Below are 62,485 nucleotides of genomic sequence, written 5' to 3'. Positions count from 1 at the left end.
ACCCGACTTAAGGCCATTAATTCTACAATAAAAAAGGAATTAAAGCGACCTCTGCGGCCTGTGGAGCTCTCGGAGGGCTCATCTGCACTAATTGTTTTATTGGCAGCAATCAGAAATGCAGCATATACCAAACCAATATTAATAGAGTGGTAGGCCAATTCTCGTAGCTACAAGGGAACAGAACACCAACCGTTATCTGCCAATAAACCAGGGTTGGAAAGCTGGGTCACAAATAATATAGTCAGTTGCACAAATTCACTAAACTTTCCAAGCTTCTTGAATGAAAAATTACTATCCTAGTTGACTTTGGAATAGAACATGTATTTTGAACAGGTCTGCCATTCATGACTACAGGAAAGTTGGTTAAAATCCTATGAGGGCTCCCATTGTGATAATAATCTTTATTTGTATAGCGCCAACTTATTTCGTAGCGCTTATCACATTGGTCGTTGCAAAATTTTTTGAAGCGGTTGAAGCACCTTGACAGAAAGACTCAGATTTTAGGGTGAAACCCACTGACGTTAATGTGTGTGCTGACTATACAACCAGTTGGGGGTATAATATACTGTAATTGTGTTCTTACAGGAAATGGAGTCTCTTGATACTAGAGGTGGGAGCTCTTATCCCAACTGAGTGAGCAGAATAAACACATTACTGTGGAGACCATGGTCAGCTCTGTAATCAAGTATCTACAAGGCATTGTATGTGGAAATATCCATCTATAAAGTCATTACACATACAATACTACAGGAAGTAAGAACAATGTCAGGAGGTTACTACTCAGCAGCACCAAGGAATCTTCATTAAAGCCAGTCTCCAAATAGTGACAAAACAATATAAGAACTCAAGGCCCTTTTCCACATAACGATTATTGTTCAAAAAATCATTTAAATGAGTGAGAATTAAAGATAACAATGCTTAACAATGATTTTGTTTCAAGCTGAAAATTATCGTATTCTTATGTATTTCCATCAACTGAATTCAAAAATCACCAATAAAATGACCGATTAGCTCTTCAATACCCGAAACTTCCATCTGCTATTCGACCTATTCCACATTCAGATAGATAACCAGTTCCTACTCCACCCCAACATTATGAGCTTGAAGTAAAAAATTAAGAAAGTGTAGAAAAAGAAGAACCCAACAGGCCTTCCACATCCCATGAACCTGACTTTGAGGTGAAAGATGATACACCGCACAGACTGAGTCAAGCGGAATTGAGTGATCTCATCCGAGACTTTGACTTGTCAAAAGAGAAGGGGGAACTTCTAGGGTCAAGACTACAGCAATGGAATCTTCTCCAACGTGATGTCAGGGTCTCTCAGTAGAGAGAACGTCAGAGGGATCTGCTTCCTTTTTTTGAGAAGAAAAACAATCTGGTTGTTTGCTGCCACGTTAATGGCTGGATGAAATGTTTAAATTTGAACCATGATCCAACTGAATGGAGGCTATTCAAAGAATCCTCCAAGCTTAGTTTGAAAGCTGTATTATTTCACAATGGCAACTCTTCCTTCTATTCCTGTTGGTTATGCAGTTCACATGAAGGAGACTTATGCAAACATGACAGCCCTCCTTGACTTAATCAAAGATGCTGAACACAAGTGGAAAATCTATGGCGATCTGAAAGTCATCGCTGCATTCTTAGGAATGCTACTGGGGTACACTAAATACTGTTGCTTTTATGTATGTGAGACAGTAGGGATAGGAAATCACATTACATTCAAGCAAACTGGCCTGCAAGAAATCTTGACTCTACCGAGAAAAATGTAATTGCCGAGCCTCTTGTGCACCCAAAAGATGTTCTTCTTCCACCCCTTCATATAAAGCTGGGTTTAATGAAAAATTTTGTCAAAGGTATGAACCAGGAAGGACTGGCATTTAAGTACTTAAGAAACAAATTTCCTAGATTGAGTGATGCCAAAGTTAAGGAAGGTATTTCTGTTGGGCCACAAATTTGACAACTTGTAAAGGATCCTTCGTTTGACCAAGTTTTGGAGGGATAAGAAAAGAAAGCTTGGCAAGCCTTAAAGGGAGTTATTCATGGATTCCCAAAAGAGATGATAACCACACTCAGTTGGTGACAGTACTTCTGGAAAAATGCCATCAACTCGGATGCAACATGTCCCTTAAACTTTTTCCCGCCTAGTTGTCGAGCTGTCAGTGATGAACACAGAGAAAGCTTCCACCAGAATATTTCTGTAATGGAACAAAGATACCTGGGCCGTTGGAATGAAGCAATGCTTGCGGATTACTGCTGGTCTGTGTGTAGGGATGCTCCGGAACTCGCTTACAAGAGGCAAGCCAAAAGAAAACTATCTCATGAAGTCACCACATGATCCTCTTAACAATGAACTACCTGCCAGGAATTCTTCCATCAATTTAGAACTCTTGGAATGTAACTGTCATAAAAATGTTGTTAGCATATATAATTAAAATGTATCATTTTCTCTTAACCCGTTAAAATAACCTATTGTGTATCACAGAAACTAGAGCTAATAAAAAATTTTCTTTTGTCATATTCGTTTTTCTCACCCCAAAATTAGTAAGATTTGACTTATGAAGTTAAGGAAACCTTCCAAAATATTTTTTGGGTTGGCCAGTGTTCTCGCTGGGACAACTGTCCAGCACTTATACACCTGAGAATTGTCCTGTGTAAAAGGACACTTATCCCCTATCCTATATATGGGGGATAATTTGTTCTCATGGGGCAACACCTTTAAAAAAGGTAACAGTAGCAAGGTCTCGCTGTTCAACGTAACCCACATATACAGTAGGATGTATGTGCTGCCCCCTAACCCCGTGCTGGAGGTGGGGATCCAGAGAATAGCGCACATATGCAACAACTTGATACAATGCCCCGTATAGACAGAACGATTATCGCTCAGAAAATTGATCAAATGAGCAAAAACTGAACGATAATTGTTCAGTTTAAGGCCTCGATAATCATTCAGTTTAAGGCCTCTTCCACATGAGCGTTGTGACTTTACATCAGCTGCATCACGACCGAAATTGCATGAACTAGAAAAAGCTGCGACCAAGTCGTGGCTAAAATTTGCGTTTTCTTGTCCATTTACACGGCTGGGTGCAGTGTATATACGTCACAGCCCCGAATTCCTTCGGTCGGGAGAAATGCTCAGATGGCTTCTACTATTTAAATAGAGCCAGTCGACATGGTTTAGGAACGCTATCCGCTGCTAAACTCCCTCACACTCCCCATGCCAGCAGCTCCCATAGAAGCCTATTGGAGCTGCCAGTTGATCGTGGCCGAAAGATAAGGCAAGACCTATCTTTTCCGGCCACGTAAAAACATCAGCTGGCATGTTCGGCTGCCGATGTTCTATCTTCGCCGGCTGGATGTTTTTACGCGGCTAATAATCTCCCATGTGAATGAATGCATCGGAATCCAGTGCTTCACATTGTCGCGTTTTTTTGCCAACGTTTTATCGCGACTAAATACCCACATAAAAACACTCGTGTGAATAAAGCTTAAGGCCTATTTCACATGAGCGTTAAGTTTAAACGCGGCACGCATTTCTGATGAAAAGTGCATGAACGAAGAATAGCCACGACCAAGTTGCGGCTATTACTCCCCTTTTTTTTCACCCAATCACCTGGCCGGCTGCAGTGTATTGCAGGGAAAATATGCCGCAGCCTTGAAATCCCTCTGTCAGCAGAACTACTAGTAATCAGTTTTAAATGCCTCACTAGAAGCACTTGTCAGTGTTTAGCAGCGTTAGCCGCTGCTAAACGCCCTCTCTCTCCCTTTTCTGACTGCTACCATAGACTCCCATAAGAGTGTATGGAGATGCAGGCATTTTTTAGTCCGAAGATAGGGTAATGCATAAATTTTTCTGCAAAATCGTGAAATTTAGGTCGCTGAGTTGAAGCGCTTATGCGCTATATTTTTCAGTTGAACAATTTTGTGCACCAAAAAATCAATTGTGGAATGAATACACTGGAAACCAATGCTTCAGATGGCCGCGATTGTTTTGCACAGCTAAATTAGCTGGGTAAAAACGCTTGTATGAATAAGGCCTAAATGTGGGCAAACTACTGAATGATGAGCAAGAATCCTGAGGTTCTCGCTCATCATTCAGTTTCAAACAATCTAAAAGTCAGTGCCCGCTCATGTAGTTTAACATAGTGCGATTGTTCTCAGAGGTCCGAAAGCTCGCATTAACATCATGTATTTTTTGTTAACCATTAGAGATGAGCGAACGTACTCGGTAAGGGCGATTTCACAATCGAGCACCGCGATTTTCGAGTACTTCACTACTCGGGTGAAAAGTACTTGGGGGTGCTGTGGGTGAGTGGGGGGTTGCAGAGGGGAGTGGGGGGGAGAGGGAGAGAGCTCCCACCTGTTCCGCGTTGCTACCCCCCACTCCCCTCTGCAACCCCCCGCCCCACAGCGCATCCGAGTACTTTTCACCCGAGTAGAGCTCATCTCTATTAACCATTAAAAGGTATCATACCTACAAAACTACTTGGTTGCTGTACTGGCTAATGGCTTATTTACACGAGCGTATATCGGCCGGCACTTACATGGCCGGCCGATATACACTGCACGGGCACGGCGTATATGCCGTTAGGCAGCGGAAGACAGCTTAGCTTTGCTAAGCTGTCTCCACCTTCCTTCCCTGTCGCCGGCTTACCTCCTCTCTCCTCCCCCCCAGCTGTTTGCAATGGAAGGGGGCAGGACAGTGGCGGAGCTAAGCTCCTGCCCCCTCCCCGCCCATGGACCGCAGTCTGCCCCTCCCATTGTAAACAGCAGCAAGCGGCGTAGAGGAGAAGGTGGAGGGAGTTTGGTAGTCCCGCTGCTAAATCCCTCCCACCTCGCTTCTCCGGCCGCTGTCATTAGCTCCCATAGGAGTCAATGGCAGCGGCCGTGGTCCGGCCAGGAAGATGGCTTCCTGCCCATGGTAAAAGTGCCCGGCCAGGCCAGGCGCACAAATCTAACGTTTGTGCGCCCGTTTAGAGGGCATGGGCCCCGGGGCATATAAGCCGAGGCCACCATGCCTCACCTGCTATCTCCTCCCCTTCAGCTAAATGCAATGCAAGCGGGCGGAGCTAAGTGCCGACCGCGCCCATTGCAATCAGCCAAAGGGGAGGAGAGAAGAGTCACACTGCTAAACTCCCTCCCACCTCCCTTCTCTAGCCGCTGTCATTGGCTCCCATAAGAGCCCATGCAGCGGCCAACGAATTCCGGATTATCTTTTGGGCCCGACATAAAAACTCCCGGCGCTATATTGGCTAGCCGGGCGCTTTTACGTCACGAGAATACAGCCATGTGTTCTGATGAATTAGATTAGAATCCAATGCATCAGATGACAGCGTATATCGGCCAACCGTGAAAACGGCGTGCTGATATACGCTCATGGGAAAGGGGCCTAACACAGTACCCAAACTTTTTTTTTTCCATGTTACACATAGGAATGCAAAACACTGAACGATAAGTGCACAAGAACTGCATGATTCTCAACAAGAATCGTGCAGTTTAAACAGGCGGGCCGAGTTGGTGGTGACATTCGCTCAGGCAAACGGGAATTGTGAGGCTCTCGGCCCATGTAAAAGGGCCTTAAGTGGGGTGCACGGACTTTACACCAGTCTGACCACCACTGACAATTGCCACTTTTCCTGGGTACCAATGGAGTATATAAAGCACAATGGCCGGTGATGCAGACTCGGCTCTGGGGCAGCACCTTCCTGAGGAGATGTGAATAGAATTTAGTGCTCGTTCTGTTAAAGGTTAATTCACTTAACAAGATCAGAGCACAGCACGTGGAGAGCTTTTCTGAGTGTGACCTCTTCAGGCAGAGTTCTGCTACCTTGTCTATTGCTGAAACAAAAGACCCTCTGAGCAGCTGCATTGTCTCCAATGTATACAGCATCAACCCCTCTACTGCAATGTCATTGTGGTAATGCTGGATGCCCCCAAAACATGAAGAGGACGCTTTTTGTGACTACTGCTATATTTACCTGTATAGCAGTCTTCTAAAATATTTAGCTACAGCATTTTGAGCTCCCTGTTCCTCCCCTTCCTGCTGGGTATTTCACTGTTCTTTAGTTGTAGCTTTCATCCTATGCATTGCAAAGGATAAAACCTGCAGCTTTTCTGTAACATAATGAGCGGCATACTAATATTTCCACATGGATTTTTTTTTTAGCTATCTGTAGATGGGGCTTTGAAAACCCTGTTCACATGTATTGTACTGTAACTTGCCGCTGGTTTTTAGTATGGAATCCATAGCATAAGGCCGGTGTCACACAAGTGTATCTGTGAATGAAAATTTTGTGCATGCAATATGCAGAAAATAGAACTCATTGATTTCAATAAGTTCACAAGTGCGTATTTTGTGTGCGCAATTGCATTACGCAAAAGAAAAATACAACAAGACATGCTGCAATTTTGTTTTCCAAACCTAAGGCTTCTTTTACACGAGCGAATATCAGCCGACCGTTTTCACGGCCGGCCAATATACTCTACGTCGGTTGAGAAAAATTTGGTGAATGGGTGCACAAATCAAACGTTTGTGGGCTCGTTCAGATGGCCTGGTGAGCCCGGCACAAATGCGCCGAGCACACCAGGCCATCGCCCATTTCCCCTCCCTCCCCATCGCAGGCTCACCTGTCTTCCTTCCCGCTCGTTCTATGCAATGGGAGGGGGCAGAGCTAAGCGCCAGTCCGCCCCGCCTCCTCCAATTGATGGCTATAAGCAAGGGGCGGGGAGAAGGTGGAGGCTTAGCTCCACCCCCACCCCTTGCCCATAGCATCAATTAGAGGCGGGCGGATTGGCACTTGGCTCCACCCCCGCCCCTCCTATTGCACAGAACGAGCAGGGAGGAAGACAGGTGACTCTGCGATGGGGGGAGGAGAACAGAGGGAGGGAGTTTAGCAGCCACGCTGCTAAACTCCCTCCCACTTACGTCCGCTGCCATGCAGCGGCCGATGTATTCCGGCCCAAAACATAGTTCCAGAACTATGTTTTGGATCCGACATAAAAATGCTTGGCGCTATATTGGCTTGGCCGGGTGTTTTTACGTCTCACAAATACGCCCATGTGATCTGATGCATTGGAATCCAATGCATTAGGTCACAGCGCATATCGGCCGGCAGATATGCGCTCATGTGAAAGAAGCCTCAAAGACAAATCACCCAACAGACTGTGCTTTCCTATACAATGACTGAGTGGTACACTTGTTGCTGTTTTTTTTTTTTTTAATCAGGATCCTATGTGTAATGTATGCCTATGCAACAGACATACTTTTGAGGCCTTCTGTCTGAGGGATACGTTAGGAAATCCTCCTGATTTATTCTTCCAATGGTAAGCTAGGTTCTATGCACATTGAGTTTTCACACAGTCCCCCTGTACAAGGTCCACGGAAAACCTGCTTCAAGGGATTGTCCAGATACTATACCATCTTTTAACATAGATCCAAATATGTAAAAATAATGAAAGGAGATGGCAGGAGAACTCTACCTGACCAACTTGGCCTTTGACTGTAGCAGTCAGGTGCTTTCCGTTCCACAACAAAAAATGGGAAGACCATGGAGCTGAGGCTCGATTTACACGGTCGTATATTGGCCAGGTTTTCACGCCCAGCCGATATACACTGCCCCTCTTATGCATTGGTTTACAATGCATCGGTGCGCATGGGCGTAGAAGCGCCCGGCAGACCAAGTGCATTTCTGCCGCGTGCTTTTACGCCGCTGGCGGCTGAATAGATTCCTATGGGAGCCTATGACAGCTGCCGGAGAAGGGAGGTGGAGGGGGTTTAGCAGCATAACTGCTAAACTCCCACCCCCTTCCCTGCTCCTCTACACCCCTTGCTGGCTGTTTGCAATGGGAACGGCCATGTGAATAAGCCCTGAGGAACAGGAAAGCTCTACTACTTTCATTGTCTTCACAGAGAGGCAGAGATCCGGTGATGGGGAGGGAACTGCTTAGACGGAAGCGTATATCGACCAGCCCTGAAAACGCCGGCCGATATATGCTTGTGTAAATAAGCCCTAAGAAAGAAAATAACCCAAAACCAACGCCAACCAAAACCATCACCGGATGCATCCTGTAATCCGAAACCATTACATATCATATATCAAAACGTCCCGAAACAAGATGAGGAACCCATTCTCGTACTTTATCTTAGTATAAATATACTATTAATAACTGTAAGTGATAAAAAAACATTTTTTTAGCTTTTTACCCCCAATAAACTAAAAAAAAACCGTAAAAAAAGTCAGTGAAAAAGATATGAAAAAATGTCCCGAAAAAAATAATGCAGCAAAAATAATTTTGTTAGCTGAAGAAAAAAATAGGGCAGTTAAACCCCCATATGGGTAAAATCCCTAAAAAGTGTCTGGTCCTTAAGGGGTTAAGTCATTCTGCAGGAATATTGGCTCATGTGGAAAGTATAGCTGCTTGCATTTGGTGCCGAAAATTGCATGGATCTTGCGTTTTCTCACACACTCACGTGGCCGGGTGCAGCGTATATACGCCGCAGCCCAGAATTCCATCGGCTGGGGAAAGAGAGTTTAGCGATGCTAAGCTGTCTCTACCTCATTCCCCCTTCATTTGCCGGCTGATCACGGCAATAGAAGCTCCCATAGGCGATACTGCGAGGTAAAAAAAAAAATTGCTTGTCCTATTTTTTCAAAACGCATTGCCCATTGTTTTCAAAGTTACAGTCAAACACAACGCATGCAATGCGTTGTGATGTCTCCCATTGAAATCAATGGGAAATACTTGCTGACCTTCTGACGTGCATGAAACAAGCGCCAGGGGATCGCAACTTCACAGAAGTTTTTGCACGAAAAACACCTTGCATCCACAGGTAAAACGCACATTAAAAAGCCTAATACTGGCTCGGGTTTTTTGGCCCGATAACACGTTCACCCTTGCAAATGTAGCCTAAGGGCTTATTTAGACGACCGTATATCGACTCGGTTTTCACGCCGAGCCGATATACGGTGCCCTTGTCTGCAGGGGGGGAGGATGGAAGAGCCAGGAGCCGGAACTGAGCTCCCGCCCCTATTTTCAATGGGAGGCCGAGCTAAGCGGCGTGACTTAGCTCCGCCCCTGTCTCGCTCCCTCCTATTACAAATAGTGGCAAGGGGCGGGAGCTCAGTTCCTGCTCCTGGCTCTTCCATTCTCCCCCCCCCCCCCCTGCAGACAAGGGCACCGTATATCGGCTCGGCGTGAAAACCGAGCCGATATACGCTCGTCTAAATAAGCTCTAAGGCTAATTTCACACGAACTAATTTGTGAAGGCACTTCCGCATGTTAAAAATTTGCACATATAATGCGACCAAGAGATGGCTTTGATTTCAATAGGTTCGTTCAGACTAACATGTTATTTCTCTGCAAAATATTTGCAAACTATTTGTGTGAAAAAAAGATAGGACCTGCTCTTTCTCAGATTCTCAGACTGCTCAATTTTCCCATCTAATATGCACACTGAAATGAAGCCACAAAAAACTTGCTCACTTTATTTTATACACTCTGGGGTCACGGTCTAATTTTCATACAGAGAAGCTCCAACCGTGAAAGGACCTGTAACTGTAATATAGTGGCCATTCTATGCAATGCCAAAAAGTGGACTGGCAAAGTAAAAATAATCTCTCTAACAGTTGACTGGGCTTTCCCCTAGGTGCCCTATTTTTTTCCCTTCACCTAAAGATTCCACTCTTCACACCCTCATCCTCCTCCAAGCTGCACTACTACAGTCCAGCAGTCATTCACTACTAATAGCTCCAGCCTGGGCCCCCTGCACTCATGCTGACAGACAGTCCAAACTTAAGAGACCAAAGCACCTGCAGGGCTAGGCTGAACAGGTCTGGCTGTCTTCTGTGGCTTCCCTAAGGCCGCCTGCACACGGGCGGATTTGCATTGGGGAATCCAGAACAGGCGCCTCCAGATTCCGCAGCAAATACCGCCCATAGCATGCTTTGGCAAAACATGATTTCCTCTACATGAGCGGGAAAATAATTGTGATTTTCCGCTCGCGGAGATGAAATCGCAGCATGCTGCGATTCTGTGCGGATTCCACGTGGACAGCTTCCATTGAAGTCAATGGATGGAAGCAATCCGACCCGAGGCCCTTCCACAATCATCATTGTGGAAAGGTCATGGGATCCAGGTCATCCCCTAGCACCGGCACAATGTAATCTGTACTGATGTGCGCCGGACGGCACATCTGCAGCACAGATTAAAAGATTGCAGACAGGTACGGGGGGGGGGGGGGTCACAGGTTTGGATTCTGCTGCGGGATCTGGCCCAACTCAGTGCTGTGTCTGCTGCTGGGACTCATTAGGATAGGAGTCAGAACTAGAGATGAGCGAACGTGCTCGTTTAGGACAATTACTCGATGGAGCATCGCTTTTTTCGAGTAACTGCCTAATCGGGCGAAAAGATTCGGGGGGTGCCGGGGGTGAGCAGGGCGTTGCGGTGGGGAGTCGGGGGAAGAGAGAGAGAGAGAGCGCGCTCCCCTCTGCTCCACCCCGCTGTCCCCCGAATCTTTTCGCCCGAGTAGGCAGTTAATCGAAAAAAGCGATGCTCGATCGAGTAATTGTCCTAAACGAGCACGTTCGCTCATCTCTAGTTAGAACCCATCCAGCTCTTTACCTCCGCTGGCGGTCTGACTTACCTAGGGCCCTTTTACACAGAACGACTACTGGGCAGCATTCCAGCCATAATTTCTTCTGTACTTTCACATAGGAGCATTGATCGCTCAGTGAATGGAGGCGGAGTGGGCTCGTTATAAATGAACAATTGCCTGAATACACAGGCTAATCGTAGCTTGATTTGTATGCCTGCACAATCCGAACAATGAACAAATTATCGTTTGTCGTTCAGGCATTTATACTGAACTAATATTGTTCAGTTTCCTCAGATCCAACAACAGTCTAAACGATAATTGTTCCGTGTAAAGCTGGGTTCTCACGGGACGGAAATACCAAGGAAATCTTGTGGCTTGGCCACACCGAAAAACCACAAGGTTTCTACGGGAAAAGTGCAGCTTCAAAACCCGCAGCCTTCAGCTGCAGGTTATGGAGATGCTTTGCTGCCTGCATTTCCGCTGCGGCTATCTCTCCCTATAGAGAGGAGAGAGGCCGCTGCGGAAATGAAAAAAGAATTGACATGCTGCGTCTTTATTTACCGCGAGGCATGTCAATTTCAGTGTGGCTTGGCCGCAGCGAGTGGACAAGATTTTGGCAGAATTCTGACCCGTGTGAACCCAGCCTAAAAAAGCCCTTAGAAAGAGAGACAGAGAAGGGTTCACTAACTACCGGAGGACTCAGAAACGCAGGTCACTAGGTCAATACTGTTTGGCTTTTTTCCCTCTCTTTCAGTAAAAGGCCTGTACTTTAGTTTTGTATTTCTTGTTGCATTTTCACGTCTTTTTTTATCTTCAATGAAGGCCTTTTGATGACTCTATTTTCATACTTTGCCTAGAGAAAGTATACTTAAATAAAACGCACATTTCGTACTCTGCCTAAAAACTTCACACATTCTAAAGATTGCCTATACTGTCCCTGCTTTTACATATAGCCTAAATAGATATAAGCAACATAACACCTGAATTAGTGTGTTTAACATTATTCTACCTCATGCCGTGTATATTCTATCTCCTAGCGATATTCTACATTGTGTATACTCTGTAGGATCTGCAGTGCAATAACGGTATTTTACCTCATGCCATGTATATTCCACCTCATGTTGTGTATATTATATAGACCTCACAGCGGAAGGGCTTAAACAGATGGGCATGTTTTAGCCCCTTAATGCGGCTGTAAAAATCACGGCCACATAATGGAACAAAACGAAACCATTGATTTTAATTGTCTACTTTCTTTCTGTCTCGTAAAATTGCATGGACAGACGTTTTTCCGCGATCGCCGCCAGCATTTTTTTGCCCAATCACATGAACGGGAGTGCCATTTTTAGTGAACAAAAAACATCGCACCCCGGAAAACCCTCGCTCTGCAAAAATCCTCGGGATGCCTTCCAATGCCTATATAGAGGCACCTGTAAGCTTTTTGCAGCGTTTGATACTGCTAAAATGTTCCCCTCCCCTTTTTTTCCAGCTCCCATAGGAGCCCATTTTTGATGGTCTGACGTATTTATGCGCTGTATTTTTGCTTGTGTGAACGAATGCATTAGAAACCAATGCCTCAGATAGTCGCGTATATTGGTCGGCCCTAAAAACGTTGGCGTTTATGTGCTCGTGTGAATGAAGCCTTACTATTACTATGAGAAAAGATAAGACTTGCCCTATCTTACTCGCACGTTGTTAATGCCAAGGGCGAGAAAGAGGGCGGGGCCTATCTTCCCGTTTTGTTTTTTTTTTTCAAACTTGCATGCACTAGCGTGGAGTTGGAATAGTCCGAAGAAGAGAAAAAATCCCAGAGTGTATTAGTGCATGCGTCCATGTGTTTTTGGCCTAATAACAGTATTTTATCTCGTGTTGTGTACAGTTAGTAGACCATGTTGCATAATAACAATATTCTACCTCAAGTTATGTATATTCTGTAGACCATGCAATGTAGGGGCTCCTTCCCACGGACGGATTTCCGGCGCGTTGCCCTAATAGCTCAATGCTTACGGTGCGGAATTCCACCATGGAATTCCACACCATAAAATCACCCGGACTCACCCGCGGCATGCTCTATTTGCCGCGGGTGTACGCACGGACAGCTTCCATTGCAGTCAATGGAAGCCGTCCGTTCACGCTATCTTTCGCTGTAGCACAGCGGAAGATAGCGTGAAACCGCCTCTCCGTCTACCGCGTCATATGACGCGGCCGGCGCGTCACGCGCTCTATTGCGCATGCGCTCCGAAGCGTCATGCGGGACCTGGGACGCCAGATCCGCAGGTAAGTATTGGGGTCTCTGGGGGGCGCCGTGTGCAGCCGGCCTAATAATTGTATACTACTTATACGCACTACACCATGCCGTATATATTACAGGTCAGGATCTTTTCTCCTTAGGGCTCCTGTCCACGGGCGATAAGCACGGACAGGAGCACTAAGTGTAACGCAGTGAATGCTTTTCATAGCGTTGCTATGGAAAGCGCAGCCCCAACGTCCACGAGCGGAGAATCATAGCGATTCTCCGCAGTGAGCCTATCTGTCAGATAGGCTCAGCACCGAGACCTGACAGCTCTCCCCCCTCCTGCCCCATGGCGGAATATCGCTAGCGATATTCCGTCACCGCTGTGGACATGGGGACCTTAGACCTCCTGCAGATGGCCTGGTCAGATCCCGCTGCGAGAATTCTCGCAGCGGGATGCGAGCCTTGCCCCTGCAGAGAGCACTGCGGCTCACCTGCTCCCGGCGTCTCGCTCTGCTACGTGCCGGCTGCCGCCCACCCGGCACATGCGCAGAGCCGGCGTGTCACTAGTGGCGTTTCTGTTCGGCTTGCACAGAAGTAGCACATGCTGCGATTTGTTTACGCGTGAGTTTTCACGCGATCAAATCGCGGCTGTCTGCATAGGATTGCATTATCTAATGCAATCCTATGGCAGCGGGCACAAGCGGAAATTCTGTGGGAAATCCTGCCACAGAATTTCCGCCCATGTGCAGGAGGCCTTAGGGAGAGCACCTAGACGGTGATTGAGTGAAGAGACTTATAAGAACATTCATGCTCCTCTGGGTAATATACAAATAAGGGAGATGGAACAATACCTCTGCAGTGCCACCTATTGGAAGGCAGCATTCCTGCAAGTCAATGTTAGACTCTTTATACAAGCCTTTAACGATGATTGGCAATTGAAAGCCAAGCCAGAATCCATACACAGACAGCTGTTTCGGGGTGTTTGCCCCTCATCAGTGTGTACACTTTTTTTTTTTTAATCACTGCTTTTCCCGCGTCATCGCCTAGCGATGATGTGGAATCTGCGACCCTTACGTAATGTCAATGGAAGCTGTCCGTGCAGAGTCCACACAGAATCGCAGTATGCTGCGATTTCTTCTCCGCAAGCAGAAAAGCGCAATCAATTTCATAGAGATGAAATCGCGATTTGCCACAGCATGCTACAGGCTGTATGTGCTGCGGAATCTGGAGGCGGGCGCCTGCTCCGGATTCCGCAATGCACATCCGCCTGTGTGCAGGCGGCCATAAAGCCTGCAGCGGCATAATTATATTCTATATCATGTCATGTATATTATGTATACCCTGCAGGGCAGTAACGCTATTTTACCTCATGTCATGTATATAACGTAGACCCTTCAGTGTAGTAACAATATTCTACCTCATGTCGTGTATATTATGTATACCCTGCAGGGCAGTAAGGATATTTTACCTCATGTTGTGTATATTATGTATAACCTGCAGGGCAGTAAGGATATTTTACCTTATGCCATGTATATCATGTATACCCTGCAGTGTTATAATCACATTCTACCTCATTTTAACAATATTTTACCTCATGTCGTGTATAATATATATATATATCATACACGACATGAGGTAAAATAATATTATATATATTATACACAACATGAGGTAAAATATCAGGGCAGTAAGGATATTTTACCTCATGTCGTGTATATTATGTATAACCTGCAGGTCAGTAACGATATTCAACCTCATGTCGTGTATTTTATATATACCCTGCAGGGCAGTAAGGATATTTTACCTCATGTCATGTATATAACGTAGACCCTTCAGTGTAGTAACAATATTCTACCTCATGTTATGTAGAATATATATAATGTGCAGGGCAGTAAGGATATTCTACCTCATATCATGTATATTATGTATAATGTGCAGGGCAGTAAGGATATTCTACCTCATGTCATGTATATTATATATACCCTGCAGGGCAGTAAGGATATTCTACCTCATATCATGTATATTATGTATAACCTGCAGGGCAGTAAGGATATTCTACCTCATATCATGTATATTATGTATACCCTGCAGGGCAGTAAGGATATTTTACCTCATGTCGCGTATATTATGTATAACCTGCAGGGCAGTAAGGATATTCTACCTCATGCCATGTATATCATGTATACCCTGCAGTGTTATAATTACATTCTACCTCATTTTAACGCTATTTTACCTCATGTCGTGTATATTACATAAACCCTGAAGGGTTATAATTATATTTTACCTCGTCGTGTATATAACGTAGACCCTGCAGGGCAGTAACGATATTCTACCTCATGCCGTGTATATTATAGAAACCCTGCAGCGTTATAATTACATTCTACCTCATTTTAATGCTATTTTACCTCATGTCATGTATATAACGTAGACCCTTCAGTGAAGTAACAATATTCTACCTCATGTCGTGTATATTATGTATACCCTGCAGGGCAGTAAGGATATTCCACCTCATGTCGTGTATATTATATATACCCTGCAGGGCAGTAAGGATATTCTACCTCATGTCGTGTATATTATATATACCCTGCAGGGCAGTAAGGATATTCTACCTCATGTTGTGTATATTATGTATACCCTGCAGGGCAGTAAGGATATTTTACCTCATGTCATGTATATAATGTAGACCCTTCAGTCTAGTAACAATATTCTACCTCATGATGTGTATATTATGTATACCCTGCAGGGCAGTAAGGATATTTTACCTCATATCATGCATATAACGTATATTCTACCTCATGTGTATGTTATGTAGACCCTGCAGCGCAGTAAGGATATTTTACCTTATGTCGCGTATATTATGTATACCCTGCAGGGCAGTAAGGATATTTTACCTCATGTCGCGTATATTATATATACCCTGCAGCGCAGTAAGGATATTTTACCTCATGTCGTGTATATTATATATACCCTGCAGGGCAGTAAGGATATTTTACCTTATGTCGCGTATATCATGTATACCCTGCAGGGCAGTAAGGATATTTTACCTCATGTCGCTTTTATTATGTATACCCTGCAGGGCAGTAAGGATATTTTACCTCATATCATGCATATAACGTATATTCTACCTCATGTCGCGTATATTACATAAACCCTGCAGCGTTATAATTACATTCTGCCTCACGTCGTGTATATTCTGCGGATACTGCAGTGTGACAATGATATTCTGCCGCACGTCCTCTAAGTTCTGCAGGCCCTGCTGCATCTATTTGATATCCTCTCTCTCTTCCTCAGCGCCGCGGTTGCGCGTGTAGGCGGGAAGAGTTCTGCGCTCGCGCTAGGGGAGGGGCGGCACCAGTCGCTGTGGTGACCGTGACGTCATGGTGACGGCGCTCGGCCGGTATATATAAAGTAGTGAGAGCTGCGCGTTCTCTTCAGTCAGGCGGCGGTAGAGCGCGGTCCCGCGAGAGGAGGAGATTCGCCATACCGACAGCATGGGATACGGGGTAAGACCAGAGACCGGTCGGGAAGGTATTCGGGCTCAAATACGGGGGAGGTGATGGTTAGATATGGATGGGGACTAGATAGAGCTGGAACAAAGCGAGAACAGGGAATGGGGGGTAATAGGGCAGGTTGAAGGACGGGGTGCGGTAAGGTCTGGGCAGGTTGGGGGGGGGGGGTGCAGTAGGGTCTGGGTGGGTTAAAGGAGAGGAAGGTGGGGTGCAGTAGGACCTGATCAAGTTTGATGGGGGGGGGGGAGCAGTAGGGTATGGGCAGGGTGGAGAAGTGGGGGGGGAGGGTGGTGCTGTAGGGTTGGTGCAGTGGGGTCTGGGCAGGTTAAAGGGGTGGGGGCACAGTAGGATCTAAGCAGTTGGAGTGCAGTAGGGTCTGGGCAGGTTTGAGTAGAGGGGGGGGGGGGTGCTGCAGTAGGGTCTGGGCAGGTTGAAGGAGTGGTGGGTGCAGTAGGATCTGGGTAGGCTGGAAGAGTGCGGGTCAGCAGTAGGGTCTGGGCAGGTTAAACAGGTGGGGGGCACAGTAGGATCTGAGCAGGTTGGTGGGGGGGTGCAGTAAGATCTGGGCAGGTTGAGTGGGGGAGGAGCGCAATGGGTCTGGGCAGGTTGGGGGAATAGGGGGGTCTGGGCAGGTTGGAGAAGTGGGGAGCGCACTAGGGTCTGGGCAGGTTGGAGGAGTGGGGGGTGCCTTAGGTTAGAGAAATGGGGGTGCAGTAGGGTCTGGGCAGGTTGGAGGAGTGGGGCTTCCTTATGTTCAAGGAGTGGGGGGTGCAGTAGGGTCTGGGCAGGTTGGAGGAGTGTGGGGGTGCAGTAGGGTCTGGGCAGGTTGGAGGAGTGTGGGGGTGCAGTTGGAGCTGCCTTGGGTTGGGGGGTGCAGTGGGGTCTGGGCGGGTTGGGGGGTGCAGTGGGGTCTGGGCAGGTTGGAGGGGTGGGTGGTACAGTACGGTCTGGGCAGGTTGGATTTGTTGCTTTTCCTGGCTGTTCACTGATCTCTGCTAGTTATGATATGTGGGGAGACATTGAGGCGCAGCTGGTTTTATGGTCCCCCTACCACTGAGGCTGTGGCCCAGTGCTTACTACACGGATGTTCTTTCCATGTCTTGCCTGTGTTCTTCATGTGTGCCTGCTGACATTTTCTAGATGCCTTTCTTCTTGGGTAAGGTTGGCTCTCCGTGTGTCTGTAGGCATGATGGATGCCCCTCTGTTCAAGTCCAGGGAGAGCTCTCTGTATTGAGCCTTGATATATTTTTTGCCTCTCATGTTGGCATCTCTTAGGCTCCTGGGTAGAGACATTGGGCGCTCTCCATCACTGCATCTTTTAGGCGTTGAATGAGTTAAGCGCTGGCATTATGGTGTCCGGCGGCAGGAAGAGTCTGCATTGCGAAGAAGGTTGGGGGGGGGGGGAGGTGTTCCCACTCCTGACGTCTGGTCTCTGAGGATGCTGCAGCGATGCCAGGGATGGCGCGTGTGCCAGTTACTTCACTCCTTTCACTTGTAAATTAGTGTTGGCGCCTCTGCTGCCCCTTGACATTGGCAGCTGCTGCAGCCACGTGTCCCTGCGGCTGCAGACTACTGTGGTCTTGTATCTCCTGCCTGATCATTAGGGGGGCACATAATTCAGGCAGTGTGATGCCAGCGGGCCAGTCTTTCAGGAGAATCCTGCTCTGAATGGGTTAATAGCTTTACATCTGCGTTACCTGCTGCCTGGGGAGGGTAGTTGCTATGCTTAGTGAGGATGATGGGGGATGGGAGCTACACACGGGCAGTCCTTTCCTTTGGTAGGTGGAATGCCCACTCTTCGGCGACCTTGTTGTGCCGTTGCCTTGTTACATGGTGGGAGCAGCTCCTCTGTAGGCTGCGCTTGTACAGATCGGGGTGGGGGGCTATGGGGCAACCTATAAGCTGGCATGAGATAGGTAGGTAGTGTAATCCTGTCTCATGGGATGAGCCCTGAACTTTCTGCGATATTGCCCATTGAAAACAATGGGAGAATTCGGCTGCGAGGAATTCCTTTATCCCTGCAGGGATGCAAGGCTGTTTTCACATGAAATCGCCTCGCATCCACGGGTTTCACATGGATGGCGAGGGCGATGATCGGGCCGTGAATCACAGCCCGCTATCGCCCTAACCAGTGTGAAGGAGACCGAACTCACTCCTGTGCCCCCTTCTTCCTGGCCTCCTCTGTATTACAGCATCATGGGGTCTTGGGGAGTGCAGGTAGGAACGTTGGTGCCCTTCCTGGTCATCTGGCCTGTTGGATCCCGGATACCTGCTACTGCCAGCCGGGTACTGCAGAGCTGCTGCATGCACTTAGATATCTGCAGCTGGCACGTTACATTTACACCATCTCGGACGACTGCTAAAATATATCTGCGGGAATGTTTGCCCCAGGTGGCCGGGCTCATGTCTGTGCTGTAAAGGGTTAATGTGTGAGGTTGTGAAATGTTCCTGTAGGTGTGCTGTTCCCAGGGCGTGTTATCCTGGCTTCGCTCCTGTGCCCTGAGGCAATGAGCAGGCCTTGCCACCCGCTACAGACTCTAAGGCAGTGCCACCATTCTTGTGACCCGAGGCATCCACTGGAGTTGAATGGCAGTTCCCCAAGCGCCTGCTGTTACTCCTTCATATTCAAAAATATAAGGTAGTCAGTTCCTAAACTTGTCTGACTTTCCCAGACTCCTGAGTGGCAGAGATGCCCAGTGGTTATACTTCAGCACCTCGTGGGGCATGTAAGGGTGCGTTCACACATCGCTGACTTGCTGCAGATTTTATCACAAACTTTGTTGCAGGTTTCATCCTTTTTCATTGAATTCAAATGGAGGGGTGAAATCTGCAGCAAATCGGCAAAGTGTCAACGCACCCGAAATAGTGGCCATATTGGTTCTCACTCGGCTTTCCTAGAAATGGGTGGCCTTGACTTCTGGTTATTGGGGGAGCTAGTTCATAGGGGGGGGGGGGGGTGCAGGGTTACCTTAAGTGAGGGTTCTAGAATACCCCCATCCAGATGAGCAGTGAGCACATTTACCCGAGGCGTCTCCGGGCACAGGGCCTACCTTTGTCTTCTCAGAAGTTTGGTGCCAGTGAACAGTTTGTTCTTGTGACGTTGTGGAGGTGATCGGATTACAGGACTTGGAGCACTATTGTTGGCGACTCCCCCCACCCCTCGCTGGGTGATGTGCCGGTACACTAAGCCCCTCCCCCCGCGCTGGGTGATGTGCAGGTACTTGTCCTGAGTCTGATTACAACACTGGGAGGGTACTACGTGGTGAGACTTGTCTGCCCCAAGGCTGGCACCATCTTCACATCACTTTTTTTTTTTGTGTGTGCTGTCTGTGCCCTCCTGCCTGTGACCTTGGACAAAGTCATTGAAGTTGGCACCTTCAGGGCATTTTCTGAGCATTGTACTCTGCTGTAGTTATTATCTTTATGAGAGGTGGTGCTGGAGTAACATACAGTCAGAGGCCTGATGTGGGAAGTGGTGCGGAAGTCCTATTGTTTGGGTCCAGTGGGGGTCATTAAGTGGTCTGGCGGGGGTATATGCCTGTATGTCGTCCCCACATATCAGTGTCCATCTAGAAGTACCATCACCATATACATATCATATGATCGCCGGACCCCTGGCGTTCAGTTTAATACCCCTTTTACACAACAAGTAGATTCTCGTTTGAGCAAGCGCCCCGAGCGGGTGACATCGTCGCTGTGACCTCCCTCACGCAGGCGCTTTTACAGCGGCGTCCTGAGCGCCATGCTAATCGCGGTATAACTCTCCCATTGTTTTCAATGGAGCCTAACAGGCATCTGTTTGATTGCAGCGCTGCGGCCGAAAATTAAATTAATATTGCAGCAAAGCCCCGCGGTTGGTCGCATTTGTGAAACCCGTTTAGACAGGCAGATCATTGCTGAGAAGCGTTCACTTCTCGCTCAGCGCTTCACATCCCATGTGAAACACCGAGTGGGGAGCGGTCAAATGGCTGAAACGGAACGACTGAGAAATACACAATTTATCGTTAGTCATTCGCTCGCGTTTTAGAAGGAATGATAATCTCTCACTATTGAGCAAATTGTTGCGTGTAAACGGGCCATTACCTCTCCTTCGTCATCTGGTTATGGATTGTACTGGGGGGTTCTGGCTGCAGTGATGTGCAGCCCCTTTATTGGATACTCCATAGTGCATTGTATGTATAGAACAGGTACTCACCACATCGTACAGCGGGCCTCATTTATCAAAGCCGTCTGGTTGCTATGGGCAACAGTTTTGATACATGAGGCCCTCTTGTGTGTCTTCTATCATGCAGTTCCTGTCTATGGGGGCTTCTATGCGAGTGGGCCGTGCAGGGCATGTATAGTTGGCTCTGAGAATCAAGGCCTCAGGCAGCCATGAAGGGTTACTGCGCTCGTTAACACTTGTTCCTCTCTTCCGGGAGTCTCTAGTGTCTGCTGGGAAGCCCTGGTGGGAGCAGAGTCATGGAAACAGTGGCTACAGATTACGGAAACTGCCCTCCCTGTCTTTTGTGACTGCAGCATTGTGCAAGGGCGGGGTGGGGGTGGGGGGGCAGTGCATTAACCCCGTCGGCGCTCACGTGAGTGTATGACTCATAGATCCCCAGCTCCGCTACACATGGCGGAGGCTGCTCTGCTGACTGCACCACCGGCCCCATCTCCCCAGATCAGCTGCTTCCCCTCCTTCCTGCACCCTCCTCCTCTTCTCGCAGGTCCGGTTTCTCAATGTATCTGGTTTATCTATGGCACATTGTTCCTGTAGCATGTGACGGTGAGGGGTTGTTGAGCGGCATTAACCCTTCGCTGGTTGGTTAGTGAGCCTCTTCAGTAGAAGTGACTGCACATTCCGCACATAGTAGAGGGGTCTGAACGATTGCCAGGGAGTTGCTATAGAAACTGGTACGGAGCTGGCGGTGGCTGTAATGTTGGATAGGGTGGCTGCTGGCTGGCGCTCTCACTTGTCACCTTGTTAATGGACAATGGCAGACGAGGTGACACATAGCTGCGCGGCAGGACATCTTGTATATTTTAGGGCTGGTGCCCCCCGGTGGTTGTAATCTTAGACATTGGCACCTTTTTACTGTATAATCTGATGTGAGTAGTAATAGAATTGTGTCTTTTGTGAACCTTTTTACATTTTCTGTTGCCTCTCCATAGGCCGGACGTGATAAGTATGAGCCCGCAGCCACTTCTGAACATGGCGGCAAGAAGAAGGGCAAAGGGAAGGAGAAAGATATGGATGAGCTTAAGAAGGAAGTGTCACTGGTAAGTTGAAGACTCCATGGTGGAGGGCTGCTCGCCCTTCTATGTATAGATCTTGTGCCGCCATGACTTGCTTTGTGCCGCTTCTTATCCACTCTTCTTCTTGTAGGACGACCATAAGATGACCTTGGATGAGCTGCACCGCAAGTATGGAACTGATCTGACCCGGGTAAGATGACGACTGGCAGGTGATGCCTATGCCATTGTCACGCCTGTGCATGTGGGGTCTGTGACAATGCTTTTCCGTTACAGGGTCTTACAACAGCACGGGCAGCTGAAATCTTGGCACGAGATGGTCCAAACGCACTGACTCCTCCCCCTACCACTCCAGAATGGGTGAAGTTCTGCCGCCAACTCTTTGGAGGCTTCTCTATGCTGCTTTGGATTGGGGCCATTCTCTGCTTCTTGGCATATGGTATTCAGGCTGCGACAGAGGACGAGCCACAGAACGATAATGTGAGGAGCAGCGCCACCACCAGGCTTATATCAAGGGTGATGTGTTCTCTGTAACTCATTTATTTATTTTTTTTCCCCCTCAGCTCTACCTCGGTGTTGTGCTGTCCGCTGTCGTTATCATCACTGGCTGCTTCTCCTACTATCAAGAGGCAAAGAGCTCGAAAATCATGGAATCCTTCAAGAACATGGTGCCCCAGGTGTGTCCCTCACCAGGCTGTACAGTGGCAGCATTATATATCTTGTAATGGTTTTATAATACAAACTTGTCTGTCGTCTCCCTCCAGCAAGCCCTGGTTATCCGTAATGGTGAGAAACTTAGTATCAATGCCGAAGATGTTGTCCAAGGAGATCTTGTAGAAGTAAAGGGTGGTGACAGGATCCCAGCTGATCTGCGTATTATCTCTGCCCATGGCTGTAAGGTGAGGACAGGTGAACCCTAACCTCATGCCTTATTCAGCTTTCCAGTCTCAGTAGTTTCACACTGTCTGTCCTATCCAACAGGTGGATAACTCTTCCTTGACCGGAGAATCAGAGCCCCAAACCAGATCTCCTGACTTTACCAACGAGAACCCCCTGGAGACCCGGAACATTGCTTTCTTCTCCACTAACTGTGTGGAAGGTGTGTGGCCACTGGCAGATAAGTCAGTTTGTGTAATGTGCAGGCTCTGAGGTGACACTTTCATTCTTTCTTCAACAGGAACGGCTCGTGGTATTGTCATCAACACCGGTGACCGCACTGTCATGGGGCGTATTGCAACCCTGGCTTCTGGTCTGGAGGGTGGTCGCACCCCCATCGCTATTGAAATTGAGCACTTCATCCATATCATCACTGGTGTGGCTGTCTTCCTGGGTGTCTCCTTCTTCATTCTCTCGCTCATCTTGCAGTACACTTGGCTTGAGGCCGTCATCTTTCTCATTGGTATCATTGTTGCCAACGTGCCTGAAGGTCTTTTGGCTACAGTCACTGTAAGTAAATTGGGCTGGGGAAGGTTGATTTGGTGCCACCAGCCCAAGTCAGTTCTCATAGTGTTGATACTGCTCCTTAGGTGTGCCTTACACTTACTGCTAAGAGGATGGCTCGTAAAAATTGTCTGGTGAAGAACTTGGAAGCTGTGGAAACCCTCGGATCTACCTCTACCATCTGCTCCGACAAGACTGGGACCCTCACTCAGAACCGGATGACTGTTGCACACATGTGGTTTGATAACCAGATTCATGAAGCCGACACCACAGAAAATCAAAGCGGTATGATCTCCTGTTCTTAGACTGGATAGATGGTTCAGGTCTAAGGGGTCTCGGGGATGCTGTGATAATTAGAGCAGGTTTCTCATTCTCTTCTCCCCACAGGTGCCTCTTTTGATAAGAGCTCCCCCACCTGGACAGCTCTGGCTCGTATAGCTGGTCTGTGTAACCGTGCTGTGTTCCAGGCTGGTCAGGAGAATACACCTATTCTGAAGGTGAGTCCCTTGGGTTCCTGGCCCATTGTTCCTGAAGATGGTGAGTTTTGTGATGCCTTACACTCTTGTTCTGTTGTGCAGAGGGATGTGGCTGGAGATGCCTCTGAATCTGCCCTGCTGAAGTGTATTGAGCTTTGCTGTGGCTCTGTGAGGGATATGAGGGAGAAGAACCACAAAGTGGCTGAGATCCCATTCAACTCCACCAACAAATACCAGGTGAGCAGCGTTTGTATACTATAAGCACGGATTATAAATTTGAACAATCTTGCTAGCCTGCAGCGCCAAAAGATGCCAGTGTTGCTTTGCTGCAGGCTTGAAGTTCAGATCAGATGAATGCTGCTGTTGCATCTGATTCCTCTCCACACAGCCGGATTAAGGGTGATGAGGTCAGAAGATGTCGACCTACGTCTGTCAAGTCTGCTTAAAATAAACCTGTAATCTTGAGTGGAAGCTGAGGCTGCAACGTGCTGCCTAGCTGAGCTCACACGCTGTCACTCCTTGTATGCGAACAGCCGCTGCTGTCTGATCAGAAGTTCTGCATGCGCTGACTTACCAGATCATAGAGGACAAATCGCTTCTCAGTTTAGCCTAATGAAGAGCACATGTGCCAAGCAGATGAATTTACATAATATATTACGCAGGGCCCTATGGTGCTGAACTTTGGGTTATTAGACAGAGCAGTCGGGGTTTCCTATAGGGCTGTATTAGTAGTAGCCTGTGTTGTGAGGGGCCACTCGGGTGGCGGTGCATTCATGTAGAAGCCTGGCCTCTGGCCGTCTGGTGCGTCTTACATTTCTCTGCAGGGTGGCTTAATCTTATTAGTCAGCTTTCTCCTGCACTTTCAGTAATAAGCTGCTTGTTGTGGATTTGCTGCTTTTTGAGTTCGGACATTCCTGAAGGCTTATCCTGTCCGGTAAAAGCTGGCGATTTGTGTGTCTTCAGCGATTTGTGCCTGACCATAGAGGGGCTTAATCTGTTTGGCTTTCAAGGCCTGACCCGCTGGTTGTGATGTGTCTTGGAAGTGGACTTCTGCCTCAGTTATCGCTTCTATTCCTTTCTTTCACAGCTGTCCATACACAAGAATGCTAACCAGTCAGAGTCACGTTATCTGCTGGTCATGAAGGGTGCACCCGAGAGGATCCTGGACCGTTGTTCCACCATCCTTATGCAAGGCAAAGAGCAACCCCTTGACGAGGAGCTGAAGGATGCCTTCCAGAATGCTTACCTGGAACTCGGAGGCCTGGGGGAGAGAGTCCTGGGTGAGGCCTTGTTCATGAGTCAACTTGTGAGCCACCATGTTGCTTGTAGACACTGTCTAATCTCATACCTTCTCCCTGCAGGTTTCTGTCACTTGGTTCTCAATGATGAACAGTTCCCTGACGGCTTCAATTTTGATACAGAAGATGTGAATTTTCCAACAGAGGGTATGTGCTTTGTTGGCCTCATTTCAATGATTGATCCTCCCCGTGCTGCTGTGCCCGATGCAGTTGGCAAATGCAGAAGTGCAGGAATCAAGGTGGGTGACTTTTTTTTTTTTTTTTTTTTCTTTAATTGTGCAGGTGCTGTTACTTTTTGAAGGTTGTTATGGGTTTAACTTCTCTTCTGCTGTCTGGCAGGTTATTATGGTCACTGGTGACCACCCAATCACTGCCAAGGCCATTGCCAAGGGAGTGGGTATCATTTCTGAGGGCAACGAAACAGTAGAAGATATCGCAGCCAGGCTCAACATCCCAGTGAACCAAGTGAACCCCAGGTATGTCAAGAGGGAGAGGAGTTTCATTGGGCAGTGCTGTGTTTACTTGGCTCTGAAAAGGACTTTGCATTACTCTTCTCTTCCCCTCCAGGGATGCCAAGGCATGTGTAATCCATGGTTCAGATCTAAAGGACATGCAACCAGAACAGATTGATGACATCCTCCGATACCACACAGAAATAGTCTTTGCCAGAACCTCCCCTCAGCAGAAACTCATCATTGTGGAGGGCTGTCAGAGACAGGTACGTGGATGACTAATGTCCATTGATATGGTCTTGGCTATAAGGTGGTGGTTGCTAATCCCAATACATGAATATTCTGTCTTGCAGGGAGCCATTGTGGCTGTGACTGGGGATGGTGTAAACGACTCCCCAGCTCTAAAGAAGGCAGACATTGGCATCGCTATGGGTATTGCAGGTTCTGATGTCTCAAAACAAGCTGCAGACATGATTCTGCTGGACGACAACTTTGCTTCTATTGTGACTGGTGTGGAGGAAGGTAAGTGCCCTGTCTGACAGGCTTCGTTTTTGCAGTTTATCATCTGCAACACCCACATCATTCCTTTTTCCTTCTCTTGCAGGACGTCTGATTTTTGATAATTTGAAGAAATCTATTGCCTATACCCTCACCAGTAACATCCCGGAGATCACACCCTTCCTCATCTTCATTATTGCCAACATCCCTCTGCCGCTGGGTACTGTCACCATTCTCTGCATTGATTTAGGCACTGACATGGTACGTAGCTCAAACTCATAAACGTGGCGGTGGTGTAAAATTATTGGGGGATCCCTGACTGTATTTCTCTTCAGGTCCCTGCCATCTCCCTGGCTTATGAACAAGCCGAAAGCGACATCATGAAACGTCAGCCTAGAAACCCTAAAACGGATAAGTTGGTGAACGAACGTCTTATCAGCATGGCTTATGGCCAGATTGGTGAGCATCTCTAATGCCCTGCATGTGTAGTCGATGAGGACGCTGATGGGATGACCCTGTTTTTGGTCACTTGCTCAGCTTTAATATCCTTCTCTTATCAGGTATGATCCAGGCCCTTGGTGGGTTCTTCACCTACTTTGTAATTTTGGCGGAGAATGGCTTTCTGCCGAGTACTTTGCTTGGCATCCGAGTGAACTGGGATGACCGTTGGATGAACGATGTGGAGGACAGTTACGGACAGCAGTGGGTGAGTGTCCTCTTTATGTGCATTTGCCTCAGGAGTGGTGGTTGCTCTACAGGATTCTCATTCTCTTCCCTCCCTTGACAGACCTATGAACAGAGGAAGATTGTAGAGTTCACCTGTCACACCTCATTCTTCGTCAGTATCGTGATTGTACAGTGGGCTGACTTGATCATCTGCAAGACCAGGAGGAACTCTGTGTTCCAGCAAGGCATGAAGTGAGTACAGGCGTGAGGTGGTTTATGAAGGGGAGTGTGATGCTGCTGAGCTGTGGGGATGTAACTGCACTTTCCTCTCTATAGGAACAAGATCCTGATCTTTGGGCTGTTTGAGGAGACTGCACTGGCTGCCTTCCTGTCATACTGCCCAGGCATGGACGTGGCATTACGCATGTACCCACTCAAGTAAGTGAAGTCCAGACATCTGTGACCAGCTCACTCGTGCGCTTGGGTGCAGCTTCTAATTGCCTCTAATCTGTTACAGGCCAACATGGTGGTTCTGTGCCTTCCCGTACTCGCTGCTCATCTTTGTATATGATGAAATCCGTAAACTGATCATCAGACGCAGCCCTGGTGGTAAGTGTCCCATCTTATCTGGCAGATGCTAGTAACTCTGTTTTATAAATGCTTTGGTCAAGCTGCATTGTTGCCCTTTGGGGCACAGAAAAGCCTGATGTAGTTGTAGGATCAGTGATCCATCTTCTCCAGTAGTTGTATGTATGACACTGTATTGATGTTTTCTTCTTGCCACTGATTTACTTGCTCTTTCTTTTTTTTTTTTCTCCCCAGGCTGGGTGGAGAAGGAAACCTATTATTAAGCGCGCAGTTTGTCCTGACATTTCACACATTGCCCTTCTCCCCTCCCTCTTCCGCCTGCCTGCACACCCTCGTTCCCTGCGTGCACCTGTCCGGCCTGTTTCCCGTGAAAGAAGATGCATCTTGGCGAGGGGCGCAGAGTGGCCTGTGTGCGTCCTGTTCAGAGTTCTCATTGTGCCTTCTCTGGTTTAGTTTTTGTAAGGGAGCACGTCCACAGAGATGTTTTATATAAATATATATATATATCTGCATTTTTACAAATAAAGGTGGGTTTCAGAGGCCTATGCTTGTTTTCTCCTCTTGTGTTTGAGTCTCTCAATGGTGCAAGACCCAGGATGTGTCCTCATATAACACTGAGGAACTGTAAATCCTAATCCCGCACAGGGCTTGCCTCGTGTCTTATGCTATAGCTTATCTTTAGCTTCAACCGGTGACTGTCACAACCAGAAGTAGAAAATGTCACAATCTAGTTTGACTGACCCTTGGTCATCCGTGCTTAATAGGGCTTTAGGTGTGAGTGCAGCTGTGGATGTAACAAGTATAAAATACACAATGGGATCCAGAGTAAGGTATATGACGTATTTGTGCTAACGAAGACTTCACCTCCAACACATTCATAGGCTACAGTGGCTGGCACATAGTTTTGGAGAGTCCATGGACTCTGGATTGGCCCCTGGCATGCGGTGTTGTGTGGGCTCCATAGGTTGACTGGTGACACAACTTGTGTATGCTTCCAGGCTGGGGGTGACTGCAACTGCATATTAAATGACCCTGAAGAATGTTGCAGACAATGGGGTTCTGTTCAGCATCTTGTGATTCCCGTGGAGGCCACATTGTGCTGTTCAGCTGATCGCTGGACACTTGAACAAGGGGGGGGGGGGGGGTGAGTTTGTGTGCACAGGGCTGACGCTTAAACCACTGGGGCAGTTTTATACACCTGGGGCATTGAGCACTGCATAGTGTACAAGGAAGGTATTACTCTGCAGAATTTTTAATTTCTTCGCCGCATGGCCCATTTCTGTCTGGCTGCAGCGTGTGGGCGAGGTCCATTTTTTTCTTGCTGGGTAATCTCAGGATTAGGAGCCGCGCGTGGACAATCCACACGGAAATGACGTCCTGTGTGTACCCAGCCTTAAAGTATCTCCTATCCAAAGGATAAGAAATCTGGTGGGGGTCCAACTGCCAATCATAGTGCTTATTCAGATGACCGTATATCGGCTGGGTTTTCACACCCAGCCGGTGTCCCTCTGTGCAGGGGGAGGAGGCTGGAAGAGCTGGGAGCAGTGCACTGAGCTCCCGCCCCCTCTGCCCTTCAGCACTATTTGCAATGGGAGGGGGTGGGACAAGGCAGAGCTAAATCCTGGAAATTAGCTCTGCCCTGTCCCACCCCCTCCCATTGCAAATAGTGGCAGGGGCTCAGTGCACTGCTCTCGACTCTTCCAGCCTCCTCCCCCTGCACAGAGGGACACCGTATTCTGGCTGGGTGTGAAAAGCCGGCCAATATATGGTTGTCTGAAGCCCCCCTTAAGAACAGAGGTACTAAAGCTCCCAGATGCATGCAGTGATAGTTGAGCACGTGTGCTACTGCTCCATGCATTTCAATAGAACTGCCAGATTAATGCAAACACTCAGCAGCCTTAGTGAAGGTAAAAGGGCAAGTGCACAAGCTGATCCCATAATGGTAGGGTTCCACTGATTCCTAGCAATAGTTTTCTCCATCCTGTGGATAAACTTTATTTTGGCACAAACCCCATTTTAATCCCTGTAAGTAACCAGAAAAGCAACATACCAGTTTCAGGACTGAATTCTGTTCTGGGACTTGAGGGGCTTGGGTATATCTTCTGTCTGATCTACTTGTTTTCTTCCTGGTTTTTGGCCATTCAAGGTGGCCACTGCAATTTTTCTGTCTAGCTTAATGCCCCTTGAGTGCTGCTCTGATTGGCCAGTGGTGCACACATGATCAGCACCTACCAATCAGAGCAGGTATACTGGTATTGGTAATCTAATGTGGGGATTAGTCAGTCTGAAGATTGTGCTGGCCATATTGGATGGCTGAAACTGGCAGATTGCACAGCAGAAAAGGACAAGTGCAGTTAATGCACCACCTGCATCGGGGACAAAATCCTCCAAGAACCAGAGGGTCACTTTAAACACAGATTATGCAGTTCAGAGGATAATGCATTGTAGCAAACCTTCAGCTGTAAATGCAGGGCTAGGCTCGGCTCTGTTTTCACACTGGATGCAAAAAGGTGTGTGAAGTACAACAGTTACACTTTCCTGCTCCTCTCCAGGGAAGGGAGTAATCAACACTGTGAAGGGATCAGTGCAAAGAGTTGCCCCTGTACAGCAAGGACTACAACCTATGGATGATGGGAGGAGTAGTGCTGCAATTTAGCATTTGTGCTGAGCTGCTTGGGCATGAGATCTCCAGGATGGGACAAAAGATAATGGGGAATCTGTGGCTAAACCTTGGTATTAAACCAGCTTGTAAGGGACTTGCTGCCCTACAGGCTGAGTGTGCCAGCCTTATGTATTTGGTAGCTCGCACTAAGCATGTTCGCCTCCTGAGTGGCTGGCAGCGCAGAAGTGAATAGCTGTGGTTGGGGTGGTAGGATCCCTCCCCGGTGGTTAGGAACAGAGAGTGACTTGTCCTCCCTCCTCAGCCCTGAGCCAATGCAGTGAGGTGTGGAATGGACTCCCAGCTGTTATCCGCCTCTCCTCTGCCTGATATAGGGCGTGCCCTTAAACCACCAGAATGCTGCAAAAATAAAGTACAGTTTTTGTAGATTACTGTTATTCCTCACAAAACTCAGTGGAAAAATTTAGGCCTGTGTCACATGGGCACTTCTGCATGGCAATACGCAGTGAATAGAACACATTGATTTCCATAGGTTCATTTATATAAGGGCTCCTTCACGCTGGCGATCATGAGATCGCTGCAAGAAAGTCACGGCAGAATCGCAACTTAGCTGCCACTTGTGATTGTGTGGGGTTTTTTTTTTTTTTTTCTTATGCTAAAAAAAAAAATTCTCTAAACACCTTGCATGAAAATTGCAAGTTTGTGCTTTGCGATATGCTAAAAAGGAGGCTCCATAGGGAGCTAAACCCCCCCCCCCCACAATGAAACCATTGAAAATTGTTGGTTTTATGATTCTGCGGGGCTTTTTTTTTTTTTTTTACTCGATGCTTAAATGCAGGATTTTCTCACCAGTATGAATGAGCGCTAAGTGTGTATTGTGTTGCAACAACAAAAAAAATCAGCATTCTTTTTCTTGCATATTTGTGCAGGAAAAAGTACATCTTAAACGAATTGCCCATTTCACATAATTCCAATGGAAGCATGGTTGCTTTTTTCTTTGCAGACACAAGTAGGCTAGGTTCAGACAAAGCGGATTTACTGCGACTAATCCGCCTCAAAGGTTCTTTTTGGCTCGCAAATTTTCTTGTGCATTTTGGGCGCTTTTTTTAAATCAAAATCCGCAGGCGGTTTTCCCGCAGCACTTTTTTTTTTTACTTTTACAGCTTATTTTGCTGCATCCATGGAGGCTATGGGCAAAAAAGCGCTGTGGAAAATCCAAAAGAATTGACATGCTGCATATTGTAAAACCGCGCCACAGCTACATTTCCGCACTGCGGCAGTGCAGAAAAATTCCACCCAGTGAGAACAGCTTTTTGGCCAAACACATTGCACTGCAAACGCAGCGGTTTTGCCGCAGTGTGGATATGCAACGGCAAATCCGCACCGTGTGAACCCAGCCATAGAGTAAAACACACAACTATCCAACAGCCAATGCATGACTGTGACAGCCTTGGAATTCCAGAATATAACAAGGAAATGTTCTATGGACCGTGCGGTTTCACCATGCAGGAGCTGAAACCTAGTCTGGCAGTGTCATCAGAATCTATTGTCAGCTGTTTCACATTACGCAAATTGCCTGTAAAGGCCCATTTACATGGAGCGATGATCGCTCAAACAGTTTGAGTGACAGCTTTGAGCGATCGTTTTACATAAACTATTAAGTAGCTACTTAATAGCTTATTAGTATGCAAATGAAGCCTTTAGCTGAATGCAGTTAATAGCCGGAGGGCTCTTATCTGCATTCAGCTACTTTGTTCTCCAACTGGTTAATTAGCATTGTTTCAGCTATCAGCACTACCTGCGGAGAACTCAGCGGGCGGTCCTGATAAGACCGCACAATTAATTTTTTAGGCTGGCTTGAATGTAACGATCAACTAGCAGTGCACGATGGCCGCGCGTTTAGATGCAACGATATTGCTCGAACGATTGCTCTGTGTAAATGGGCCTTAAAGGGGTTCTGACAGGGAAAAAAAAATTGGCCTTACCTGGCCAGGACCGATTATCAGTGATGTCCCCTCCATCTAGCATCTTCCTTTGCAGGTTCTGGAAGCAGAGCTGGAGCGGTCAAAATGACAACTTCCGGCTCTGCTCTATCCGTAGGCCACTTCCCAGGTCATCGGAACGGCCCCACGTCACAAGCAGTACTTGGTGTGAGCAGCCCGTCCTGGCTGAACTTCCTGTTCTGCGCGTGCGCAGGGGGAGAGGTGGCCCCTCCTGACCCTGTCAGAGGGCACCTGTCTTCTGCACATGCGCGGATTCCCAGAGGGGGGGGCAGCTCGTCGGAGGAAGAGAAGGAGCCTGCTGGGAGATGACCTCCGGAGGACAACAACAGAAGAAAAGGTAAGTATTAGGTTTTTATGCTTTAGCAGCCAAAAATCATGGGTTCCCTGTGTCCATTAGGCAGACCAGGGAACAATGGCTGCTAAAGCATAAAAACCTTATTCATGTCAGAACCCCTTTAAGACTCCCTATACTAATTGTATCTCAGCAAGTGGACTCTTCCAAGCGCTGAGGAAGCTAGGAGCACATTCATTCAGAACCTGATGCCACTTTCCATGATGGAGATTGAGCCTAATGCAGGCTGTGGTTGAGTGTTGGCACACATTAAGGCCATATTTACACACGGTGGAATTATTACAGATTTTCAGTAACATTTACACTATAAACTATGGGGAGGAAATTAATTCCCTTACTTCCCTCAGCAGCACAATGATGGGGGGGGGGGGGGGGGGTATTCTACTCCTGTGAAATGAGCTGACAAAAGACCAAAAAATACAGTACATAATCCTGATAGAAGGCCCCACCTCCTACGCCCCTATATAGGAACAATACCCCTATAACCCCTTAGTGGGTTTCTGTCCTGTGAATAGTACAGGTGGATGCTAGCCTTCCCTACTGTTTACAGTTTTGGGTTTTTTTTTCCCCCCTCTTGCCATATGGCTGGGGCGACTATTTGGGGTGCAGTCAATGGTTCTGGTGAGCAGTTGGAGTTTTTTTTTTCATTTGTTCTCGATTCGCTGGCTGTTTAAAAACCCGGAAGCGAGGTTTTGGCATCTGTTGTTGCGTGGAACCATTTTGCTTGAGGCAACATCCGCTTGGGCAAAGCGTTCCGGGAGTAACGCGGTAGACTTCGATTGCGTTGTCCACAAGGGTTTTTAAGGATCCATTCATTCGGCTCTTTTCTTTACCTAGCAAATTGCTGGGGTTTAGGGATTCTACAACTTTTGTAAAACTTAACAATAATGGATTAGGCAAGGGTCATATCCTGGAAGACCTATTTAGACTCTACACACCCATATTGCAGTCTCGTTGTCCGCTACAGTGTCGTCCGGACTGTCTCCGACAGCTGAAAGTATTGTGTATACATAAACCTTCTTTTCAAGGCAAGGAGACTGCTTAAGGCCGAGCTCACATCGCTATTACAGCTGTGGAGACACTGGTGACCCGGCCTATCGCTGAGTATGACCGCGTATGTTACAGACGCTGTCATGCGCAGTCCACACGGTTTTTTTGCTCCATAATGGTGTGCATACACATCGTCCATATGCAATTGCATTGCGTAAAGCCGTGTACAGAGATCACAAATCTTGCACGAATATGAACCATTTTGAATGGGGTCATACACATGACTGAAGTTTTCCGGCATGGCACCACGATGTTCTATCTTGTGCTCTCGCACCGCCCATTGTTTTCAATTGGGCCAGTGGCAGTATTGCATCACAAAATGATACAAGGCAGTTTTGACATAAAAACACCTCGTATCCGCAGGGAATTCACATGATGGCGACCGTGATATTGGATCGTGATTCATACTCCGATATCACGCTTGCCCATGTGAAGTTGACCTAAGGGCTGCTTTACACTGGCGATCAGTGGTCCTTAAGGGGTTATGTAACCCCCTCTTTGAACTCTTGGAGGAGCTTAACTTAAAAGTTCCTTTCAATGAAAGTGACTTTCTTACTAGCAGTAACCTCAGCTAAGAGGATAGGGGAATTACAAGACTTTGCGGCTTCTGAACTACCTTTTTATCAGAAAAGGTCCTTCTGACATTTTTGCCTACCTTCATGCCTAAAGTCCCTTCCTTTATAAATACAACCCAGGTTGTAATATTCTCAGCCATCTGCCCTGATTCATCTTCTGAGAATGAAGAAAGACCACATTCTGGATGTACACCTTAGGTTTTACTTAGAGAGATCTCAGAGATTTAATCTGGATGGGAATCTTTTGATGCTGTTCTCCACTAAAAATAAGGGCCGCAAGGCCTTAAAACCTGAACTCGGTGCGTGAATTAAGGAAACCACCAGGTGACGTATTAGGCTTAGGGCCTAGAATACCTACTTTTGTTACCGCACACTCAACGCATGCAGTTTAGACATCATGAGTAGGGAGGAACTTAGTCTCATTAGTGAACATTTGTGTGGCAGCATCCTGGAGTTTGCATAACACATTTATTAACCACTACGGATTAAAAGATCGTTTTTAGAAGGAGCAGCCTTTGAGCATTCAGTTTTAAATGCAGTTCTGTAGGAAGACTTTCCCATGGGGGTTGACACTTGCTAGATCCCCCATAGTCTTGCGATGGACAATGGAAAAAGTTCAAGAATACCGAAAGAATATCTACATGTGCTTCATTGACTAAATCAAGGCCTTTGACTGCATCAGCCATGACAAGTTATGGCAGGTCCTACAAGAGCTGGGCGTATCAGCACATCTAGCCAAGATGATAAAATAACTTTATACCAATCAAGAAGCCACTGTGAGAACACAGTACAGGGGCACAGATTGGTTTAAAATCAACAAAGGCCTCCGACAGGGCTGCATGCTCTCACCCCTCTTGTTTACCCTTTAGGCGGAAGTGATCATTTGTAAAATGGACCTAGGCGAATCGAAAACTGGTGTGAGATTAGGTGGCAGAAACATCAACAATCTCCGTTATGCAGATGACACAACTCTGTTTGCAGAAACAGAAGCCAGTCTGAAGCAGCTGATATGTAAGATTAAAACTGAAAGTGAAAAAATGGGCCTCTACCGGAAATACTAAAATTCTGACAACTGCAAAAAATGGCCCAATTCAAATCAAAATCAACAATGAGGTCATAGAATGCGTGCGAGACTTCTTCTTCCTTGGCTCAAAAATTGACTAGGATGGAGAATCTATGCCAGAGAAGAAACGTAGGATAGCATTGGGGCAAAGCACAATGCTAAATATGGCCAAAATCTGGAAAAGTAGGAATATCGGTATAGCAACTAAACGCAGGATAGTGCAAACCACCATTTTCACCAGAACTATGTATCGATGTGAAAGCTGGACTGCACAAAAAAGCTGTTAAGAGGATTGATGCGTTAGAGCTGTGGTGCTGGCGAAAGATGTTGCGTATGCCCTGGACAGTGAGACTAACAAACAGAGAAGTCCTGAATTGTATAAGACTCGATATATCACTGGAGGGCAAGATGACCGGACTCACACTCACGGATTTTGGCCATGTAATGCGAGCAGAGTCGCTATAAAAATCTATAATGTTTGGACAGATCAGTGGGAAAAGAAGACCCGGCCGCCAAAGAACACGATGGCTGATACTGTCAGAGCTGATACTGGCATGGATATCACACAACTGAAAGAAGCAGTGCAAAACGAAAAGCATGGAGGTAACCCGCCTCTAGGGTCACCAAGGGTCATGAACGACTAAACAGCTAACAGCAACAAGATCCCCATCATTGTGCTGCCGAGGGACAGAAGGGAAGCTTTGATCATACTTGTTAAACTGTTTTTCCTTAGTCCTCAAAGTAGCACAAGCTTCCCACCCTTTCTTTATATGTTTTACTTTATAATATCAAAGGTTAAAGGGGTACTGCCCCTATATAGGGAGTGGGAGGCGGGCCTTCTATTAGGATTTATTTACGTCATTAAAAATTTCTCTCTCTTCTGTCAGTTCACAGGCGCAGAATATCCCCATAATTGTGCTGCTGTTAGGACTAAGGGAAAACAGATTAACAAGTATAATCAAGACATCTCCTTCACATGGTGCGGAAAAATTTCTGCAATAAATTTGCAGCATTTTTTGAAAAACGGTGTGGGTTCTAAATCCACAGCAAGTCTATTTATATTGTAGAATTCAATCAGTGAAATACAAGGTTTAAATCCAGCAGCAGATCCTAATTAAAGACGCAGACAAATCTGCACCATTTAGGTGTGGGTTTTCGGCTTCGGAAATCCCGTAGTGAATACGCTCTGTATGATGGTGGCGTGACACCATAACTCCCAGACAGCGCACCCGTTGTCTCAAGGTTATATTCGACTCCGATCTCTCCTTTACCCCCTATATCCAATCTCTGGCCTGAACGTGTCACCTTCACCTAAAGAACATCACAAGAACCCAACCGGTTCTCACCGTGGACATGCTCACTGTTGCCCTCATCTACTCTAGGCTGGATTAGTGCAACTCGTTGTTGATGGGGCTTCCCTGCGTCAGACTCTCCTCACTCCAATCCATCCTGAATGTGGCAGCCAGGCTCATCTTCCTTTCCAGCCACTACTTGGACGCCTCTGCCCTGTGCTGGTCACTACACTGGTTCTCGTCAAATACAGAATTCAATTCAAACTCACTACCTTCGTCTATAAAGCTCTCCATAGCACCACACCGCCCTACATTGCCTCCCTCATCTCAATTTACCACCCACTCTGCACCCTCTGCTCCGCTAATTAAATCAGATTAAGCGCCCCTTTAATTTCAACCTCTCATTCCCGCCTTCAAGACTTCTCCGAAGCAGCACCAGTCCTCTGGAACGCGCTACCCAAGACTATACGGGCAATCCCTGACACACAAAACTTCAGGCTCGCTCTAAAAACGCACCTCTTCAGGGAGACATACTATATCTCCTAAACCACACACTCCGCCTGATAACATGCTCCCCGTTCTCGCTGACTGCAATCCCTTGTAATTCAAGGGTTAAAATCAGCAGTATAAGTAGACAATGAGAAGGTTTTTGAAATCACACAACTTAGGCCTTATTCACACAAGCGTTTTTACGCGGCTAACTTAGCCACGTTAAAAAATCGCGATCACCTGAAGCATTGGATGCCAGTGCCTTCATTGAGATGACTGATTTTTAGCTGCAGAAAAGATAGCTCTTGCCCCATCATTCGGCCGATATACACTGGCAGCTTCCATAGGCTTCTATGGGAGCTGCCGAAAAAGGGAGGAGGAGGGAGTTTAGCAGCGTCCAACACTGCAAAAATATGACAGTTGGCTTTATTGAGCCATTAGAAATAATTCCGAGACTTTATGCCAAACAAGGGTTACCCAGGCTGTGGCGTATGTATGCCGCAGCAGCTCATGTTAATGGATGAGAAAACGCAAATTTTGACTGCAACCGCAGCTATTCTTCATTTACACCATTTTCGCCCGCGATGTGGCCAGGATGAAGACACTTAGCTCGTGTAAGTGAGGCCCTATACTGTAAATGCTGATGAACTTCCACAGTGATTTCTGCAGTGGAAATTCCGCAGCATTTTCTCCAATGTGAAGGGACTATCGGCCAGTGTAAATTTAAGTATGAAGCACCTTGTGGGGCATTACACACCATGAGAGGGTAACAATCCTGGGGGGTAACAGTGACGGCGCACAATTCATCATGATGTGACGCTGCCCAGTGCAGTGATCACTAGAATGTGGAGCAATGAGGTTACATGTTCACCTGATGACCTGTTGGAATCATGTTTGCTGTCTCAACAGATGCATTAGCTGCCCAGTATACACCTCTATAGCTAGAATGATACATAGGGCCCCCCAATGTCTTATATCTTTCACTAGGGCCACAATCCTTTATCCAGATGCTGTATTGCGAGACTCCTCCGTGCTCTTCCATTACTTGCTGTCTACAGGTGGTAATGACCTTGTCACTGCTGAAGCACTCGGCCCCTCGGCGGTGGTCACAGGAGGGGTAAAGGAAAATTCCTGAGCTCTGGATGTGTAATTGAAGGATAATTGAGTTCCTTCGGTCATTTGCTGCGCAGTGTAGTCATTTTATAGGCGAGGACAGATGAAGGACTGCTCCCATCTCTCTGCTATACCTAAACCTTCATCAGTGTAACTTTCTAATAGACTACAACTTCAGGATCTTTGTTTGCTGTCAGTGAATGAGATAGGTATTGTCTACATCCAAAAGTTGAAAACCCATATTGCCTTAGTATCTCTCACAGCTGAGGGTTTGTTACAGGGTAGACAATCCTGAGTGAGCTAAACACAGTAGCACAGATCACTCTTCTGTCTTGAAAGTTTGTTACAAGTTTAAAGTCCAAGCTCTTTAGTGCTCCTTCGTATTTGCGTACAGAAAATAGATCCCGTCAATTTCAATGGATTCATTCTCATTTCCTTTATTTGTGCCGTTTCACGTGTGCAGAAGAAAATGCAGCATGCTTTTCTTGTGTGTGCATTTGCACACCAAAGATCCCCATAGAAGTCTATGGGGGGGGGGGGGGGGGGGGTCTATGGGGATTTGCAGGTTTCATGTGATGTCGATGTTGCAGTCAGGATAGGTGAGGCTCCTGCCGTGCATGATGAGGTTTTTGGGATGGCGCTACACGCAGACACTTGTTATGAGGCCTGCATAGTGTTGAGCCGCAGAGCAGCAGGATTAACTCAGATGAAGTTCTCTATGGAAGGATTATGGGTAGTATAAACTGCTATGTCCCCCGGAGAGCCCCATAGATAATGATGCTGCAGACGCTGACAGTGACAATTCCCACCGGAGAGTGGAAAATTCCTCCCTGACGTGTGAGAAAATTCCCAGAGTGGAAAGATCTGTGCAGACTGAGGAGAACCAGATCCGGGGCGGGGGAGGGGCAACCGTTCTGTAGCGACAAGCCATGATCCGGTATTGGACAATGGGCCGCATTACGGTGTCCCCGTACAGAACACTTTATGTTATGGAGGCTGGAGTAGTGTAATTTCTTCATACAGCCAATGCAGCCCCAAACATCGTCCGCCGCCTCCACATAGGTCTGTTACGCCCTGGCAGCAGGTGAAGCCGCCTCCATCTGGAATTACAGAGGCTCATGGAAAGTCTTTTAATAATAAATCGGAGCCCTCGACGTAACCCTGTAATAGAGTGGGACGTGCGCACAGCCCGCTGGGAGTTGTGAAACATAACTAGAGTTAGACGTTGCCTGTGGCAGTCGAAGGGTTAATGTCTCCCACCAACAGGTTACATTGCAGTAACAATAGGAGATTAATTATATTTGGCATTGAAGCTCCTGGCACCGGGCGCTGCTGACGTCACGGGCAGGAAAGGAGCAAAAGAAGAATTGGGAGATGAGAGACTGAAAACAGAAACACAAGGGCAACCACAGACTAGAGAGAATGGAGGGGCAACAGGTGTGGCAGGAGATACCTGAGGCTGATGGAGGGGGAATGTGGCTGCTATGCGTCTTGCATCAAATACCAGGGGGTGAGAGACATAAGTGTGAGAATCCCAGATTTTGTCACGTTAATCTGTTTTCTTTAAGGTCCGTTCAGTCCTGCCGATTTCTTGTTTTCGGAGTTCGCTGCGCTGGTTATACAGGCAGATACATCGTTGGCTTGTTCAAAAGAGAAATCGTTCAGTCATTCACATTCAGTGCAGAAGGGACTGAGATCGACTGAACGATCGGTATTTAAACCGAACGATTGGTGAATGAGCCAATGATGATTTTTATGCTGCATTGAATGAGCAATGAACGAAAAAGTAAACGATTTATCGTTCGATTGTTGGCTGCATTTACGCTCAACAATTCATTCATTTTTGCTTGTTTGAATATTTTTTGGAATTATATCGTACCTTTAGTTTAAACAGCAGCACGGTACGGGGGGTGGGGGTGGAGGTTAATACTGCACCTTCGTACTGGCAAGACAGATGGGGTTTTTTAATTAGAGTACACACAAATTAATTAGACCCCCATCATATGGGAAAGACGTCTAGCTCTTGCCACCTTATGTATAAGATAGTAGGCATATAACTGGGCAGGGAGCTTATGCTGCTGTTTGGAGTTAGGGAAACAGATTAATATTAGAAATCAACATTTCCTTTCCATCCTAAGGCCCCCTGTCCACGGGCGTTGTGGTATTCCGCGGCGGATCTCCACCACGGGAGCCGCCGCCCGGGAGAAGGAGCCGGCAGACGGATCTTCGCTGTCAGCCTATCTGACAGATAGGCTGACCATGGAGAATCACTGCAATTTGCAGCATGCTGTGATTTGCCGCCTGCGAGCGGAGAATCGCTATGATTCTCCGCTCAAGGACAGGGAAGCTGTGCTTTTCATAGCAATGCTATGGAAAGCGTGCATTGTGTTCCCCGCAGCTGGATCATCGCTGCGGGAACGCAATTCAATAACGCCCGTGGACAGGCAGCCTAAACAGCAGAACAATAATGGGTATTTAGCAAAAAGTAACCCCAAGGCTACCTACAGACGGGCGAGCATGATATTGGGCGGAGAAACTCGGCCCGATATTGCGCTTGGCAACCTGCATTTTACCCACAGATGCGTGGCGATTTTCAGGCAAAAAGGCCTCGCATTTGTGAAATTCCGATCCTCTCTTGCGAGTTTCATGCGCAATAGAGGATCAGAAGTGTTTCCAATTGATTTCAATGGCAAACCTCGCATGCACATTGCATGCGTATATGACTCTATTCAAAAGAATCAGGTTCATATTCGCGCAACACACAAATCTCACATAAAGCAGCCCAAAGGGAAGGCCCTTTTGTATAGCGGAACCCACAATTGATTGACAGAGCTGTCTACTTACATGGGGCGAATTTGGCGCAGAAAAACATCTGTCTGGATTTTGCATAGTAAACCTGCTGGGATTCTGCAGCAACAAATCATCACCATTTTCGTGCAGATTTGATTGTGGATTCGCTGCTGCAGATCAGGACTAAAAGAAAAAAAAAGTCTGGAGAAGGTGAGCAGGGATTAAAATTTATGGTACTCGAAATATTCATTTCCTGGAGTCGGTTGGCAGTATACAGTGGGTTAACCTATTTGACCCTTAGGGCGACTCCACACTGTCATGCTTGCGCACGGAAAGTCTGCACGTACAATGAGCGGAGAATAGAGCCCATTGTTTTTTAATGGGTTCATTCTTGCTTTTGCGCGCGCAAAAGGGAGACATCGCACGCTCTATTTTAGTGCGCATTGGGAACTAATTGAGGATGCGCAGCCTTTTAAATCACGGCGCGGGTGTGTCTGTGCCGATGTGAATGGTCCCCGGTAGCGCACAAAATACTGTAAAATGTACTGATACGTGCGTGATAGCGCGATGTCTATTGCGCAAAACATCACGTTATCGTGCGTGTTTTTGCGCTTACATTCGTGTGACGTCGCCCTTACTTGAGAACAGTAAACCATTAAGGCTACAACAAGATTCCACACTTTGTATATTTCTGCAACAATTACTATAAGAGAGCAGCAAAGTTTGTGCCGCTTATGGACTCCAGGAAATGAAAATTCTAGACTTCCCTGGACACTCTACAGCAGCTCACAGTGGGATTTAAATATTAATGAATGAACTAGGTGGGAAATTAATTGGTTGCCTGAGAACCTTTGTGCCGAAGGCAGAATCCTCGAGTGAACCCAAATACAGCTTCTAATACCTGATGAATGTTGAGATATCGGATGACCGTGTGTTTGCTCTGCATATCTGGTCCATTGGAATGTAGGCTAATTCTGCCCAAGAGGTACAAGTTGATCTCATGGATTGTACTCTTAGTGGCTCTCTACTGTCCAGCTGGTAGTATTCAAGGATGACCTATCGGATCCATCTGGATCAAGAGGCCTTGCTGGTTTTCTTGCCTTTACTTGGGTCACAGAATAAAGAAATTCTCATCCCTTCTAAACGGCTGACTATTTTTTTGAGGTAGTAGAGCAGGACTCATCCTACAGCTAATCAATACAGCTTCTGTTACTCTTCATTTTCTGGACTGGGGAAGAGAACAGGTAGAGTAATCTCCTGGTTCCTTTGAGGTGATGGCTTGAATTTTCCCAACTCTTTTAGCCAAGTGCTTCATGCATATCTGGCACATGGGATCAAATGGCAGCAGTGTAAAGTAGTTCAACACAATAAAGAAATCTCAGGTTGGGATAGGTGGATGGAATACAAGTCTGAGATTCCTAACTGCCTTGAAGAACCTACAAACTTAGCCTTGGTTGGAGAACTTGTGCCCAGGTGGGCATTAATAGCGTGAAGTGTACTTTCAGTGTATTGAACTTCAAGCCCTTATCAAACCCAGACTGCATGAAGTAGGGGCCATTCATTTGGGTGCATGCGAGTTGCGCCTGAGATTCTTGGGCACAACTTGCATCAGGCGGCAAATATATGCATGCTCACATGAAAAAGCACTCGTGTTAATAGCCTAATTGTCTATAGTAGGTCCGTGAAATAAACAGACAGCACACGGACAACATATATGCCCATCTGAATGGGCTTGTAGAGTACTGAAGTCAGGGATTTTGGTGGACAACAGTTCTAGACACAAAATTTGTGTCTAAAGTTCTGTCCTCAGGAGAAACAAAAGAATACGACTTGGAGTATTTTTGCAATCTCTATGGTGTACTGGTGCACTCTCATGATGGCAAGGCTGCTTTGCGTAATTTGCATACCTGCTTATTAACATGTCTTCTGTTTTTGTACGGGGGTCAAACAAGTTAACCCACTGTGTGCTGGAGAAGGATGTCTATAATTTTTATGTGACCTTAAATGTAAATTTTGTTCTGGATCTGAGTGTAATCTGGCACAACATCTCGGATATCATTTATACTTTTGGCAGAACTTATGGCAAGGAGGAAGTAACCTATAAAGATAGTTACTTATTTACCAGAATCTCAAGTCACACTTTGCCACAGGTCTGAGGATAGAAGGACTTTAGAACTCAGCACATAGTAATATATTTATCAATGACAAATGTTTTTCCATGCCAGTCTTAGATAAGTGACGATGGAGTAAGATGCGCCAAATGTAAAAAGAGGCATAAGTGTCTTATTACATTTGATGCATCTTGTGACACTTCCTGAAAATTATGGCAGGTAAAAGCTGCTATAGATTTGCACTGTCGTCAGTTTCTGGCATAAATGAGAGTAATTTTTTGTCGTGCCTCGGGTGGCCCAATCCCCTTCCACCACTCACTTTTTACAAAAGTGGCAAAAGCAGTGTAAAATGCAGAAAAGTATCACACTTTTAAGCAAGTGGGACTTGCTCAGGTGTAGACCTGGATTCTCACTTTGTCTTGGTCCTTTACCAGATAGACTTCAGCACTTCTGTGCATTTAACTGAAATAAATACTCTTTCCATTTGTTCACAACATATCGACATCTTGGGATTTCTGCTGGAAGGTTTTCAGAGAGCTTTAAGCCATTGACCTTCTAAATTTCGATAGGTCTTTCTTTCAAGAGTCCTTGGTGACAAGGTTCCTGAAATGGTCTGCCAGAATGAGACCTACTATCCTCAGGTCTGTGACAAAACAGGTATGATTGTGTCCATGCTGATTGTTTTTTTATGAAGTAGATAAGGAATCTGATGGTGATACTTGTCCTTCATATGCCTGTTTACTTAGGAGCTAGAATTACAGGAAGATAAACTGTTCTTCTCACTGGAGTAGGACCTCCTCTAGGACCTTCAATTCCAGAGACTGTAGAATGGAAACTTCCAGGTGCAATTTATAGGATGATATTTAGAACCCAAGATGAGGTTATATTTTGCTAGCTCAGAGGAAACTTGGAGATGTCTACTTGGTGTCAGAAGACGAGCATTCACAGTTCAAACATGGATTCTGAATTCATGCCTCCAAGGAACAGTGTAACCTTAGTGCAGAGTCTTAGATTGCATGGCCTTTCAGACACTGGTAAGAGCTTTGGAGCCTCTTGATCCCTCTTTTTGTAACCTCTGCCTGCCTCAATATTGACTTTGTGGACCTCTGAGATCTTCTGCATCTGGAAAGTCTACATATACCCTAAAAGACTGCAGTAATGATTTTCCTTCCATATCAGATAAAATCACTATTATCTTATCCAACTTTGAGTCAAAGAGTCTATCTTACTTAGGGTACTTTTAAGGCCCTTTTACATGCAACGATTATTCAAATGGCCGAAAGTGAGCGATAATCATAACATGTAAACGCGAGCAATCGTGCATTATTCATTCACTTGCTGTTTACCACAGGTTTTTTGATGGCATAAAAACAATCGTTCAGCCGCTCAAAGGATATTTCATTTGAATGGAGTTCGTCCAGTCTTTTGAGCGGCTGCAGGATTTTTTTCGTTTGCCTTGCATACACAATGAGTACATTGTTTACTCAATGCTGGAGAAGACAATGGAATCTGCAGGCCAGATCATCCCTCACATAAACACACGCCCACCTGAGCAAACAGCAGCTACTGAGTTTACTTAAGTTAATGCGGGAAATGGAGAGGATTAAAAGCCATGATCTTTACGTGGACAAAATAAACAAAATGATAAAAAATTCCTGCGCTCATTTACACGGAGCGATGATTGCTCAAAAATCACTCAAACAACAGTTTGACTGACAGCTTTGAGCGATCATTTTGCATAAACTATTAAGTAGCGACTCAGCTACTTAATAGCTTATTAGTGTGCAAATGAAGCCTTTAGCTGAATGCAGTTAATAGCTGGAGGGCTCTTATCTGCATTCAGCTCCTTTGTTCTCCGATGGGTTAAATAGCTGAAGCAATGCTATCAGTACTACCCACGAAGAACTTAGCGTGTGGTCCTGATAAGACCGCACAATGATTTTTAGACTGGCTTGAATTTAACGATCAACTAGCAGTGCATGAAAAGTGCACGATGGCCGTGCATTTAGACGCAATGCTTATCACTCACTTGAGCGATTTTTGAGTGATCATCGCTCCGTGTAAATGGGCCTTAAGAGAAAAGTTCTTGTTATTCTATAGACCCAATTCTCAAATGAAAGAAAAGAACACTTACTTTGAAGGGGTGGGGTATGGGATCGATGCACAGAAACCCCCTACTGGTGGTAATAACCAAAGTAGTAGTTTGGAAATTCAGGAAAGCCAGGTTCTTAGTAGTTAATCTTTTTTATTCATTTCACACCAGGCAAACTTATACACTGCAGGCAACGCATTTCCGTTCTTACACGAGGACCGTTTTCAAGCCTATAGATGTTTTGCATTGGATGCCCACGGCATAAGAGGATTTACCTAAGATACAAGGACCAGGACTACAGGTGTGGCGCCTGGTTAGCCAAAAAAAATGGGTTTAGGTGTCCACACCAGGTAAGTCCATTTCTATTCTTATATTTTTTATCTTTATCCTTACCCCGTTGAGGCGCTATACTAATTACACCATTATCTGTATGTGTAATTTTATGGAAAAATTGGCAGTTCATTCAGTCGTGTGCCCATTTTAGCGATAATCCTTGCATGTAAAAAGGCCTTTACACAGGCCAACAGTCACCCGAGTAATCACTCAAATGAGTGATTACAGGTGACCATCAGCCCGTGTAAACACAGGACTTGACAGGGCAAGTCAGAGACAATCACTCACTTGTCAGAGTCACTCGGTTTCAGCTCACCTAAAAACCGAGAGTCTATCAGCCCGTGTAAACAGGCAGTTGTTCATCTATGAACGATTTCCTGTTTACTGTGAATGGAGGCCAGAAGAGATCTCAGGTACACTCCACCTCCAGCCGGTGAGCGATCATAGCCTCTATGTGAAAGCACAGGAGTAATAATCGCTAGGATGACTGTCTAGCACTTAAGGGTCTGACAGTCATCCCGTGTAATAGTATCCTTACGCGCTAGCCCCAGAGAGCACATCTACCTGATAATGTTATTATAGCATGTGGAACTATGTCATCCATATCGTTTTAAACCTAATGCAGCCATTTTTAGACTTTGGAGACATAAGTGGCATCAAACAAGCACTGGGCTGAGGCCACAGAGTAGTTCCTTCTAATTGCACAGTCAGTGTCGTGATCTATAGGATAGTGAATTTTTACCTATCTTCAGCAGGTAAAACAGTATACCCTGACAATTTGGCAATGACCATATCCACTTCTAGGAGAGGTCACCACTCTTTAGTTTTGCTTGCCGGGCCTGAATATGAGCATCACCTGCATTTCGAGAACAGGCACATTCAGTTTAACATGCTGCTGACTTTATCTATAGGCAACCTGGATTTAAAACTGTAGTAAGGTATGGGCCCTTTTTAGGATGTTTTCATTCTGCTATCATAGCTTTTTTTCAAAGCTTCTCCACCTTGAGGAATCTAGGGCCCCCCTTGGTGGAGACCTGAGCTTCCCATGGTCACCAACCTGGTCTTTGACTGGATGGACTTCAACAATTTCTTTGTATTTCATTGAAAAAATACTCTTTGCATTTGTTCTCATCTTCCTTTGGAGAGGGCCGCTCTGTCAAGTTGGCACCTGTCAGGCCCAAAGCAGTGCAACGTCTGCAATCTGACAATTCCAGGAAACACTTTAATTCTTTACAAGAGTGATGTTCCAACAGAGGGAGTTGCGCAAGGCAGGACTTAAACTTCCCCGATAAGAGAGATTGACTCTTTAATCTCAGCATGGATTTTTGGACCTAGTACTTAATCTACAGTATTTTAGTCAATCTTGCAGTGATGGTTCACCAGCAAGGTCACAAGGGCAACAATCTTGGCACTTAGAAATTTATAGCTATCAGGCAAGGGAATATCAAAATCCTTGCAAGTATAGTTCTTTCATTTCAAGTTTACTTTTCTACTTCCCGAACCTCTGTCATCATAACCTTCTGAAAAGAACTAAGAAAATACATTAATTAGGCCCCCTGCACATGGGCGGAAATTCCGTGGTGGGATTTTTCACAGAATTTCCGCCCCTGCTCGCCTGCATAGGATTGCATTACAATACGCAATCCTATGCAGACGGACGCGATTGGTCCGTGTGAAAATACACCCGGAAAACAAATTGTGACATGTTCTATTTCTGTGCGGGTCTCGCAGAGGACCGCCCAGAAATGGCAGTGGTGACGGGCCGGCTCCTCTCTGTGCATGTGCCGGCTGGCTGGCAGCTGGCACACAGCGCAAAGAGGAGACGCCAGGAGTGGGTAAGCCTCAGGCCTCTGCAGGGGCACGGGACCGTATCCCGCTGCGAGAATTCTTGCAGCGGGATTCGATCCGGCCGTCTGCAGGCGGCCTTAGAAATGTATACATAACTGGCTTCACAGGAGTACAAATAGCTTCCAAGTACTCCATAATAAACAATCAAGTGCAGGCTGTGATCAAAGGCCGGACTCACACGAGCAGACTTGTATTGCGGATTACGTGATCGCTGTCTGCGCAGATGATCTGCGGTAAAATGCGGGCATTGAAAGGTATGCATTTTCGATTTTCTGTTAACACTTGCAGATATCAGTGCGGACAGCCTCCATTGATTCAAATAAACTATACATACAGAGTTATTCCCCGTGCATGGAAAGCATCACACAAAACAGCAGAACCAAATAATAGGAGAACACAGAAGGACCACAAAAGAAAAGAAGGAAAGAAGTAGCAATTCACACATCTCACTGAAACCATATGGGGGCCTGTTAAGATGTAAGTAGATAGGGGATGCCTGGCATTTGAAGGCAATTCAACTGTGGCTGCCAAGTCTTGAGGTATAGTTCCATTTTCTGAATGTCCTTACTGTTATGGGTAATCATAGTTGAAAGGGGCCTCAGTCCAAATTTTGTTATGGAGCCCCATGGTTACTTGTTAGCCTTTACAATGGAGGTTTGGGAATCTCATGGAACAGCCTATCTGAGTTCATACACAAATATTCTTGTTTGAACTAAATCCATATGCAAATTTGCACTAAAATCAGGAATGGAATCTGTATGTTTTAGAAGAAGAGATCCTTGTTGGTTTTGGTGTTGATTAAACAATGAATAAATTGTCCAAATAGTCACTGGAAATATCAAATTCGGGAGATAGTCGTCCCGGGTACACGTGGCTGCCGACACGGCACTGAGCAGGAAGTCACTCACTTGTTGGAGTTGCCTGATTTCTAGCAGAGCTAAAAACCAAACGACTATCAGTCCTTGGAAATAGACAGTCATTCATCTATGTTCACTCCAGCCCGCTCCACCTCCATTCTTTGTACAACTATCCCTCCTGTGTGTGAGCACAGAAGTGATAGTCTGTGGGATGCCTTTCATGCGCTTATGTGCCCGAAAGTCATCCTGCGTAAAGGGTCCCTTATAATATGATTGTTCTCAGCATCAGAAACCAAGTAATCTTGGAGATATGATACCTTTTAATGGCTAACAAAAATACATGATGTTATTGCAAGCTTTCAGACCTCTCAGGATCCTTCCTGAGGCATAATGAAACAGATCTGGATGGGGCATATAAATATACAAATGTACACACATGAAAAGGCACAGACATAGCAAGACTAACTTGCACTTAAAACAATACCAGACAAGATGAGCAGAGAAGTAAATACTTAATTAGTCCACTATTAAGGATTGTGACAATTTTGTGATTTTAAATTGGTGTTAGGGGGTTCACAGGCCTGTGTGCTATCTCTCCTTTAGACCTGCAAATAAGGATGATGGAACAATACCTTTGCAGCATCACCTATTGGATGGCAGCATTCCTTCAAATCAATGTATGAATTTTTACCTAGTCTTTAAAGCAATGATAGGGAATAGCACCCCTTCTGGGTGATCTCCTTTGGGAGAAACGATACCATCCCCCGACCCACTCACCCCCCAGGTGTCTCCGACCCCCCCTTGGTGCTCCCCTTAAGAATACCTCTCTTAACCTCCTTCAGACCTTTCATATTATCCACTGATGCAAGAATCCCACTCCAAGGTTCATTCCACTCTTGAGGGTAACAAAAATGGCCATAAATCTAGACTCCCAAATTCTTCTGTAATGCTGCGACTTGAGGTTGCCCTTCAGTATAATAGCTCTCATCTGTTCTATGTTGTGTCCGTAACTCGAAAAATGTTTTGCCACAGGTAATTCTGTCTTTCCATCTCTAATTATGTGGCAATGAGATCTCATCCCGGCTCTCAGTTTTTGTCCTGTTTCTCTAATATAAAGCCCCCCAACAGGACATTCACTGCACCGGATCAGGTACACAACATCGGACGTGGAACATGTTTACGTCCTGGGGATCTTATAGTCCTGTTATGTGTTGGGGATTTCTGTTGTGTAACACTGCATTGTAATAAATGAAATCTGTGTTGAAAATCAGTGATAGTTCCACATCAGATAGTACTTGCTGCAGATTAGAAAAACCGCAACAGGCTTTATTATGCTGAAAATCCGGAAAAATACCTGATGTGTGAACTCACCCTTAGGCCTCATGTCCACGGGGAAAATAAGAATTAAAATCTGCAGCATTTTCCCCGCACGCGGATCCGCGCCCCATAGGAATGCATTGACCACCCGCGGGTAGATAAACACCCGCGGATGGTATTTAAAAGTGAATTAAAAAATTTCTGGAGCATGAAAAAAAATGGACATACTCCATTTTAGTGCGGATCACACGTGCGGGAGCTCATAGAGCACATAGCTCAATTGATCTCCCGCATGAAAAATAAAAGACAATTACAGTGCATCCGCAGCCCAAATCCGCATTACAAATCCGCAGCGGATCTGATTTTCCCCGTGGACATGAGGCCTTAGGCAGTTTCACACGACTGTATTATGGATGCATTAATTTTGCCGAAAATACGATTGATTGTCAAGCCTGACCCGAACTCACAGTAGATTCCTATGCTGCTGTGAGTTCAGGAGTCCCGAAGTTGGGATGAGATACTTGTTCATATTACAGGCGCATAAATGCGCTCGTATTCCGTTCGTGTGAAACTGCCTCTTACATGTTGATTTTTGTCATAGCAAAAGCCGTAATCACATTTTATAAGCAGATATTTGGAGATGATACGGTGATCACAGGTCATATAGTGTTCAGGAAGACTGCGCTCCAAATATGTCTTGTGCAACACAGGAGGGTGTGTAGTCACAGAACTGAGTACAAAGTGCAGCGCTCAACACCAGCTCCACATTTCTGTAATTATCTTCGCTTTTTCTGGAATTTAGGTTGAAGAACAGCTTTATTAACTACTGATACCAGCAGAAATCAGTCCTGAGTCATGAGTGAAGACATTTACTACCAAGGTTATACTAAATCCCATTATTTACTAAGAATGTTCCCCCATCATGTCTCAAGAAGAAGCACATTTTATTATTACCATGAAATGAGTTTCCTTGTACAGCGAAGAAAACAGGATTATATTAGTCATATTCTTGTAAAGCCAGGCTCACACGAACAGGTTGTATTCTGCATCCGAAGAGATGCGGTACATCGCAGAAAGTGACTGCGAATGGTTGTGGATGCAAGCAGTTTTCCGTGTGGATGTAAGCGTATGCACAGTGTATGGTCCGCACGGGAAAAAGATCGCAGATAGGGAAAGAACACCAGAAAGTAGTAGAATCAACCTTTCTGCCCTAGTCCCGAGGGTTTCCGCCGCTCACACACAATGTAAGTTCCTTATGGGTGGCAGAACGCACTCATCCATTGACTTCAATGGAGGCTGTCCACACGGAATCTGCGCTAAAATACAGCATGTAATTTTTCTTCCAATTCGAAAATACATGTCTTTCAATGCACGCGTTTTACAGCGGATCATCCGCATACATGGCGATCGCGGAACCCGCAATTAAAATTCGTTCATCTGAGCCTTCCTAAATAGGAGACAATATTATAGTAGGTAAATTTTTTATATATAAGGGGCAGTATTATAGTAGTTATATTCTTGTACATAGGTGGTAGTATTATGGTAGTTATATTCTTGTACATAGGAGACAGTATTATAGTAGTTATATTCTTGTACATAGGGGGCAGTATTATAGTAGTTATATTCTTGTACATACGGGGCAGTATTATAGTAGTTATATTCTTGTATATAGGAGGCAGTATTATAGTAGTTATATTCTTGTATATAGGAGGCAGTATTATAGTAGTTATATTCTTGTATATAGGAGGCAGTATTATAGTAGTTATATTCTTGTACATAGAGGGCAGTATTATAGTAGTTATATTCTTGTACATAGGAGCTGTATTATAGTAGTTATATTCTTGTACATAGGGGGCAGTATTATAGTAGTTATATTCTTGTACATAGGAGGCAGTATTATAGTAGTCATATTCTTGTACATAGCGAGCAGTATTATAGTAGTTATTTTCTTGTACATAGGGGGCAGTATTATAGAAGTTATATTCTTGTACATAGGGGCAGTATTATAGTAGTAATATTCTTTTACATAAAGGGCAGTATTATAGTAGTTATATTCTTGTACATAGCGGTGGTATTGTAGCAGTTATATTCTTGTACATAGGAGACAATATTATAGTAGCTATATTCTTGTTAATAGTGGGCAATATTTTAGTAGTTATAGTCTAGCACATATTGGGGCAGTATTATAGTAGTTACAGTATATTCTTGTACATAGGGGGCAGTATTATAGTAGTTATATTCTTGTACATAGAAGGCAGTATTATAGTAGTTATATTCCTGTACATAGGAGCAGCATTATAGTAGTTATAATATTTTACATAGGGGGCAGTATTATAATAAGCTGTAGTCTTGTAAATAGGTGGCAGTATTATAGTAGTTATATAACTGCTATGACACTGCCGCCTATGTGCAAGAATTCAACTACTATAATGCTACCTCTTCTGTACAAGAATATAGATACTATAGTATGACCCCCTTGTGGAGGAGAGAAGTATTAAAGATCTGGATCTTGGTCTCAGTTGAGGAAAGATACCTAATAATGTTTCCACTGAGTGACTTGAGGAGATTCTGGACTAATTACTGAAGGTCGTCTTGAGGAAAAACTTAGCTGTGGCCAGAAAATGGAGGAAAAGAAGTTTATTTTAATTACATTTGGTCAGTCTGCATTCTCTGTCCTGAATTAATTGCTGGGCAATATTCTGCCTTTGTGGGGGAAATGTGCCTCCCTGCAAGGAGTTATGTTACCCATTAAGTGGTCAGTGAAGGTGCATTGACAAAGTAAAATATAAGATATACCAGTTTCTAGATTAATTGTTTTCCTCTCCTCTATCCTGTATTTGTGGAGGACTGGATATCACTGGACCAGATAAGTTAATACTGAGGAGGTTACTGACTTCTATGGGCAGTAACCACAAGTATGCCGGACATCCAAGGTCAGCGCTATGGCCCTACTGGAAGAGAAAATTCACCACATGCAGGGACATCTTGAAGGGTGTCATTATGGACAAAGCAGGTAGCAGATCGGGCTGAACATAGCGCAGCAGCCCAGATTGGTATTGCGTTGAATTCAATGGGAGCTGTTCCTGCAGAATATGGGTTGCTGCGCTATAGTCACCGTCATCTGCTTCCTGCGCTGTCTGTAGTGACAGCAACAACAGAAATCAGCTGATCAGCAGAGATTTCAAAGAGCGGCCCCCCACCGATCATCTATTGTTGACCTACCCTTGAACAACCCCTTTAACATTAATTGTATTGCAGTATTAATTAGACATGTGTCCAGCGCTGTTATTAGATTACTATATGTGTATGGGGCTGTTATTGGGTCATTATTTGAATGTTTTAGTGGCCTTCTATAGCATTGCTCTTGGTGGCATTTTGTGCCAGTGATATTGGTGATATTATGTGGTACTGCTACTGGTGACATTGTGTGGCACTTCTATTACTGACATTGTGTTACCATTACTGGTGACTAAAGGCCCATTTACACGTAACCATTATCGCTCAAAATTCGTTCAAAAGGCCGAAAATGAGCGATAATTGTTACATGTAAATGTGGGCATCATGCACTTTTCATGTGAACAATGATTTTAAGGTCAACCTAAAATCCAGCGCTCAGCTAGTGAGAGATAAAGTATTTTTATCTCTTTATCTATTTAACTCAAGTATCTATTCATAACCAGGACTGCGACTGTAACAAGGGGGCGCCCTCTACATCTAGAGGAAAGAAGGTTTCTACACAAAATAGAAGGGGGTTCTTTACTGTAAGAGCAGTAAAGAACCCCTATATAGGTCTTTATCACATTACATTGGGTGGGTAATAGGCTGAACTGGATGGACATAAGTCTTTTTTGGCCTTACATACTATGTTACCATGTTAGAATCTAAGGAATATTCAAGGTTCCAAACGATTAAGCATATCTTTGGCCAAAACACTGGAAAGTCAATCCGTCCATGCAGACCCCTACATTGACATGGGATGTATCTGATGCACTGTAGCTCCATGAAGAGGTTGATATAAATTGTCCAGACCTGGTGACCTCCATGATATCTTCCATGATCCATTTATACCCAGGACTGTGACAGTAACAAGGGGCGCCTTCTACATCTAGAAGAAAGAAGGTCTCTACACCAACATAGAAGGGGTTTCTTTACTGTAAGAGCAGTGAGACCATGGATATGGTGATAGCAAACTCACTAAAAGAACGCAAGAGGGGTCTGCATGCCTTTCTTGAGTGAAATACTATTACAAGTTAGGGTGCTTTCATACTGGGTGAAAAATTCTGCCTCAGACAAATCAGCACCAAAATTTGCATGTCTTACATGAGATATTTGCCACAGATTTTGCATGGAATTGAGGCAGGTTTGCTAAGGGTAAAATATGCAGTCAATCCATGGCAAAATCTGCATCTAAGGATTGCTTCAAACCTGCACTTGGGGTTCTGCTTTCCTGTTCCATTAGGGAAGCAGGAAAGGGGAATCCTTGGAGCCGAACGGCTCAGTCTCAGGACGGAACTGAACAGCGCCAAATAGACCCAATTAATGAGGTCCGTTCGATTTCTGCTCAGCTGCCCGTCTTTTAGACAGAAGAAAAAGAGTCGCTTCCGGTATTTTCAACCGGATCTGCGGCGCAACCTCGAACCGAGGTTCCAATGCAGATGTGAAACTAGCCTAAGGTATGCCTAGGGTGCAGAGTTGTCTGTGGCACAATTTTTAGCCCTTTGGGATAGCAGAATTATAGCCACAAGATTATTGGAGATGGGTCAGTGATCCGGGGATTTATTCTTATTGCCAGATTTGGAGTCAGGAAAGAATTTTTTCCCTAAAATGAGGAAAATATATTCTTTATCTCATGGGGTTTATTGGCTTCTTCTGGATAAACCGTGCAGAACAATAAATAGGCTGAACTGGATAGACTTATGTCTTTTTTTTCAGCCTTAAAAACTATGTTACTTCTGGTTTATGGCATCGCATACAAGTCACATGTCATGCGGTGGAGCTTATAGAAGAGGTGATAGTAATGTCAGAACTTCGACCTCTGGTGACTCTGCTGTCAGGAGGACAATTAATTGCTGCAGAAAAGTACAGCTTATGGGAATTATCCATCTCAACGTTGGACTTTAGAGATAATAAAGTGACGTAGAGTTCATGACTGGCCTTCGGCTGCAGCGCATGATACAGAGCGGCACACAGACCAATGGTATATGTATATATATATATATATATATATATATATATATATATATATATATATATATATATATATATATATATACGTAAAAAAAATCCCTCCCCTAAAAGTAGTTGTCGGAATTGAATAATACCTAATATGTGTGATTGTAACATTGATATAAATAAGTGATTACATATCAGAGTAAAAGAAGAATTTATTGCAGAAAACTGACCCCTTGAAGAGAGTTGAGCCTCCTCTACCTTGGATGTAAGGCGTGATATGGGATGGCATGGAGGCTCTAGTACCCTGTTGTACCACCTCTAGCTTGGATGCAAGTTGTGATACAGGTGGGCAATGAGGCATACAGGTTCCGTATGGTATTCTGCAGCATATTGGTCCACATTTGTTGTAACTGAGCCTCAAGATTATGCAAACTCATAGGCTGTCGAAATTGGCGTCATAGATGGTCCTATACATTTTGTATTGGCGATAACTCTGGCGACTGGGCTGGACCCGGAAGTGTGACAATGTTGTGGAGACATTCCTGTGACCCCCTTGTGTGTGCGGCCAAGTATTATTCTGCTAGAAGATGCCTCTTGGAAGCCGCCATGAGAGGAACACATGTGGCTGCAGGATGTCCTGAACATATCGCTGAGCTGTCATTGTGCCCTGGATGACTACTGGGCGTGACTGACTTCACAGGCCATCACACCAGCAGTGGGGGCAGCAAAAGGAGGATTGAGGTGCTCACCCCTAGGTCTCTGGACATCAAAATATGGCTGTCATCGGTGCCCAAAGTAAACTTGGATTTATCGCTGAAGACAACCCAGGTCTACTCCATAGTAGTCCAGTTGTGTCGTTCATGACACCACTGCAAATAGAGGTGACGATGGGTGTCAAAGTCAGTACATGTAATGGGTGCCGTAAGACCAAATGTCCTTCAGCCTAGTGCCTGGAAATGGTTCCGACAGACAGAGGAGCCTGTAACAATGGTGCCACCTATCTCTAGATGGTGGACAATAAAACAGTTGTACCAGCTCCGGCTACCAGCTTATGTTAAAGCACAACTTGTACTTTCACAATTGCTCAACTATCAGCGTATAGAGGAATAATTATAGCTTAAGAAAATATATAGTTTGTCTAACAGACTAGCATGACGTAAAACTTACAATGACTTTGCAAAAACTCATTAATTCAAATCTAATGGTAGCCAGACTATTATGAAAAGTGGTAGTATATCTAAATCAAATCAATATTTGGTGTGACCATTTTTTGTCTTCAGAACAGCATCAATTCTTCTAGATATATTTACACACTTTTTGAAGCAACCAGGGAGAAAGGTTGTTCCAAACGTCTTGGAGAACTAAGCACAGATCTTCCGTGGATGTAGCTTGCTCAAATCCTTCTGTCTCTTCATATAATCCTAGACAGATTCAATGATGTTGAGATCAGGGCTCTGTGGGGCCATATCATCACTTCCTAGACTCCTTGTTATTCTATACGCTGAAGATAGTTCTTAATGACATTGCCTGTATGTTTGGGCCTGTTGTCCTGTTTCCTTTCTGATGGTATTGCATGATGGATAATTATCTGCCTGTACTTCTCAGCATTGAGGACACCATTACTCCTGACCAAATCCCCAACTCTATCTGCTGAAATGCAGCCCCATGTTTCAATGTTGCCTGCAGACACTCATTATTGTACCGCTCTCCACCATGCTTCACTGTTGCCTGCAGACACTCATTATTGTACCGCTCTCCAGCCCTTCATCAAACAAACTGACTTCTGTTACAGCCAAATATTTCACATTTTGACTCATCAATCCAGAGTAGCTGCTGCCATTTCTTTGCACCCCAGTTCCTGTGTTTTCTTGCATGGTTGAGTCACTTGGCCTTGTTTCTACATCAAATGTATGGTGTTTTGGCCACAAATCTCCCATAGTGACCACTTCTGGCCAGGCTTCTCTGAACACTAGCTGGGTGTACCTGGGTCCCACTGGTTTCTGTCAGTTCTGAGCTGATGGCACCGCTGGACCTCCTCCGATTTCAAAGGAAAGTTAGCATGATGTGTCTTTCAACTGCTGCAAGTTTCCTTGGTCAACCAATGTGTCTACGGTCCTCAAGGTAAAGTCTAGTCACATCAAATATGGGGTTGATTTACATTTTTCTTTTGTTCATTCACTTTGCATTTTGCTAAGGGCACATTCACACGACCATATTTTCATTGCGTATTACGCACGCGATGCACGGCAGCGTGATACTCGGTGAATGGAGTCAATGAAAGTAAATAGATTTTCATTGATCCATTCAATATACACTGAGAATGCTCTATTTCTCCAACTGCCACGCTTCTTTTCTAAGGGCAGCGTATGCAATTTTGTGCATATGCAATACGTTGCGTAGGGGCGGCGATACATATGCAACCCCACTGTGAAACAGAGCGGGGAATAAAAAAAAAAGGACAAAGTCACACAGCACATAACCACGTATATGAGAAATGCAGTCACGTGCAGTGCACTCGCTGTCATACATGGCGGTAGCCAGTTCTGCTGCCAGCTCACAGAGGGGTAAAACGCTGCAGGACCCCCGGTCATGTGACTGAGCCCTAATTGACAAAACAAATTATTAACACTTCTATCTTTGAAAGCTTTCTTACTTTGCAGCATTTTTCCCACACCTGCCTAAAACTTTAGCACAGAAAAAAAAAATTATATATATATCTGTCATTTGTTGCACTATTTACACAGGGTGAACAGTGAGGACCCCAGAGGGATTAGAGAGTGTAAGAAGGGGGAGCCCAAGCAAATGCATGTAATAGGATATATTTGTCCTTGAAGGCTGAAGGTCGAGGTGAATTCTGGGCCCCGAGGCTGCGCAGGTTGACGGTTGACTACGAGCAGGTGCATAAGTGATACTTTTATTCTGGCTGAGTGAACTGCTGGAATGTGTCTTTATTACACAAGTTATCCTGTAACTCAGCCCTACTGCAGACACTCGCTCCTGCCTCACATGTCCACGGCTCCCTCTACGGGACATTCAAGGCATCCTGTATCCCCAAAAATACAGTTATCAGGTCACTATTAATTATTTATCTGGTTAATTAATATTCAATTAATACATTTCCCTCCTGAGAGTCAGTCCCTGTGTTCACTCTTAAAGGTGCAGTTATTGTTATGTGACCTTCCCAGCTTTCAAGGTCGTCTCTGGGAGCAGAGATAAAAAGCTGTATTTATAGGTGTGTTGTAAAATATAGGGCCTGGTTATAAACCAGGAAGGTCTAAAGTCTACCAAGGAGTTATTGCAGTTTTGCATTACCACAGCAGCCTTCATTTACACCTGAGCAGATTCCGCTGTGTTTCACAGAAGTAAGTATATAGATACAGGAGCCCCTATAGATTACAACCAGATATGCAATAGTGAGACCAATCATCATTATTTATCTTATTTACGTCAAAGTGTACTCCCACGTATCTGTATAGCTCATCCTAGCTCATGAATAAAATGATAGAACTAGTGAAGACTGACACATACTCAGGCAGCAAATGGAGCAAGAGGGAGTAGGGGAAATGCAACTCTATAGAAGATAGCAGAATTCCATTCAGAGTCTGTGTAAAGTTAAGTGAAAACATCTTCATGGCAGATATTCGCAGTTGTCACACCATATCTGTTAAACAGGCAACCCAGACAACTTGGAAACAGCTAAACAACATATTAAAAGGGAAGAGGGGCTTGTATTTCCAAGACATAATTGTTATAGCATCCTCAACTACAAGACCAAAGTAGGCCAACATAGCCAAAAGAAGACTGTGGCAATCTGGGAGAACTAGAGCAGCCTGGTCCGGCAAGGAGAAGACCGAGGAAGACAAGCTTAGCCAAGAGAAAACAGACTCCTTTGACCTTGAGGTTTTCAAGGTTAGCCAAGAGTTAAAACATGAGTGAAAGAGTAGAAAATGTGATAGCATTTAAAAATTAAAGGGGTATTCCGGGACTTTTACTATTGATGACCTATTCTCAGGATAGGTCCTCCAGACGCTGTCAGTGCAGCCGAGGCTGATGTCCGCATCAGTAGTTAAGAGCCAGAAGTGTAATGGAAATCAATGGGAGCAAAGCCTTTATTACACTTCCGGCTCTGACCACCAATGTCGACATCTGGCTCAGCTGCATTGACAGCGGCCGGAGAATCAGCTGATTGGCAGCAATGCCGAGTCGCGGACCTCTGCCAATCAACTACTGATGACCTATCCTGAGAATAGGTCATCAATAGCAAATGCGCGGAAAACTCTGTTACTCACCTGTTAAATCCTCCGGCACTTCAACAATGACATGTACATCCATGTAACTGCTGCAGCCAATCATTGGCCTAGGCAATCTCTTGCCATACATACTAGTTTTACTACTAAGGCCAGTGATTGGCTGCAACAATCACATGGACGTATGCCAAGTTATCGCTGCTGCAATGGAGCCTTCAACAGTTTAGTACAACTGTTTTTCCATAGTGTCTGCTCAGCGCCCAAGTTACATTTTAAGAAACTCGATATAGACCGGCGCTCACAGCGCCATAAATGCCCTTATTTTAATTATAGCTATGAACAGCAATAACACAAAAAAGGCTTCATCCACTCACACGTTTCTAACCATACAGGTCCTTACTAGAGATGAGCGAGTATACTCGCTAAGGCACATTACTCACGCGAGTAGTGCTTTAGCCGAGTATCTCCCCGATCGTCTCTAAAGATTCGGGAACCGGCGCGGGTGACAGGTGAGTTGCGTCGAGGAGCGGGGGGGAGAGAGGGAGAGAGAGGTCTCCCCTCCGTTCCTCCCCGCTCTCCCCCGCCCGCCGCCGGCCCCCAAATCTTTAGAGACGAGCGGGGAGATACTCGGCTAAGGCACTACTCGCTCGAGTAATGTGCCTTAGCGAGTATACTCGCTCATCTCTAGCTCCTTACTCATAGCTAAGAATATTGGTCTACACCAAGATTCTTGAATCTTTGGATATGACTGTTGACGGCAGAGCCGCGGACCTGGCACCATATAAGCGGTGGATCTGATCTCTTGTTTTTCTTTCACATGTTACATTTTACCAGACGTTTGCACAATAAACGCTGATCTTTGTTTGCTAGGAGCCAGAAGGAGCCGTTACTGAGTCCGTTATGTTCTTATGTCTTCGGTTTGTTTTACGTAGAGGGAAGATTTCTGTGTCCTTGAAGACAAGATCGTACAGGGGCGTTTTCTATGCCGTTCAGTGGAAAGTTTTGGAAGCTGGTTCTTCGTGTGAGAATTGTTGAGCTCGATGTCCCAGAGAAGTCTGCTGATCCCGGCTCCTGTATAATTTTATACATCATTAACCTCTACCTGCCACTCTGAATGGAAATCCTTCTGAAACAGGCAGAGTATTATTCAGGACACGTCCGTCCATGCAGCTCTATACACTCACAGAACTTCAGAGTAAGCAAGAAACTTAACCAGAGTTGCGAGAGGCAGAAAACTTGCAAGATTATTCCTACCCATTATTTGTAACGGCGTATTTACATGGGTGGTTTTGCTATTGCAACAATGCTGCGAGACGGAAAAATCGCAGCATGTTGTATTTTCATGCAAGTCTCGCACTAGAGTAAAACACGCTTTTCGTGTGCTGTGCGATGCGAGTCGCGCCCCAAAAAATTGGCTGCGACTTGCTCTTGCTGTGTGAATGCACCCTCCAGTTGGTCTACCGCAGGACTATGGCCACTCTCACACATGCATTCAGAAAACGCAGCTCGAAATCGCAGCATTTTACCGCGATTTTGAACGGCATTTGTAAACGCATGTCACAGCGCTTGAGAGCACTTTTTAATACACCCCATCATTGTGAGAGGTGATGAGGTGCATTAAAAAGCGCTAAAACCCACAAAAATAGAACAGACAACTCGAAAACCACAGCGTTTCTAACAACGCATTCTATCGCATGGCTGAGAAGCCCCATTATGATCATAGGAGCGTTGTACCGTGGTCAGTGTGGCGCTCGGGACGCCATGCTACTCGCGGTAAAAAGGAGTGATGCTCCAATGGTGGACTGCTGGCTACATCAATAGGATGCAGAAGAGAACAGCTTCATGTGAGGGTGCAGATATCTTTGCAGTTGTCCTTCTCTGCAGTCTCTCCAATCCGCTGGTACTGGGTTTCACTTTTGGCTTTCCAAGATGGCAAACTCAATTTTCAGACTACCCAATCCCCGTAGCGCACTGATAGTGTTAGACTACCAATATCCTATACTTGCTCTTCTCTCTAATTGGCCAGAGCGGCTCATGTGATCAGAACTGGCCAATCAGAAGGCAATGCACACTGTGGATTGGCTAGTTAGAAAATTGCTGCAGCCATCTTGGACGGCCATAACACGGAGCCCCGAGCTGGTGGATTGGAGGGGCAACAGAGGGGAACAACTGCAAGTAACTAACCCCTCTCCTGTTCCAGGAAAGAATCAGAAGACTACTTAGATGAAGACAACAGTGAGGAATCAAACATACTGTTGACATGACACAATAAGGACATCACAGAATGAATACACAGAATACAATGATGACATCGCAGATGAATACACAGTATACAATAATTGCATTACAGAAAGGACTACACAGAATACAATGATGACATCATGAGAATACACAGAATACAATGATGACATCACAGCGGACTGCACAGAATACAATATTGACATCACATTGAGTAAAACACAGAATATAATAGTAGCAGCACAGGGAGATAATACAGAACACAATGATATCCTCAGACAGAGATACGATTACGAAATATGAATGAAGTGAAGACCACAGAGAATATTGTAAAGTAGTGTCCGTCTATGACATCACACAATCTCCATTCTTACTGGGTCAGGCAGGGCAGGGCCATTGTATGCCAGAGCAGCCTGTGCGGGACACACAGGCCAATGCAGAACCAAACGTCCCCCTGCCTCATGACCGCAGATCCCCCAGGATTCACTGCAGTCCATTAAGTGTTGTGCCAGGCCTGTACTGGGGAGGGGGGGGGGGGGGGGATTCCCTCTTCAATAATGCAGGACATGATGAAATATTCATCACTGCAGAGCGCCTGGATCACAAGGTGCTGGAGCCAAAGAAGCGGCGCTCCTCCCTGATCCACCCAGACCTGCTGGAGACCTCAATGCAGTATTGATGAAGTCCACCTCCCTGCAGCTAAATCAGCACTTTCCACCAACGAGAAGGAGCTGCAGACCCTCTGCAATGCCTGGCACCAGCAAAGGCCTCTCATTAGTGCCAGAACTGGGGTCCGCAGAGACCACCTTGTGACAGCACAGCAATCCAGAATGTACAGGTCTATACCAGACTGCTTCTGCCCCAGGAATGTACTGTGAAATCGGAAAATTCAGGTGAACCAAGTTCAAAACAAACATTTACCCAGAGGAGACATAATGAATACGACACCTGCAATCTTATCTCCGGCAACATTACTACATCATCACCAGAGTCAGTGATTAGTATTACTAGTCGGGTACTACAATCCTCATCAGTGTCAGTAACTAGTCCAGTACTAGAATACTCATCAGTGTCAGTCACTAGTCCAGTACTACAATCCTCATCAGTGTCAGTAACTAGTCCAGTACTAGAATACTCATCAGTGTCAGTCACTAGTCCAGTGCTAGAATCCTCATCAGTGTCAGTGACTAGTCTTACTAGTCGAGTACTACAATGCTCATCAGTGTCAGTCACTAGTCCAGCACCAGAATACTCTTAGTGTCAGTCACTAGTCTTACTAGTCGAGTACTACAATCCTCATCATTGTCAGTCACTAGTGCAGTACTAGAATACTCTTAGTGTCAGTCGCTCATCTAACACTTGATTTCACATCAGTGCCAGTCACTAATCCAGTACTACAATCCCCATCAGTGTCAGTCACTAGTCCAGTACTACAATACTCTTAGTGTCAGTCATTCATCTAACACTAGAGATCACATCAGTGTCAGTCACTAATACAATACTACAGTCCTCATCAGTGTCAGTGACTAGTCTAGCGCTATTGTCCTCATTAGTGCCAGTTACTAGTCGAGTACTACAATCCTCAACAGTGTCAGTCACTAGTCCAGTACTAGAATACTCATCAGTGTCAGTCACTAGTCCAGTATTAGAATACTCTTCAGCGTCAGTCACTCATCTGGTACTACAGTACTCTGGAAAGTCACTAGTCTAGTACTACAGTCCTCATTATTGTCAGTTACTTCTTTAGTGCTAAAGTCCTCATGTGTGTGCTCAGTGTAAGACACCTGTCTAGTACTACATTCCTCATCAGTGTCGGTCACTGTAAGAGATGAGCGAACATTTGAAAAGTTGAGGTAAATTACCCCTAAAATAAGTACGGAATACTTTCTAAGAGCCTTGTATTGGGTCAGTGGATGTGGCCCAGTAGTTAGCA

At 45.6% G+C, this 62,485-nt stretch overlaps 1 protein-coding gene across 1 annotated transcript; it reads left to right on the top strand.

Moving 5' to 3' along the window:
* Nucleotides 1-16,212: 16,212 nt before the first annotated feature.
* LOC136625319 (sodium/potassium-transporting ATPase subunit alpha-1) lies at nt 16,213-27,533 on the top strand. Its single transcript, XM_066599418.1, has 23 exons — nt 16,213-16,331; nt 21,492-21,599; nt 21,706-21,765; nt 21,849-22,052; nt 22,136-22,249; nt 22,337-22,471; nt 22,554-22,671; nt 22,750-23,018; nt 23,099-23,297; nt 23,400-23,509; nt 23,591-23,725; nt 24,576-24,768; nt 24,850-25,025; nt 25,126-25,262; nt 25,354-25,504; nt 25,592-25,760; nt 25,843-25,997; nt 26,072-26,195; nt 26,297-26,442; nt 26,524-26,654; nt 26,739-26,840; nt 26,920-27,011; nt 27,225-27,533. Exons 1-23 carry the CDS (start codon nt 16,320-16,322, stop codon nt 27,251-27,253), a joined length of 3,069 nt encoding a protein of 1,022 aa, XP_066455515.1. The 5' UTR covers nt 16,213-16,319; the 3' UTR covers nt 27,254-27,533.
* The last annotated feature ends 34,952 nt before the right edge of the window (nt 27,534-62,485 follow it).

Source organism: Eleutherodactylus coqui, chromosome 4 (assembly GCF_035609145.1).
Source record: "Eleutherodactylus coqui strain aEleCoq1 chromosome 4, aEleCoq1.hap1, whole genome shotgun sequence".
NCBI lineage: Eukaryota > Metazoa > Chordata > Amphibia > Anura > Eleutherodactylidae > Eleutherodactylus > Eleutherodactylus coqui.
The sequence above is the reverse complement of the archived record's forward strand: the minus strand, read 5'-3'. Positions and strand labels throughout refer to the sequence as shown.

Coding starts and splice junctions, on each gene's coding strand:
- LOC136625319 (XM_066599418.1), top strand. Junction 25,263..25,353: donor GTGAACCAAGTGAACCCCAG/GTATGTCAAGAG, acceptor CTTCCCCTCCAG/GGATGCCAAGGCATGTGTAA. Junction 27,012..27,224: donor CATCAGACGCAGCCCTGGTG/GTAAGTGTCCCA, acceptor TTTTCTCCCCAG/GCTGGGTGGAGAAGGAAACC.